Source organism: Magnolia sinica, chromosome 11 (assembly GCF_029962835.1).
Source record: "Magnolia sinica isolate HGM2019 chromosome 11, MsV1, whole genome shotgun sequence".
NCBI lineage: Eukaryota > Viridiplantae > Streptophyta > Magnoliopsida > Magnoliales > Magnoliaceae > Magnolia > Magnolia sinica.
Window position 1 is genome coordinate 40,589,431 of NC_080583.1, and position 72,089 is coordinate 40,661,519.

At 41.2% G+C, this 72,089-nt stretch overlaps 1 protein-coding gene across 1 annotated transcript; it reads right to left on the reverse strand.

Annotated features, from left to right (window-relative positions):
* Nucleotides 1-32,914: 32,914 nt before the first annotated feature.
* Nucleotides 32,915-55,879, reverse strand: LOC131219060 (metal transporter Nramp3.2-like). Its single transcript, XM_058214034.1, has 4 exons — nucleotides 55,047-55,879; nucleotides 54,218-54,354; nucleotides 53,472-54,124; nucleotides 32,915-33,736 (listed from the first exon to the last, which is right to left on the reverse strand). The coding sequence occupies exons 1-4, from the start codon at nucleotides 55,619-55,621 to the stop codon at nucleotides 33,515-33,517; spliced, it is 1,587 nt and encodes a 528-aa protein (XP_058070017.1). The 5' UTR covers nucleotides 55,622-55,879; the 3' UTR covers nucleotides 32,915-33,514.
* Nucleotides 55,880-72,089: the final 16,210 nt, after the last annotated feature.

The window sequence follows — 72,089 nt, forward strand, 5'->3', positions numbered from 1 at the left end:
TCTCTCAAGAGTTTGATATACTAATTGGCTTCTTGTTCAGGAAGGCTGGCATTTATGAACGGATTTCGTGGCTCTTCTTCTGTACCCAAATTTATTTCTCACAAACTATCAATTGTCAGTTGTCCCCCATTTTCCATCTGCTTCGAAGTTGTTTTAGGATGCTTGATTGTTTCAGAATCTGTTCCTTCACTGACTATCAAATTTGCCGCTATCATGTTTACTTGTGCTCTAGAAGTTGCTGCCCCTAATCTAGGAAATTTTTCTCATTTTCCTTCATTCACTCCAATCGGAATCTGAATACCTTTTCCATTGTTCAATCCAATCGGTTCTTCACAATCAAAACCCATGTTCTTTGTAATCTCTCCTGATGGGACTGTATCTTCCTCAAATGTTAATTTTTCACATTTCATTTTATTATTGGCCTTTTCTTCTGCTTTCGCTTCTGATGAAGCATAAAATTCAATAGGCTCGGGATTCTTCAAACTTGGTTTGACATGAAACCTTTTTGGCATGGACGGGAATGGTTTGTTCCATTCAGCATACGACAATGACATTGTACAATTTGTTTACAGAATTTCCAATTGTTCAGGTGCTAACAGAGTTAATAGAGGTTGTCCTAGTTGTCTCAAGTGTTTTGGCACAAAATAAAACTTCTTTTTCATGTTCACTTTCCCAGACAATTCTATTCTTGCGACTTTACTTTCTATCATTTTCGCTCGGCTACTCTTTGCGATCTTATTCTTATCATTTTCCTTTTTATCTTCTACCGCGAATCCATCGTAATAGCTTGCATTAGTGAAGGACTCTGCTTCTGTGTATGGTCTTGCATCGGCCATTACTTTGTAATGAATTCCTTCTTTGTAGTATTTGAAGCATTGGTGTAGGGTCGATGGTATAAGGCCGTACTAATGCATCCACGGCCTACCCAAGAGGAGGTTATATGTTGTTACCGCATTGATAATATGACAAACAACATTTATTATTAACTCTCCTATTTCCAACGTCATTGTGATCTTTCCCAATGCGCATTAACCATCTTAATTAAAGCCCTAACCATCATTCCACTAGGGCGTAAATGGGAGCGACTATCCAAAGTTCATTCAACACTGTCAATGGTAGCAGATTCATCACAGATTCATTGTCCAACATTATCTGTTTGACTTGTTTATCGCGAATATGGCCCACAATCATCAATGGTCTGTTATGCTCTCTATCGCAAGTCAGATCGTCTTCGAAGAAGGAAATGATAGGCATGCGACTGCTCTATGTTTCTTGCTCTGTACTTTACATTTCCACTAGCAGTGCTTTTCTAATATCATTATCGGATAGGTCCTGAATTAGAGTATGTTAAAAGTGTTCTGATAACTGTAGCGCATTATATATATATATAATTAATTGAGCCGGTATACCCTTCAAATGACTCACAACATCATAAGTTACTCCTTCATCCTTATTCTCTTATTCTTTTCTATTATCATTGTGTTTTGATGTCAAATATTACATATTCTCCTCTATTTATATCTTGGTTTTATGAACATGGTAATGCTTAATGGTATATTTTATACATCTTTATGTTGCGAGATGAATCTGAGAGCTTCGATTGAAAAGAATGTTAAAAGCATGAATTTGATGCTCAAGAATCACCAAGGCAATGGATGGATCTTACAAGAACAAGATTGAAGAATTCACATGTCAAAGATCCAAGGAAACCAAGTGAGGAATGAAGAGAGTCGAAGATTTGAAGTGAAAAAAGGAATTTGCATGAACTCGACTAACCTATGCTCTGGCTCGACTAGCCTAAGCTCTGCTTCGACTAGCCTAAGCTCTGGCTCGACTAGCCCAAGCTGTAGCTCGACTAGCCCAAGCTCTGCTTCAACTAGCCCAAGCTCTGGCTCGACTAGCCCTAGCTCTGGCTCGACCAGCACAAGAAACCGGCTCGAACTCCAGCAACTTGATCGTTTAAATTTGCGTGATCTTCGACCAGTCGAAGATAGCCTTCGACTAGTCGAAGGTTACGCAAATTTTGCGCGGACCGCATAAATTTGAGGCGGTTTCCAGACTTTTCCAACTCAATGTGAAAGTTGGAGTTCCCCAACTATAAATAGGAGTTCCTAGGATGCCCCAAAGCATCTTCTAGGGTTTAAGGAGTGGAGCGAAAGGGTGAAGAGCCACCGCCAAGAGTTTTTCCTCTTCTTCCCTAGTTGTTTTTTTGTTTTATTTAAGAGTTCCTAGTTCAATCATGTCTACGATTGGCTAAACCTCTTAGCTAGGGCTAAGAGGTGAAGTTTGTAGTGTGATTGGGATGTTTACTTTGCTTTGATTCATGTTTATGTTAAACTTCATTGATTCTAGTTTGATTTTAAGGAATATTTTCACTTTTTTATGGTTTATTGTGAGTTAAATTACAATAGATCCGCGATAGCTTTAAATATCTTCTTTTCCTTTTTCAGATTATGAGATTGGTAAATCTCGTTATTTTCCATAGTCTCCTGGGCATGGTTGGGTGATGGAATCCCTTCCAATTTCCACAATTATCTTTCATCTCTCCTTCCAATTGGATAAGATAGGACTCTGATTCCAGTTGGATCTCTTGAATCAAGTAAGGTAGCATTCCAATAGCTACAAGTGGATCCTTGGCACCCTAGTTCCCACCTTTAAATTCACAAATTTCAATTACATCCTTCACAATTACTCTTTAAAAATTATTCAGATTTAGTTTTAGATCTTATTTTACTTCTACTTCTAGTTAATTTTAGAATATGTACAAGTTTAGTCCCTATGGATTCGACCTCGATCTTACTGAGTTATTACTACATCACGACCCTACACTTGGGGTTGTGAACATTGTGACGTGTCTCGGACATTTCTCCTTGTGTGATTTCAGACTTTTATTTTTGGAGAGGACTTGTTATTCTTTTACCTGACCTCAGGATAATTACTGTTGCATTTCATGCATTGTCTAGAGATCTGATAATACTTGCATTACAATTTTCTTTCTTCCCGCCTTCTATCTTTTCGTGGGTAGTTTCTTGAGTGGACAATACATTTATCGTTACTTTTCTGTTTCTTTCTTTCTCCTTTCCTATTATGATCTCACCACTGTTTATCATCTTCTATATTGTGTATTTTAGTGTGAAACAATTTTATGTCGGATGCCTTAAGAGACGATGATAATGGCAAAAGTTTCTTTCCTTTGTTTTCCCTGCTTCTTCAGGACATTTGGATGGAGGTAGTTCTATTATATCAGCACTCAATAGTTGATTCATCATTAGGATGACATCTTCCTTTTCAGATGCAAATCCTTCATGGGAATTGAGAGGTCTAAGCCTTTTATCACTGATTATACCTCTGTAGCGACTTGATTCCTCTCTTTTTTCTGTTTTTCTTTTGTCGCGGGGAATATTGTTCTTCTTTTCTCGATTCACAACATTTACCATCAATCTACTGTGTCCTCTTCTACCTTTTTCATAATGAAATGCTGACATTTTCTTGGTCATTAATTCCAATGCATGGGTTTTCCTAGCCAAGTCGAAGAAGGTTCTTATATCGGCAATGGTAAGGCGGAATGGAATTCCCATCTCCATGGAGTTCAAGCACATTTTTACTTATTCATTTTCCTCGGGCAACAGTCTGCATGAAGCTCCCAAAGTTTTCCATTTGTCTATAAATTTCTCCATGGGCTCTCCTTCTCTCTACCGTACCGAAGCTAGTTCCGTAATACTGACATCATGATCTGACGAGAAGAAATTTGACATGAAGGCATCCAGCATTTGTTCCCAAGTTCGTATCAACTCTGGTGCCAGGCTAGAATACCATCTGAATGCTTTCCCTATTAAAGAGGAGCCAAATAGTCGTAAACAATATTGCGAGACAGTAGAGAAGTTACCCATTGTTGTAATGAAATGCATGAGGTGTTCTTCCATTGAACTTCTAAAAGTCTGAATGTTTGAAGTTGGCCAGGAATGGCACATCTTCCACTTCCCTCAGATATGGTGTTCTGTAATGGAATCTCTGAAAATTCTTGCGTTCTTTCTGTCCTGACGACCTCTATAACCAGTTGGCATACTTCTTCTTAAGTTACTGCCCTCACTGCAGGAGTGGATCCATGTGATCCCGCTCTTCATGGCTGCGAGCCTTCGGGCTGTTATTCACGCTCATTCATAGCAACCATCATCGAGGGAGGAGGGCGCTATGATTTGAGCTACGTTATACGCGAGAGTGGCTAAGGCTTCTCAGAGGTTCCTACATTCCTCCATTAGTGTTCTTTGTGCTCAGCTATGCGATCATCAGCGGTCAGCGTCAGATCCTGACTTGTTCCTGCCATACATACAACAGCTTCTCCACTCCCTGACAAAGCAGTTGTTGGAGAGGGATAGGAGTACATCGGCACGATAAGGCTTAATGAGAGAGGAGTCTCATTGGACTCTTCTGTACTTTCACAGAATTCACTTGATTGCGATGTGACTTGAGGAGGTGTCTTTTAAGGAGATGTGAAAACTGGTGGATTTTCTATAGGTGATTTGCTTTTCTCCTTCTTTGTCCATCAGGTATTTGTAGTAAGTAACACCAAGAAGTCCTACGATGTCAGAGAGGAAGGACATTTTCCTAAGTACAGTGCCAAAGGAGCAAGTGCAGGGTTCTTTTAGGTCGCGTTTCTTGTCACCGGTCCTCTGATTTTTGTGGTGGAGTTGTTCTGACAGTCAGGTATTTCGGATTCTCAACCTTTGGCGGGATACGACAATCCATTCATTACTGTTTTCTTGTGCCAATGGCGAAACAATTATGACCCCAGCAGTAACTCAAGACTTATCATTTCCGATCAATATGGGTTGATTCTTACAGCTCGGAGATTGATTACTGGTATATTCCACCACAAATCTAGTCAGCGTAAAGTAAAAGATCATCTTATTTGTAACGGTTGCCATTGATTGTAGTTTAAACGTACGTATCGTATTGTAGTTTTGTCAGATAACACAAGATGATGTCGGTTAATATTTAGATAAAAGGGAGGATGTTCCCACTGAGAGTCACCATTTTGGGGTCTATATGACGTCAAACTATGATATGATTCTCTAAATAGTTTTAAGTTAATATTAAGTAAGATAAACATCCCCAGCAGAGTTGCCATTTTGTTTCGATAAGAAATAACAAGTATTTGATTTGGGGTTATCTTACTAAATAATAGCAAAGAAAGAATGAAGAGAATAATCATCATATGTTATTTATTCTGAATTCATTTACATCCTTTGATTCTAAGACAAAATACTTATAACAAAGAAATACAAGCATTAGATAAGTTCAATGTCAATTTCGGTATCATCTCGGCTTATAATATTCATGTCTTCATAAGAGAAGAGTTATGCGGATCTGCATATCCTCGTATCTTTTATGCACATTCATCCAAATAATGTAAAGAAATGCCTAAATCCCTTAAAAGACTGCAATAATTTTGACAGGAATGCTTGATATTTAAGCTATCCATGCAACTCATCAAAGAGTTGCGCAGATTGAGGAGTTGTATGGACCCGCATAACTCATCCATGTTGCGTAATCTCTTTCCATTCTTCATTCTTCTCTCCAATACTTGTCAAAGGTATCAGAGTCTCTTCTTCTCCAAAAATTTTGATCTTCTAATCCCTTAAATGAAGGGATAAGGGGTATTTATAGGCTCTCACATGTGATCCTCGAATCTCGCGCCACGGAACCCACTTCACAAAATTCTTACTGCGTAGTGCGCAACTCATCCTTCTTATCAAATACATGTTGCGCAGACCCGCACAATTGACATGAGTTATGTGTTCCCGCACAACTCAACCATCCGCACAACTAGTCATATCTTCTCTTCTTCACTTCTTTTAATCTCCCTTCTTCTGATTATTTGATTCTTAGATTTTATTTTTCAACACATAGGTCCGACTGAAGTCAGGTTCGATGCCACCGAATGAGAGTTTGGTGTACCTAAGGGGGAAAAAGAGTTCAAAACTATTTTGAAGAAATTTGGTTACTATTGAGTGTGAAATATTGCATAATTTTCCCCTATTATTCTTTGGTTTTGTGAATATGATGCTTCTTGATTGATCTATTTTCACATGTTTTCTCTTAGAATGTGATTTCAAGAGCTTGAGGTGAAATGGATGATGAAAGCATGGATTTGATGCTCAAGAATTACCAAAGTGAGGATTGGATATTTGGCAGCCAAGATTGAAGAATTCAAGAGTCCAAGATCTAAATAAACCAAATGAAGAAGAAAGAAAATTGAGATTGCAAAGTGCATAAATCACGAACTGCTGAACTTGACAATTCGATGACATTGAATGCATCTTCGATGCCATTAAAGTAAGTGTTCAATGTCATCGAAGGGGCCTTGATCACATTGGAAATTCAAGAAAAATGAAGTTTGGTTGCTGGATAAAAAGATGCAATTCTCGATTCTATCAAAGACCCATTCTATCCCATCGAAGCCAGTTTGATCACATCGAAATTATTGTGAATTTTGGGAGAAACTCGCTGGACTGTTTCGGATGATTCTCGATTCCATCAAATACTTGTTCAATAACATCAAAGCCAGTTCGATGTCATCGAAGGTCAGGCGATTTCATCGAAGGACTGATGCTGGTAGTTACTGTCGATTTCTAAAAGTACGAGCTATAGAAGTCCTAGAGGGGAGGGAGGGGTGAATAGGACTATATAAAATATTTCAATACAATGCAGAATAATAAAATAATTATACTTAATTGCTTAGAGTATCGAATTCTTGATATTCAATAGTTCGTAGGACAACCTTCACCTAAAAGATTTAGGTAAGACAACCTTATTTCACAACGTCTTTGAAATCAAAATATTAAACTTAGCAAGAGCTAATCAATCATAAGAAAAAGCATATAAAGAATTAAAACAATAATCATAATGTACAAAAGAGTTATAGTGGTTCAGTGCTTAAACACACACCTACTCCACTCCCAAAATTACTACCCTCATAAATTTGGCTTTTACTATTTCAACATTTTCACCGAGTCACCTTAACAACCTTATACAGTTCTTGTAATTTTTATGGACTATCACAACAAAACCCACTTTGTGATTTTCACTGGATCACGACAAAACAACACGCTGAGAGTTTCGAGCTATCTCAGAAAAACTCAAAATGTAATGAATGTAAATACAGTACTTATCTGCAAATGGTGAGTCGAAGATGTTACTATATCTTGATTGTAGCGATCTTCTTTCTTGGGATATTGATGAAGCCATGTATAAGTTCAACATAAAAAGAATATAAAGATCTAATGTGTTTTCAATATATATAAGCAAAACCCTAATTGCTACAAATTTTATTCTCTAAATCTCAAGTAGAGTTTAGATAACTCTCTTAAAAATAATTAAAGCTAACTTGAGAAAGAGAATAAAATAAGCTAATAGAATATTAGAATTACCGCACAAATAGTTTAAAGAGGGCCTGACTTTCTCTGTTACTTTTAGGAGGTTTCTCACAGACTTTCGTTATAAAAATGACTGAGAGAAGGCCTCTATTTATAACTAAAGGATTTAAAAATTAAGCTAGCCTAATTGTTGGTTCGGCTAGCCGAATTCCAACGATTGCGTTCCAACGGCACTCGAATTTCGCAAGATAAGATCTTTCAAAAATTTTGCGGGCCCAAGCCACGATTCAGCTGGCCAAACCCTCAGTTCGGCTAGTCGAATACAGGGTTCAGCTGGCCGAATCTCATTGAGAATTGAAATAATTACATGTTGGAAACTTGACCGTACATAGTCGGGCTGGCCGAGCGGACATGTTTAGCACCATCTTAAAAAGGCCCTGTATGGCTTAAAACAAGCTCCAAGAGCATGGTATGAAAAATTAACTAAATTTCTTCTTAGTCAAAACTTTAAAATGGGAAGTGTTGATAAAACCCTATTTATCAAAAGATATAATGAATATATATTGATAGTTCAAATATATGTTGATGATATTATCTATGAATCAACAGATACTAATTTTTCCTCTAAGTTTGCAGATTCTATGAAATCGAAATTTGAGATGAGTATGGTTGGTGAGCTGAACTATTTCCTTAGTCTCCAAGTGAAACAACTTACAGACAGGATATTCATATCTCAAACCAAGTGTGCAATGAATCTCATTAAGAAATTTGGGTTTGAGAATGGTAAAAACTTTTCAACACCTATGACTACAACACTCAAGTTATCTAAAGATGATTCAGGTAAAAGTGTTAACCCGCATCTTTACCATAACATGATTGGTAGTCTATTATATTTAACTGCCAGCAGACCTGATATTTCTTTCAGCGTAGGCGTTTGTGCTAGATATCAATCTAACCCTAAAGAATCTCAACTAGTTGCGGTTAAAAGAATAATCAGATATGTTGCCAGCACTATCAATTTGGGTTTATGGTATTCTCATGATACGTCTTAACAAATTGCTGGATATACTGATGTTGATTAGGCAGGAAATGTGGACGATAGAAAATCCACAAGTGGTGGATGCTTCTACATTGGAAATTATCTTGTCTCCTAAATGAGCAATAAGTAAAACTTAGTGTTATTATCTACTGCAGAAGATGAGTATATTGCGGCAGGAAATGAATGCATGCAATTGATGTGAATGAAACATATGTTAGCAGACTATGGTATTGATCAAGATACCTTGAATTTATACTGTGACAATACCAGTGCCATAAAATCCCATTCAACATTCTCGAACTAAGCACATCAATATTCGATATCATTATATCCAAGAATTAGTTGAAAGCAAGACTATCATGCTTGAATATATTAATACTGAAAAACAGCTTGCAGATATTCTGACAAAACCACTTGATAGTGTTAGATTCCTTAATTTGAAATTTGATATTAGATTATGTTATATTTCTTAATTAATCATTCTTCATTGCAATTTATTTTTATTGTCTTTTATTTTATGTTGCATCAAAAGGATAATATAAAAAGTAATATCATATTACAAAAATTTTGAAATTTTTTCAGCTAGCCCATAGTGGACCGACCAGTTTGGCTAGCTAAGCACCGCACTCGGGCTAGCCGAACTGGGCGCGATTTGGGCAAAAAGGGAAAAAATCTCAAAAACCCTCATTTTCACTTCATCTTCCTTGGCTTGCCGATGCTTCCTTCAGCTAACCCATCATCCTAAACTCCTAGTAAGTGGTTCTTTTGCGATTTTCTTCTAGATTTAAGTTCCTAGTTGTGATTTATTTGAGATTCCATCATTTTTATTTGAATCTAAAGCTTTCTTTTTGGTGGGTTTAGTTCAAATATTTAATCTAGACAAACCCATTTATTTCTTGGTGATTTCTTGATTTCTTCCATGGAACATTGGTATAAACGTATCATTTGATGTCCTTAGTCCAGTTCCTCATCTTTCTCCACTACTCGGGTTGTGCACACCATTCACACACCAGAGGATGACCTAGATAATGTACAGGATTTCCATACTCGGAGTATAATCATTGAGCGCACTGTGAATGTCAATCACATTGCTAGATTTGGTCTTTTTGAAATTCTCTCCAAGGTAGGATGGGAGAAATTTTTTGATTAGGGTGGAACGACTTACCGGTCAATTGCTCAAGTGATGTACGCATCCATTAATGAAGTTTCTTTTGAACCATTAACATTTTCTATTCAATTTTTAAAAGAACTGTCACCATTACACCTTCCATATCGTCTGTTATAGCCATTGATATGGCAGAAGATGGAATTCCTATTCTAACTCTTTTTGAAGACATGTATTCTTCAGAAAGAAATTCCATCACCTGGGTGTTAAGTGGTTTTAACGCTTAATGGCATACCAGTAACTCTCTCCCCACTTATAATCTTCTTCTAAAATATTGTGTTCTTCATCGCATCTGCACTTCTAATGTTTATCCAAGGGCTGGGAATAAGATTGATCTTACTCCTTACACGATGCGCATTATGCACTCCGTTGTAACTGATATTCGTATTTATCTTCTATCGTTGATATCGTACTTGATTATTTAGTATCGTTTCCATCCTCGTCATGGGTCCATTCCATTTACATTCCTTATGACTTTCATTGCTTTGTAGTACAATGTCCAAATTCCCACGATTGAAGCACCGGAGTCCAAGCTTTCATTTGGCAATACAAACTTAAACATGATGAAAATTGAATTGAGACCTGAGCAGCGAGGTGATCAAGAAACAATTTCTAAAGAAGGTGTCAACATGAACGACATCTTTGTTGATTTGGAAGAATCATGAGATACAAATGATTCAGACTTTCAGCCTTTGTAATTTTCTGAAAGGTTGGAGAGCTTAGAGAAGAAGGTGGACGATTTGCATGTTTCACAGGAAGCATTACTTCATAATCAGAAACAACAAATGAAGTACATAAAAAAGTACTTTCATCGTTTTAGTAGGAGTCTGAAGATCAATGATCCTAATATGCCTACACCATCCTCTTCTAGCTCTGATTGATTTTAAAAAAAAATTATGGTTTGTAATAACTTTAATTCTCTCTTTTGGATTATTTGCATTTGCACCAAGATGATAACTCTTTCCTTTCTAACATACATCTGGATTATTTCTAATATGTTATTATCCTTAATTATCTACTTGAATGCTTCATTTATTTTGTTTCTTCCTTTATCAACTTCTGACAAAAAGGGGGAGAAAATATATGGATAATATGTGGATATGATCATGAGCACATCTTTTTCACATTGAATAACATATGAGCACTACACTTGCATAAATTCTATGGAATTATATATATTTTTGTTGCATGTGATATATGTGACTAAGTGCTTAGGGGGAGTTTCGTATGCAGGTTCTAAGGGGGAGTAACAAGTTCCAAGATATCTCCGGTGGTGCACAAATTTTCCTTTGAATGATAAATCATATGTATATGATGTGTTATTGAGATTTTGTAATATGTTGTGATAAGTTGTATGTTTGTATAAGTGAGTTTTGTCACGAAATTGACAAAGTGGGAGATTGTAAGTGCTTATACTAAAGCACAATTTAGTTGTCAAATTTCATAGTTCTGAAAGGATCACAAGCTCTCATGAAGATTCTCTTCGACATCTCATGAAGATATATTATCGACGCGATCAAGTGTCTCAGGGAAGACTCAACATCTCAAGTCATGAAAGTACATGGTTCGAAGATTGGAACACTCCATATGAGTCAACCATCAGGTGGTGTAACACCCTGGACTTTTTAATACCCGAGTATTGAAAGTTCTTGAGTGTTAATATAGAATTTAACCTTTATGTACATGTGTATGATACTAATCTAGCTAATCTAACCTTACATCTATTCCCTAACATAAATCTAACCATTGATTTTGAATTATGATCATTATATACCTAAGTATTCTCGCTTGTCCATCATAACCAACCGTTCAACTAACTAATCCACACATTAGGAGTTGCCTCTGTCCATAGAGTAAGCCAATCGAACCACTTATCCTATGTTCTAAGGGCCCAGATCAACAAATCCATCGTTCATCTAGTTCTAAAAACTCCATCAGACGATGCAACACTTAAACATCATAATTAGACCATCGGATCACTAAATATACCAATGATTTTCGCTTATCCATCATAACCAACCGTTCAACCAACTAATCCACACATTAAGAGTTGCCTCTGTCCATAGAGTAAGCCAATCGAACCACTTATCCTATATTCTAAGGGCCCAGATCAACAAATCCATCATTCATCTAGTTCTCGAAACTCCATCAGACGATGCAACACTTAAACATCACAATTAGACCACTGGATCACTAAATATACCAATGATTTTCACCTAGACTAGGCTAGGGATCCTTAGGAACCTGGAGGGTCAAATCTAAAGATGATCTGACCATTGGACTAATGGGAACCCGCAACTAGAACCCAAATCAAGTTGTGGGGCCCACCTAAGCTTCGGGTCTACCTGATTTTTGTCTAATGTCTTAAGGGGGACTATTCAAATTGAATGGATGGTATGGATTGTACCATGTAACCCCGTGGACCCCACCATCAAACTCCAGGAGTGCATGGTGCATGTGCACCAGCGGTGCACGAGACCAATCCCATCAAATAGTTGTGCTTGTGCACACTTAAAGAAGCCTAGAATCAACTAAATAATGGGGGTGAAACAAAGAATGGCCGTGCAGATACATAAGGGAACAATCCAAAGTAGACATGCATCTAGTTCCAGCCTTAAGGAAAAGAGGCTTACTGCAAGATAAGTCTCGCGTCAAGTGTCAATGGACGTGCAATGCAATGATGAAGTGCACGCAAGTATGAGAGACCAAATGGTCGTGCTGAGTTTGGGGCCATGCAACAATAAAAAAGTGAAAATCGAATAGCACTAGTAGAAGAAAATATGGAATGATTGCAAAGTCCTGATGGCCCTATTTATAATGGGACCATTAGCCACACAACAAGAAGCCAAAGCGACACATTTCACATCGATGCCATGTAGTGGCACCTTCCTCTGGTCTTCATGTTGGCTTAATAGGTTTGCACTTATAGAGAATCTTGCATACCAAGCCTACTTAGGGGAATCTATTAGTGCACTATTTATCGCACACTAAGGAAAGGCGCTTCACTTGGTTAAAGTCCGAAATTTGGCTTTGTATTAGGCCATTACATGACCACCATGGCTGCACCAAGCCCAATTTAGGCCCCATTTAAATTACTAAGGCAAAATCCCACCAACCGTCTGCACGATCTTAAAATCAAATGGCACAAACAATTTTAGCTCAAGAGAAGTCTATGAAATCTGCACTGCCACATCATCAACACGGCCAACCATCGAAATAGTCACATCAGATGACTACATTGTTGATGGTTGCATCGACCAAAGGACACGTGTCCATCATGTAATGGCCGAATTATACATTAGTGGCACCACAAAGTCGTGTCAAGGTGACCTGGAGGACTCTAAACACCCCCACTTTCGCCTTCATTTTAAGAGGGTCCTCTCCATTGTTTCCATGTGGGAAGCTCTATCTCTCTACTCATAGCCTAACGTGACCTATTAGCCATGCATCAGTAAGAGCACTACTCTCCCTTTGTGGGTTTGCACTACACAAAGCTTCCCTCTTGCAATGGATCCACTCATTATCTGAGTTGTCCCCTCAGGACCCAGAGGTGATCCATGGTGGCCATCACTTAGCTTACACACCCTAGGGCTTGGGGCACATCTTCAATGCTCTCAGTGGTCTGCACTCTATGTACAGGCCCTCAGCCCAGACCATACCTTCCTTAGGCAAAATGTGGACCCCTTGAAGGTGCCGCTTATGCGCCTAGTTCTACAAGTCATGCCTTAGGTGGCCCACACATCTCCACACCCAGGCCTTTAGTTCGAGTTATGCTTTAGGCAGTTTCTTAACCCCTTGGAGATGGTGTCGCCATGCACACCCCACATCGATGGCACACCCAATGATTCACAGTGCTCTGCCCTCACAACCACTAGCCTAGTTTTTTCCCTTTTATATGGGTGGCGTGCCCCAATTGTTTGTGCCATGCCTCTCACCTGAGTGATCCTATCAGTTGGGGTTGAGTAGCTAGCTAGCCTAATTATTCCCTTTATGCCAAGTGTGCCACCATGGGACTTGAATCGAACAAGTAGCACTCTGAGGCACATGTGCCTTCCTCTTACAAGTAGGATGCTTGATGATCATCCCTACAAGGATAATCACTAGTCATGCTCCTCCTAAGACCTGGGTCCCACACAGTCAACGAAACTATCCTTCAATATGCACCCCATGAGTGATATGCACATGTGCCATCAGACACTACCATTAACGCTTTTATTCCGACTTGCCAAGGGCTTTTCCCTTCCTAAGGCACTTAAAACATATGAAATAAAACATAAGGTTTCCCATGCGAATCATGGGAATACCTCCATGAAGGATATCTGGCACTACCATCCTCATAAGGACTTGTAGACCTTGTCGCCTTTCATGTCTTTATGTAATATCTCGAAATGAAGGGTATTTTCTCTTAAATGTAATTAAGGGCTTCTGAATGTCACAACCTGTTATGTAATTCAAATTCATATATCAATAAAACTTCTCATTTTACCTATATTCTCTCTTATGAATGATTCTGAAAATGCTATATGAATGTTTTGTATATGCCTTACCTCCAGATAGTCAAAGACATCAACAAATCAACATTTTGCACCAACACCTGGATGATTGACTAGACTCGCACCCATGAGGACCAAGGGTTGGGTGAAGGAGCCTTCCTATGCGGGGACCATCTTGTTGAGATTGAACCCTCACTTGGCAAGTTTACAAGGCATGTTAGATGAAGAGGGTTTTATTCCCTGCAAAAACACCGGTGGATCGTTTTAAGTCTAGCTGGCATTGTAAGTTGACATAGAAGCCCTTCCTTAGAGGACCAATGGTTGGTGGTTCAACAGCTAATTATGAGTAGAGGTAGTGTTGTAGGTGGCTTCGGGGCCCTTCACCTAAAGTATCAATGGTTGGTTCCATGATTGGCGGGAAGTGATATTATAATTGGGTTCACAGGCCTTTCCTAAAGAACCAATGATTTATTCTACGATTGGTTGTGACTAGGAGCTGGAGTTGTCAAAGAACCAAGTTGGATTGAGTTGGTTTCGAGGCTTTCCCCTGAATGACCAACAATGGAGAGGACAATGCCCCTTGCAAGATGTTGGGGATAAAAAATACAAGTCCGCAGACTCGGACTTAATGCCTCGGATCACAAAAGGATGTATCAAGTCCGAGGCATGGTTCGCTAAACCGAGACAAAGGTTGAGTCGGTTCGGACGACTCATCAGCGTCCCGGGCATGCATCGGGCGGACCACCCTGCCAGACCGACCATCGCTAGGACGAGCCTCATCCCGGATATCTTGGGATAAGATCTCCGACCCCGAAGCTCGCGGGATCGGATGAAGGCTCAAGATGGGCGCGATCCTATCCCCGTGATCCCAGGAGAAGATCCCGCGCTCAATATCAGGAAGAGAATCCTCGTGCGACACACGCCCCAGTAGCTATAAAAGAAGGACCCCTGTCACCTTGAGAGGTACGGAAAAAATCCTCTCTAAAAAGCTCCTCAATACTTTTAGACCTAGAATCCAGGCCTGACTTTGGCATCGGAGGGTCCCCTGCTCAAGCCAGGGTCTCCTTTGTCCCTTTTTCTTTTTGTGCAGGTACACGAAGGTCCAAGAGGAGGAATCGGACATTTGCATCAACAGCTTGGCGCCGTCTGTGGGAACCGTACAAAAAGCCATCTCGTATCTCTATACTGATTTCAATGGTGATGACTAGAAGGACGGTCCCAGAAGAAGATTTGAATGAGAATGCGATTACAGGGCCAGCGGGTCCAATCGCGGTTCCCGCAGCCCAGAACCCACCTAACAACCGCCGACGAGGGGCGACCGGAACAAGCAACAATCAGCGGGGTCGCGACGAGGGGCGGTTGGACAAGGAGGTTCAAGAAATCCGCTCTGATATGAATACGATGAAGCAGATGCTGGAACGAATGTATCAGCAGCAAATGCAGCCACTCCCGCATCCTCAAGGGGAGACAGCGCACGTACCGGCGGCGGCGGTTGATCCTCAACCTTCCGCGCCGCAGTCTTTCCGGCCGAGCCAACCCCAAGGCGGATCAGAACCATCTCCAGCGCAGTCAGCCAACGCTTCCCTCCCCCCGACTGATCTTCGGCACGAGATAGAACGAAGAAGGCGCAATCGCCCATCCATGGAAGGCACGGCAGAGAGCAGTGAACCTTGGAAAGCCGATATTCAAAAATTTAAAAGAGAAGTGCGGGAAGAAATGGCGAAAGAGATGGCGGACATAAAGCACGGCCGGAATGTATATCCAACCGGGTCCGAAGCGAAGGCGTCCCCCTTTGTGGACTCGGTACTGAAGGCCCGGTTGCCCGAGAGGTTTCGATTGCCTCAAATCACTCCTTTCACCGGCAAGACCGACCCAACGGAGCACATCGAATGCTTCAGAACCTATATGGAGCTCCACGATGCCTCGGACGCAGTAATGTGTCGGGCCTTTTCTCTTACATTGACCGATGTAGCTCGACTGTGGTTCAAACAGTTGAAACCAAAGTCCGTCAGTTCATTCGCTGAGCTGAGCGACGCCTTCCTCACCAACTCCATCGGCGGAAAGAAGAAATTGAAGCCCCCTGCACATCTGAACAACGTAGTTCAAAAGCAGGGAGAGCTATTGAAAGATTATATCAAGCGTTTTAATTTCGAATCCCTTCAGGTTCGAAAATATTCAGAAGAAACGGCTCTCAATGTGCTCATGCAAGGAGTTAGAGATAAGCCATTCCTGGCCTCTCTGGACAAAACTCCGCCCGACACTCTGGCAGAGTTTATGGCACGGTCGGATAAGTATGCGAATGCCGAGGAAGCGCGAATCCTGCGTGAAACTAAAACTTTGGCAAAAGAGTCGGCCAAAAAGGAAGCCGACTCGGCCGGAGGAAGGAAACGCAAGGATGATCAGGCGCGTGATGAGCGAAGATCAGGCAAGCGGCTGGATCGAAAATTTTCCACATATACTCCCCTAAACAAGACTCGGGAAGAAGTATTGATGGAAATAAAAAACGAAGGCTTTGTTAACTGGCCCAGTAAGCTCAGGAGTAATCCTAATCGGCGGGATAAAGATAAATACTGCCATTATCACCGTGATCACGGACATAACACAAGTGATTGCCGTCACCTAAAAGAAGAGATCGAACGACTCATAAAAGACGGCCGACTCAGAGAACATATGGTTAAAGCTGGGGCAGCTGAGGCTCGCCCGACCGAGAGCCAGCATATGGAAGAAATCCGGACGATTATCGGCGGTCCACAAGGTGGGGGCGACTCAAACAATGCACGAAGGAATCATGCAAGAAAACTTACTCAGCCTCAGTCCGAGCTCATGATCGTAGATCGGCCACCAAAGGAGAAGAAAAGAGAAAGATATCGCATCTCTTTCACGGAGGAAGATGCCCGAGGCATCTATCACCCCCACGATGACGCATTGATTGTCACCCTGGCTATCGCTAACCGAAAGGTGTTTCGGATACTCGTCGATACGGGGTCATCCGCAGACGTGTTATTTACCCAGGCGTTCGACAAAATGGGGATCGAACGGTCCACACTACGCCCAGTTCGGACCCCATTGATCGGTTTTTCCAGAGGACAGGTACTGCCTGAAGGGATTGTCTCGTTGCCGCTCACTGCTGGTAGTGCCCCATGTCAGACGACGATGATGGTTGACTTCTTGGTCGTCGATCAACCCTCAGTATACAACGCAATACTCGGCCGACCCTCATTGAGTCTCCTCCAGGCCGTGGTATCCACATACCATCTTTCAATGAAGTTTCCGACCGAGTCGGGAGTCGGAATTGTCAAAGGAGACCAGCAGGATGCAAGGCGATGTTACATGATAGCCGTAAAAGGAGCCGCCGACAAAAGTCCGACCAACATATTAACGATTGAATCATTGGACCCTCGGGGCGAGAATTATGAACGAGGACAGCCGGTCGAGGATCTTGTCTCGGTCCCCTTGGCCGAGACAGATGGATCCAAGACGGTACGAATTGGCTCGTCTCTGCAGTCCCCTTTGAAAGAAAAGCTGACAGCCCTGCTCCGTAGGTACGCCGACGTCTTTGCCTGGAGTCATGAAGATATGCCCGGGATCGACCCCTCTGTGGTAACTCACCGACTCAACATCGATCCGTCGTATCGACCGATCCAACAGAAGCGGCGACCGCTCGGCCCTGAGCGATACGTTATCATTGAAGAAGAAGTCAACAAACTCCTCCAGGCTAATTTCATAGAAGAAGTGTACTATCCAGAGTGGGTCGCGAATGTCGTGCTCGTAAAGAAATCCAACGGGAAGTGGCGGGTCTGTATTGACTATACTGACTTAAATAAAGCCTGCCCAAAGGATAGCTTTCCACTTCCAAGGATAGACCAACTAGTAGATAGTACCGCCGGACATGAGCTCCTTAGCTTTATGGACGCTTATTCAGGATATAATCAAATTGCAATGCATAAGACAGATAAATCAAAAACTACCTTTGTCACCGACAAAGGCCTTTATTGTTACCGAGTGATGCCATTTGGTCTGAAGAATGCAGCAACCTATCAAAGATTAGTTAATAAAATCTTTGCTCGGCTTATAGGCCGAACCATGGAAGTATATATTGATGACATGCTCGTCAAAAGTATACATGCGGCAGATCATGTGAACGATTTGAAAGAAATGTTTCTCACCCTACGAAAGTTTCGGATGAAGCTGAATCCAAATAAATGCGCTTTTGGGGTGCGCTCTGGAAAGTTCCTCGGTTTCTTGGTTAGTCAGCGAGGAATAGAGGCAAACCCTGAGAAGATAAAGGCTTTGATTGATATGGAATCCCCTAAAACCATAAAGGACATACAAAGGTTGACTGGACGAGTCGCAGCGCTTAATCGGTTCCTGTCCAGAGCCACCGATAAATGTCTCCCTTTCTTCAGACAGTTGAAAGGAAGACAAACAATGGACTGGACGGAAGAATGTGAAGCGGCATTCCAACAGTTAAAATCATGTCTCGGTTCCGCACCTCTCTTATCAAAGCCCGAATCGGGGGAGTCTCTGCTCCTTTACCTAGCGGTGTCCGAGGCAGCGGTTAGCTCGGCCTTGATACGAGAATCCGAAGGAAAGCAACTGCCGGTTTACTACGTCAGCAAAGCATTATTGCCGGCGGAAACAAGATACCCAAGCCTGGAAAAAATGGCCTTGGCTTTAATCATTTCCTCTCGTCGACTCAGGCCGTACTTCCATGCCCATACCATCATCGTAATGACCGATCTTCCGCTTCGCCAGGTATTGCAGAAACCAGAAGCTTCCGGCCGACTCACGAAATGGGCCATCGAATTGAGTGAATTTGACATTCTATATAAACCGAAGGCAGCAATCAAAGGGCAAGCAGTAGCTGATTTCATCGCCGAAGGAACTCCACCATTCGAGCTCCCGGTCAACGATATGCCAAAAGATGTTGCAGTTCCAACAACACCCGCTCCCCCGACCCTCACCTACCCTATTCCCTGGAAACTATTTGTCGACGGTTCTTCCAACTCGAAGGCAAGTGGGGCTGGGGTTGTGCTGGAAACCCCCGATCATACCTATATGCAGTATGCCTTACGACTTGGATTCCAAGCGTCGAACAATACGGCGGAATATGAAGCATTGTTACTCGGCCTCCGTCTCGCCGCTAGCTTGGAGGTCACGCACCTCAGTGTTTTCAGCGACTCTCAGTTGGTTGTTAATCAAGTTACCGGTGTGTACCAGACACGAAAAGACCAGTTAAGGGCGTACATGCAGAAAGCGAAAGAACTTATCAACGGATTTCAACTCTGTCGTGTCACTCGGATCCCTCGTACGGAAAACAGCAAAGCCGATTTGTTAGCAAAGCTCGCCTCAGCCGATGAAGATGAAATACCCAGGTCCGTCCCTGTCGAATACGTCGATAAGCCGAGTATAGATGAACTAATTAGCGAGGCCGTCAATACAATCAACTCGGAACCATCCTGGATCGATCCAATCCGCCAATACCTTGACGAAGGGAAGTTGCCCGAGGATCGCGCCGAGGCTCGACGAATTAAGATCCGAGCCTCCCGTTACACCATACTCAACGGAACCCTCTATAAGAAAGGTTACTACGCCCCGTTGCTGCGGTGCCTCAAACCCAGCGAGGCAGACTATGTATTACGAGAAATCCATGAAGGAATCTGCGGAAACCACTCTGGAGGGCGATCTCTCGCCCATAAGGTCCTACGACAGGGATATTACTGGCCCACTATCCAACACGACGCTCGCCGGCTCGTCCAAAAATGCGACAAATGTCAACGATTCGCAGCGATTCCGAGGCAAGCCCCCGAGGCACTGACGCCGATGACCGGTCCCTGGCCCTTCGCACAATGGGGTGTCGACATCATAGGCCCGCTCCCTATGGGAAAAGGTCAGACCAAGTTTGCCGTGGTAGCAATGGACTATTTCACGAAGTGGGCCGAGGCGGAGCCATTAGCTAAAATAACCGAGCAGAAGATCACCGAGTTTGTGTGGAAAAACATTATCTGTCGATTCGGAGTGCCCCGCACCATTGTCACAGACAATGGAAAGCAATTTGATAATAGGAGCTTGGGCGAGATGTGCGACAACCTCGGAATCAGAAACGTTTATTCCTCACCTCATCACCCTCAAACCAACGGACAGGTTGAGGCGGTTAACAAGATTATCAAGCAACATCTTCGGACCAAGTTTGGCCGGGCCAAAGGAGCATGGGCCGAAGAGCTCCCGAAGATTCTTTGGGCTTACCGAACTACAGCTCGAACAGCCACAGGAGAAACTCCGTTTTCACTAGCTTATGGCTCGGAAGCCGTCACTCCCGTTGAAGTCGGATTACCTTCGGCTCGAATCACCTCATTCAATGCAGAAGAGAATGAAGAACTCCTTGCACTCGGACTCGACCTTTTGGACGAACAAAGGGAAGTGGCGCGGCTGCGCACGGAGGCACGGCAACGACAAGTGGCTCGGTTCTACAATACCCGAGTTAAGGTTAGAAGGTTTCGAATGGGAGATATGGTTCTCCGGAAAGTTTTCTCCAACACCAAGGAATTTGGATCGGGTACGCTGGGACCCAATTGGGAAGGACCCTATATCGTCTCGGGCACCATACGACCAGGAACGTATCGGCTAGAAGACCTAAACGGACAACCATTGCCTCACCCTTGGAACGCTGAACACCTTAAGGTCTACTATCCTTAGCTCGGTACTCAATGTTTAAAGACTCTGAACTAAGAAAGATTAAAGCCAAATCAAATGAATAAAGCTAAGTATTTTTCTTTCATTCATCAAAGCACGTACAAATATAATGTGTGACTACATCAGAGTAAAAAAAAAAAAAAAATCAAAGGGCCCTGGAAACTGTCCTCATGCACCGGCCTCGCCCCCAGCAGCAGTGTCTTCGGCAGCGGCGTCCGGGTTCTCGGGTTCCGAGGCTGCTCCACCCTCGATTTCTGAAAGGTCAAGGTCAGGAAAAGATTCCTTTATATCCTTGACGCATTCCAGATATCCGCTTTGGAACAAGCGGTCCCTCTCGTCCTCGAACTCTACCGACTCAAGGAAAGCTTGGACGGCTTGGTCCCTGGCCTTCTCAGCCTCCCGAGCCTTCTCGTCGGCCTGTCGAATACGCTCCGCCGCCTCAAGCTTAGCCTGAGCTAAGTCATCTGCGCACGAAGCATGAACTGCGAGAATTCGCCGGTTCTCTTCTTCAGCCTCGGAGAGCAGAGCCAGTACCCGAGCGACCTCCGTTCTCGCTTCATCCAAGGCTCTTACGGAGGAAGCCGCCTGCTCCCGCATCTTCGGCAGCCTTCCGGGCAAGAGCCGCCTCGCCTGTCAGGATGCCGACCCGGATTTCGGCCTCCTCGCGTAGCCCTTCAGCCTCTGACAGAAGGGTCTGCAGCCGATGAGTTGAGGATAGCTCCTTGCTGGCCTTAATCAAGCAGGGAGCGAGTTCGAAAAGCATCCTCGCTGCATGGCTGACGGTTTGCGATGACGGGGCGTTATAGAGCCTCACGAACTCTCTTTCGCCACCGTGGGCTAAGGCCCAGGGAACCATCCCCGATACCACTTGCTGCAGGACAGACGGCCCTTCCTGGTTCGTCTCCTCCCCTCTGGAGGATGCGGTCCTCGTCTCACCTTCCCCTCTGGAAGACGCGGCCCTGGTCTCTTCCTCCCGTCTCGGAACGTCCGTTTCAACGTTCGCCGAGTCGGGTGCCGCCTGAGGTTCCGAGGCAGCAACCGCCGTCTCTTCAGCCCTTTCTTCTGGGTCAGGAATTACGACGACGGGAGGGGCAGAAGAACTCGCTGGTTCTTTCTCCTTCCGCATCACCTTTTGCCTCTTAGGCGGCCGAGGCTCCGACAAAAGAACTGACCGCGGAGGAGCCTTCAACTTCGTGACTGCCCTAAGGGGAGGACGAGCTCCAGTCATTTCTGAGGGAGCCGGCTCGTGAATAATCCTGAGATTGGGACGGGCTTCAGGCAGATCTGTAAAAAATTAAAAAAAAAAAAAAACGAAGTAAGTCAGGGGAAATTCGGAAAACTCAGAAGACACATTTTCAATTACCTGTGACTTCCGAGTCTAGACCTGCAAGATGAAGGCGTTCCGGCTATAGAAGCACCTTCCAAGACCTGTCAGCCGGATCCAAAGTCCTCAACTCTTTGATCCGAGCCGAGGCACTAGAGCCGAGCTTCGCCCGCTTCTTCGGGATATCTGCCAGGCACAAGTCCTTCAGACTCAGAATATTACAAAAACTGAAAAAGGACGAGAGAGAGAGAACCCAAGTCACCTGCCCTCTGGAAGGTCCGAGGAACACGAGCCTCGTAAGACCCGGAGTCATCAGTCTCCCACCGACCACATGCCCAAAACCAACGCTCTCTCCAATGTTTGTTGGAAGTGGGAGGGTCAGTTATCAAGGAACCGCCTCCGCCTCGCCAAGCAGCGAAGACATAGAAGCCAGGGTAGTTCGGATTCACCCGCACTTGGTACAGGTGGAGAAATTCGTCGACTGTGAGCGGTGGCTGTTCCATCTCGGCCCACAACACCGCACACCCGAATAAATTCCTCCACCCGTTCCGGACTATCTGCCCCGGGGCAATCTGAATGCGAGACAACACTCCCCGGACGATGGCTTGAAGGGGCAGACGCAAGCCGCATTGCATTGACACTTGGTAAATGGCGACCGCCCCAGCAGGAGGGTGATCCGGCAAATCATTTGGACGGGGGAGATAGGTGACGACCGATTCGGGGATGTGATACCCGATCCGGATTCTGTCTAAGTCCGCCTCAGTTAAAACTGAGGGAACTGGACCGCTCAAATCTTCCCCCGATCCTTCTCCTTCAGACTCGGCATGCGCCGGTTCATCAACTGGAACTGGGTCGGAGGTTCCCTCGGCAATCAACATTTCATCTTCTTCCTCCTCATCTTCCTCCATGCCCCTTGGGAAGTTAGGCCTTCCCGGGCGGGTTAATAAAGACGACCCACCACGAGAAGGAACAACCGAAGCAGGGCGCTCCGCCGGAGCTTCAGTGACTCTCTCAGATAGAAAAGCAGCGTTGGCATCCACTGCTATCTCCGTCAGTAAGGAAGGCGATTCCGCAACATTCCAAAAACATTGCGCTTCGCCTTCGTCTCCCGAAGCTCCCCCCTGGGGACTTCGAGAACCCCTATCCGCCATTATTATCTAATAGAGAGGGAGGAGAAACTCACCGGAGGGAGAAACGAAAACGGAAATGGCGGAAGGAAGCGCTGACGGTTAAGGGAGAGGAAAGGAAGAAGATGAAAGACTGAGAAGGCTCCAAAGGGAATGAAAAGTAGGAATGGCAATAGAAGTTCAAAATGCGGACCCCCACCAATTTATAAGATTGCCATACGGCGGGAGTAATTAATGAGAAAATGATTCGACGCCTGCATCGATTCCCCACTCGACACGTGGTGCTCGTCGACTGACGACAATAATGCCCTTGCTACGTGTCCAGCCCTCATTGGCGGGATGAGCGACTTGACGGCTGACGGCGCATACGATGTCAGGAACCGAACCGCCCCCCGTCAAAGGCGACATGGAACGCATTAAATGACCACCTACTGTCTCGGACTGGGTTATGAACCGACTCAAAACTCGCTACTCCTAAGTGTCATATGAAACACACGGAGTAGGGGGGGTTTACTGTTGGGGATAAAAAATACAAGTCCGCAGACTCGGACTTAATGCCTCGGATCACAAAAGGATGTATCAAGTCCGAGGCATGGTTCGCTAAACCGAGACAAAGGTTGAGTCGGTTCGGACGACTCATCAGCGTCCCGGGCATGCGTCGGGCGGACCACCCTGCCAGACCGACCATCGCTAGGACGAGCCTCATCCCGGATATCTTGGGATAAGATCTCCGACCCCGAAGCTCGCGGGATCGGATGAAGGCTCAAGATGGGCACGATCCTATCCCCGTGATCCCAGGAGAAGATCCCGCGCTCAATATCAGGAAGAGAATCCTCGTGCGACACACGCCCCAGTAGCTATAAAAGAAGGACCCCTGTCACCTTGAGAGGTACGGAAAAAATCCTCTCTAAAAAGCTCCTCAATACTTTTAGACCTAGAATCCAGGCCTGACTTTGGCATCGGAGGGTCCCCTGCTCAAGCCAGGGTCTCCTTTGTCCCTTTTTCTTTTTGTGCAGGTACACGAAGGTCCAAGAGGAGGAATCGGACATTTGCATCAACACAAGACAAGGGGAAGAAACTCTTTATTGTAATTCAAGGCCTGGATTGGCTGGAATACATGGGAGGATTCACCCTGGATAATGTTAACAATGGGGTTTTCCAATGTGTTGGGACCCGCTTAATATTGTGGCAGAGGGTTCTAGAGTATTTGGTTGTTAGCAGCGATCGTGTCAAGGATTGTGATCATGATTTTTTACTTAAATTTTGAACTGCATATTTCAAGGAGAAATAAGGCTCAATTGTGTGACCCCTAAATTGATGGAATACACAATACACATTTTCATTGTAGTTCGACGGTAAAGGTTTTGGCGAGGGCCTAGGCTATAGCAGGGAAAGTGACCTTTAAATCAGCATGGCCAATATGTCATTGTAAGATAAGGCCAAAGGAGTGAACCGCATAGGTTTTTGGGTCACACCCACTTGTCGATTTTGGTTCAAGTATTGAGGCTCCATATGAGTTTCTACTATTGAGCCTATTTATCGTTGTCCCTATTGGGGGTGGATGGTACGCCCTATGCAGAAGCAACTAGGTTGTTGGTTTTTGTTGAGTGAGATGTTGTGGCATTTCCATTTCCTTTCCATATCCTATAGGCTTCCCTTCGAATTTGGTTTTCTACATAGGGGAGGCTTAATGAGGCTAAGGGGAGATTGTCCTTGCTCTGATTCCACCTTCCACTTGTTCCCCTGCATGAATGAGTTGTGTGAAATTGGCATAAGGGTATGAAATTAGATATCCTAATATGCTTGGGTTTGCTAAGTGGACAATCATGGAAACTTACTCTTTGTCGTCAACAAGCATTTTCATTTTAGCGACCATGGCTTACCATTGCCCAACATAGGCCACTAAGGATTCGTCATTTCTTTGCCTGAGAGTAGCAAGATATGATCTTTTAGGTGCTATGTTCAAATTGTATGTTATGTAATCAACAAAAGACTTGGAAAGTTGTTCCCAAGTCTTGATCCGATAGTATTCAAGCGATGTATATCAATCGAACGAGTCACCTTTTAGGGATTTTTGGAATAAATGGATGAACACCCCATCATCTCTTTTTAGAGTGTCAAGTTCACGAAAAATGCTTTCAAGTGAGTGGTGGGGCATCCTGTAATGTTATATCATTTGAATTGGGTACCTCAAAATTTTGAGGTACCTTGATATCTGGGAATGGACAATAGTCCCTAAATGTAGTAGATGGGATATCCACCACAATTGTTTCTAGAGTTTGCTTCTCATGGCCTTGAGTTGTTTCTCAAATTGCTCCTAGAGTCGGTGAATAAGGTTTTTGACTAAAGGAGTAGTGCTCCTTGTGATACTCTATTCTCTTCCTCCTCATAATGGTTGACTTCCTTGACGTTTTTTTAATTATATCCTTGACTAAGGGGGCTTGTTGGACAGGAACTGGGAGAGAGGGTAATTGGAAATAAAAAATAAAAAATTAGTTGACGGGGGGAGGTTGACTATTGAAATGCACATTACTATTAGAGTGCACATGATTGGAAAGTAAATATTATGGTTGACTAGAATGAAAATGCTTAGGTTGACTAGAATGTAAATGCTAAGGTTGACTAGTTTGCTTTAAATTGAAAGAGGCTCCCATTAGGGGATGTGTTGGAATATGGACCTCTAACGCAAGAGGATACTGGAATTGAACTCGGCTTCCGCTAGGGGAGCAACTAGAATTTCATTGACTGTGCAGGATTGGATCTAATAGACTGATGTGAGCGCAATAGATAGTTGTTCTAGTGTGCTCTAAATTGAAGGTGTGGCCCCAACTTGGAGAAAGCAGGCCATGAGATCTTCAAGGCTTTTCAAGTTGACAACCATGCCAACCATGGAAAGAGCTGTGGTGAGTTAAGTCGTCAGGAATTTGGGCGATCCTGAGGGAGATGGACAGTCGGGAAAGTCTCCTTGAATGAACATGGAATCTTGGGCGTGAGTACGAATGATGCTTCAATGGGTGGGTGCAGACTTCAAAAGGCGACGAATCCATAAACAATTTTTAGGCCCAATGGTGACAAAGTGGCCTTTTGCTTTCTATTTGTTGGATCACTTTTGCTTTCTCTTGCGTTCTTTTATATATATCTTTTCCTTTTAGTAATGTAATAAAGAAAAGGAAGATATAAAAGGGAAATTACAAGCGGGAAAGTAAATGCCAGACTAGTGTACACTAGAAGAGAAAGTTAAGTATGAGGATTATAGTATTGGACCAATATGCACTAGAATGGATCGTAAAGGTAGGAGGGTAACTAGTTCCAGTATTCACTGGAATGGCAGTAAGTAAAGGTAAGAGTATTCACTAGAATGAGAGAAAGTAAATGCGTAAAGCAAGTGGGACCAATATTCACTGGAATGATATAAAGTAAATGTAAAAAGTAAATGGGGCCTATATTCAATAGAATCATAGAAAGTAAATGTAAAAAGTAAATGAGACCAGTATTCACTAGAATAACATAAAGTAAATGCAAAAAGTAAATAGGACCAATATTCACTTGATGACAAAAAGTAAAGGAGGGGTCAGTATTACACTAGAAAGAAAAATAAGTCGAAATTATGGCATCCCAAAAAACTCATAAAATCTCATGTTTCAAGTGGGGCCTTGGCTAGTGGTTAGCAATCACCATTGGAGTTATGAACACGTCCATGAAGCGCAAACCTAGTTCTTTTGTTTTTTTCCTTCCATTAGTGTAGCTAGGGTATTGACTTGGATATGTTATGTTCAACTGGAATTGCCACTAGCTGAATAGAGCTCTGAATTTATAGTCAATTAAATACCACATAATCCCTCTCAGAGTTGGGGAATTGCGAAAAATCCCCAACTTGAGTGAATCTTGTGATTAGTCCACAACTATGGATTTTGAGCAAAGGGTCCTTGGTAACAAAAAAAGGAAGGGATTAGCCACCCTTTTCTACTTGCATGAAATATTCTCTACTTTATGGGATTTTAGAATTTTTGTAGATTCGATAGAATTTTGGTGTTATTACATTTGATCATACTTTGTGAACCTATAAAGATCAGGGCAAGCAAATGAAAGGAAAGGAACTTAGCTTTACTTCGCAAAGCAATGGCCTAAGGTAGGCAAATAAAATAAAAAGCATCTAGCCTTTCTCCATAGAGTCAAGGACTCAAGGTAGACAAATAAAATAAAAAGGGTACACCGAACCTTACTTCAGTAAGCTAAGTACTCTAAGAAGCCAGTAAATTAGAAAAGAAATAGACAAAAGAGAATATTGTAAAATAAAAATAAAAAGGGATGAGTGAGTGTTACAAATGTGCTTCAAATGTGTGGAGTGAAATGTAATTTGAACAAAGATATGAGTGAAATTGCGGTAGAACCGCTATTGTAAAAGTATGGAATTAGTTCAGGTGTCCTAGAGGGGGTGAATAGGACTTTTCAAAAATTATTTTCATATAACAACAAACAATGCCTAACTTTAATCAAGATGAGTAAGGCAAAGTAACTCTATGGCTTCCAAGCTAATAAAGGGTCCAAACACATAGGCTTACACAGGATTTACATGTAAAGCAACTAGCTTATGAAGATAGTGTATGTGATAATGTGTGTGATGTGATTCCTATCAATACTTAGACATTTACTCAATCATGCATAACAATAATCATTTGATAGACATAAGCATAATTAGATCAATGCACAAAGAGTGATCCCAAACACAATCATATATAGTGGTTCGGCTACTTACCTACTCCACTCCCGACTGACGCACTCTCCTAGAGTGTACTGGATTTCACTATCTAATGGTTTTAAATCAGGTTAACCATGAACATACACAACCTACACAAGATTAACTAAGGAGTTTACACAAGGCAACCTTAGATTCCTACACAAGGTGACAAGTCTTACGCAAGGACACAACTAGGAGCCTACACAAGGCAACACGTCCTTTACAAGGAAAATACGTCCTACACAAGGACAACACGTCCTATACAATAACAACGTGTTCTCCCGTCGGAGGCCTACGGAAGGTCTTGGAGAGTTTGTTAACTCAACTTTGAATCCCAATCCTACACAAGGAAAGGGCTTTAGACTCAATGAACTCTATATACTTACAAGTGAGTGAGTCCCTTTCTCACACAATTTGAGGATGATCTTCTTCTTGATGAAGAATCTTCAGATCCCTTGAACCGCAATCGCTTCTAATGCTTCAAGGTTGTAAGGTTTAAGGTTTGGAACTATCTTCTCTACTAAATGATATGAGTTAAATACCTAGAAAAGATTCCCATGAGCAAGCATTCAAGAATTCCAACACAATGATTTTCCTATAAAAAGTGCTAATGGAAACTCAATAAATGTCAGAGTTCATAATTTAATCCAAGTAAAGAAGATGACAATAAATGCACGTGTTATGTATTAAATAATGAACTCTTATGGGAAAAGAAGGCTTGAGGATGAGAGTATGATCTATTATAATAACTCTCTCAAAATTCCTTCAATTTTTGCTCTATTTGCTAAGAAGCAACCTACCGGTATATATAAAGAAGAATCCTAACGGTAAGAAAATGGGTAGAAATCTGTCATTGTCGATGCTATCGAGTGGTCTTCGATTCCATCGAAATTTGAACTTCGATGTTCTCAAGCCTTCATCGATTGCATCGACTTCCTACACTCATATATTCATTTTTGTGTCAAACAGATTTTGCTCGATCTTATCAAGGACCCTTTGATTCTATCGACGTGCACTTTAATGTAATCGAGAGGATGCTCAATCCCATCGAATTCTCTTTAGTAAAATTACATTTGGTTGCTAGAAGATTTTGTCCCATTTTTCGATACAATCAATCATCCTTTGATGCTATTAAATTTTGAAGTTCGATGACATCGAAGGGTCTTCGCTGTAATCGAAAAAGTTGGATATACTTGGATAGCTTGCTGAACGAAATGTTCCTAATTTTTTATGTAATCAAACAGTCTTCAATTTTATTGATAACTTACTCTTGATATGATCGAAGGTGACTTGATTATATCGATGAACACTTAGAGAGTATTTTTTTATGTAGACGAAGTGCCCTTAGTCGATTCAATCGAAACGAGTTCGATGCTATCAAAATTTGAATTTCGATGTCATCAAACTCTATTCGATATAATCGATAATTCTTAGTAGATGATTATTTTTTTGCTGGACAAAATGGGCCTATTATTCAATGCAATCGAACCATGTTCAATAAAATCGAAAATGTCTTCGATTGCAAATCGATATAATCAAATGTGACTCGATTACATCGATGAACACTTAGAGAGTATTTTTTGTGTAGAGAGAGTGCCCTTAGTCGATTCAATCGAAGCGGGTTCGATGCTATCGAAATTTGAATTTCGATGTCATTGAACTCTATTCAATATAATCAACAATTCTCAGTAGATGATCATTTTGTTGTTGGACAGAATGGGCGTATTTTTCGATGCAATTGAACCATGTTCGATAAAATCAAAAATGTCTTCGATTGTAATTGATGCAATCAATTCTAAGTGTTCAAAACTTACGCTTATCAAAGATGATTTAAGAATGTTGAGGGTAAGTCTAAGTTAAATGGGGTCATATACTTCAAGGGTTTGGTTAGGAAGTGAGGCTTTGTTTACTTGTGTGGAGTGCTCGAACTTCTTCTTGGTTGAATTCTTTAATCTTGTAATCTTCAGCTTGGGGCTCACTTGTAAGACTGACTCAACACTCATGTAATTTGACAAACCAAGTCATTTTCAATGGGAAGAAAAATGAGAAATTAAACATCCTTTTTTCTACAAAAAATAAAAATAAAAATTGTTGATCAGATACCCTAGATTCCAACCCTACTCTTAGTTTTAATGGCCTTTTTCGTTGGTTTTCTTCTCTCCTTATTTTATCTCGTAGGTTAAGCACTGTGTCGGCGTGGTAAGGAATATTTTAACTTCTTGGAACCTTGGATTGAACTCTAAGCACCTCACTCTCTCCCTTTGGACCTCTGTCTCCTCTTGTCTACTAAGCCCCTTTTATAAACCACAAGACCAGCCATTACATGGCCTATGATCAAGTTTCCAAATTACATTGTGTTTTTTCTGCTCATAAGAGTTGAAACTTGAAAAAAACTTTTGGGAACACTAGCCATGAAATGGCTAGTGACCCATATTGCCCTTTTTTGCATATCATTGGCTAGTTACAGAGAGTATTTGTGTTTTTGGAGAGTCTAGATGAGTGGTTGAGATCCGATTTGCTGGGTTTGTATCCCGTTGATTGGGTTCGTTGGCCATTTTCGGAAGGCTTTGATGATCCTTTCCATTTGACCCGTTTGGATTTTCAACACCATCCACATAGAGACGTTTTCATCGATATAAGACACAATTAGGGTTTTCGGAGAGCCTGGAAAATTGTATAATATCTTGAAATTGCATAGAATAGTCTACCATGGCACACGGAAGCTTGGCAAAGCTAAGGAATGAATGGTTATGTCCTAGATGGGGTGATTATGACCAACAAAAATTTTATCAATTAAAACTCAAATGTTTACTTAAACTAATATGCCAATTAAACTAAGCAAGTCAATTTAACACTAAAGCTTCCAAGCCAATAATGGATCTAATCACATATACTACTAAAGATATGTCAATTATGCAACTAGTATATAATTGATAATAAGCTTGTGTGTACATTACAAGTACCTAGCATATAATTCAATTCAATTATTTATATAATTTACCTATTCAAACACATATGCATCAATAAAATTGTACATAATTTATAATCGCAGGCACAAGCATATATAATGGTTCAGTTTTCTTACTTCACTTCTAGCAGACACACTCTTCTTGAGTGTACCGGTATTCACTATTAAAAGTTTTAAATCAAGTTCACCTCTAACCTTTACAATCATACACTCCTGCCGAAGGCCTATAAAAGGAGTTACTCACATACTCACATGTGTTGAAGGCCTACGCAAGGACTTACCACGTATATACCCGTGTCGGTGGCCTACACAAATACTTACACACATACTCACACATGTTAGTGGCGATATAGTCCTACACAAGAATGTACGCAAGTTTATGTTATAAACTTTACACTCAATTATATACATGGAAGGAGTGTGTAGACTCTTATAATTAATAACTTGTCAGATTAAGCCCGTTTTATAGTGCCTTTTTGGGTTGCTTGATTGTTATTCTCCCATGCTTTAATTAACTCTCCTTGTACTCATTTGATCATTGATGCCGATGCTTGCCAATGCTCTAGGTCCAAGATCTAACACCTCGCATGCAATACTCCATTGAGGTGACCAAGGTGATGAGAGAATGGTGAAATCTCCTACAACTAATGGAATGTTTTAATCCTAGGGGATTCACCTAGATAGGTCTTCTAAAGAATTTAGATCCTCTAGATGAAGAATATACCAATAAGGTTGGATCTAATCTCTAGAAAATGGTAGAGTTCAAACTCGTCTTTAAGGTAGAGGTTGGAATCCTCATTATAGTGTTATCAATGAAGATGAATTGAAATTCATTGGTTTAGTGGCTTAAGATGATGGATATGAACATGGAATCACCTAAGCTTTTATTGCACCAACAACCCATCATTTTGCTCAAGAACTGAATGTCGTTTGATAAGAAATTGATTTACAACAACTATAAAACAGCTAGTTAACAACTCTATCAATCCGATTGAAATACTCTTCAATGAGATCAAAGGTCATTGGATAGGATTAAATGGTGGGTCAATTAATCGAGAAAATCTAAGAACTAATCTATTGAATTGCTGAACTGATTCTTTGATCGGATCAAGTGGTCATTCAATTCCATCAAGTCTCATTGATAGCATGTTGATGAGATCGAGGACCACTCAAAAACTGTTATTTTGAGCATATGATTTCACAGCAACTTTACGCCTCTTCTATCATTACTTATCATGCTCCAATTAAGTTTCTAAGGCTAATGGATGTACAATAAGGTTTACCTATTAAGGTTAGGATCATCTAGAGGTTCAAGGTTTGTTTTGAGTTAAAGATGGAGTCACTGAGGCACCTCATATACACGTTCTTTGCTCTGTGAGTCTTCGGTCTTTAGCTTCCATAGGCTCAACCAGCTACATGACACACGAACTCATGTGATTGACAAATAAAGTGTACAAACGCATTTGATTAGTCGGGATCTGGATTTGCAATCTGCTTCGTTAGTTATTCCCAGGATGTGCTAAAGATCCTTCCCATAAGACCCGTTTAGATTTTATTTTTATTTTTATGTTTTTTGGGCTGACCAAAGACGATTTTACCTAAGTCTAGTTGAAGTTTGATTAGTTCATTCTCATTCTATGTAACTATGGTGCCAGGAGTTTGAATAGTTCATTCTCATTTCTAGGTAACTACGGTGTAGGGTTGAATTTGAGAGGACTCAAACGCAGACCATTCAGAAAATGGGGCTAAATTTTGGACCCATACTCATTAATTGTTGGGTTAGGTCCGATGACCCACCAGGTCGACCGACAAATCTGCGCCCCCTCTGGGTTTCCAGGAGGCAGACAAGCAAAACACATGTTCCTCATTTTTACTTATCATCTTAAGTAAGATCAAACAAGACGTAGGGATGGAAAATGGGACAGCTATCACAATATATAAACTTGTAAAGGCCCAAGGCCCCAGGCCCCAGGCCAAACCTTTCCGCTGCATTTGACAAAGCATCCGCAGACTAATCAAATTCCATATCTACTCTCTGGAAACATTCAAACTCAAAACCTAAAACATGGTGTAATTCTCAGCTTAAAACAACAAACCAAATGCGTGCCTGGTAACATCTAACATGCTTATGGTGCTCGCCCATAAATAAATAAATAAATAAAAAGAAGAAATGCTCTCTCTATAAGCTCAATCCAGCTAGTTCGACTTTACATGCAAATGGGTCACCAAAAAAAAAAAAAAAGAATCTGCTGCATGGGGTCGTTTACATGGGTGCCTGGATAGACATCTCCCAGTAGCCCTGATAGAAAGCATCTGTAACCCTCCACAAGGAGCAAAGAATACCCATTTCTGACTATACAGCAATGGCACCCTCCTTTGTATGGCACAATATGACAAGTTGATCATTTATATTTTGCGATAATAGGTGGAGGGGGAAGCTCCAAGTAAGCACATGGGTTTTGAAAAGGATCAGCATTAAGTTAGAAATATTGGGCTGGAATTGTAATCACCGGGCCACTCGCGATTTTGCTCTTTCTTCTTTTTTTGTTGTATATTCAGGAGATGTTGATTTTTGGGTAACAATTAGACATTCAGTTGCCCGTGTTGGTGAACCTCTTCAAGAATGCTCGGCCAAGCCATGCAGAAAGATCACCATCTCGAAAAACAAGATAAACAATAAATGCAACATATGCTGCTGTGGCGACACATATAACAGAACCAAACCACGGCCCACTTATTTCGGAAGAGATGAAATCCGTCAAAAGATACCCGTTGATCACTATCACAAGCGCAGCTATGACCCATGCCACCGTCTGCACCATATAATGTTGAAAAATGCGTGAGAAAAGCTAAATCCCAAAACATCACAAGAACTGGTGCAACAACAGTGCAACGTAGTGTCTGCAAGGTAGAAAGAGCAGTTCCATTTCTATGCAAAAAAAGAGGCCAGAGGTAGCATTTCTAAGGAGGGTGAAAAGAATGAAAAGTGTCTAGGATTCTATTCAAACAAATTCGCACAAATAAACGCAAAAATAGACATATCATCCTTTTGATAGATTTTGAACTAGAGAAACTAGAAAACATTGAGAAACTTGTGGAGAAGAATCTTCAATTAGCATTAACAGCACATCATCTAATTGACAACTAAATCCCCATGCCGGCTGTTGAAGGCCAATGGCAACATGTGATTACTGATTACAGCATCGATCTGGTTTTGCATGTAATGAACTCTTTCAGGCAGCATTTGGATAAACATGCAAATTGCACTGCAAACACTCAGTTTGAAAGGTAGATAATGAACAACTGTCACAATGGGGAAGTAGCCCTTGAATTCCAGTTGCATTTTTTTTTTCTTTTTGAAGTCAACTGAAAGTAACCAAATAACTAGTTGGAGCCCAGACCCTCAATATAAATGCTAAACGAAACTACAATTTTGTAATGTCCAGTTTACTAGACTAGCAATCACAATTCAAAGTTAAAATGCATCCTAGCAGACTCTTATCTAACCTTTAAAAAATGTTGGCAGTTCAGATTGCAATACAACATTGTAAAAGTCTACTTGTCAAATTCTTAAGACTCACAACACATTGTTGATTTGGGTCAAAGTGCTCTAATCTCCATGAAACAGTTGGAACACATAAGAACCTGATATAGCAATAAATCCTCAACCTATGGTGCCTGAAACTTTCAAGTCCTGGGCATGTACCAATTTTCTTTCAATTGACTCGAAAATAGATTAAACTGGAACTAGACCAGTATAGACTCGAATATCAAGAAATTTTTATTGAAAGTCGGCCAAATATATTACCAGGAAATGTGAGGACCAGAAACAGAAAAGGTTCCCATGAGGTGCAGGAAAAAGTGTCCAAGCATAAACTCGCACAAATCTGAAATTTAGGGAACACACTGATTCTGACTCCAACAGAGTTTGGTCAATGCTCTATGGATCATTACGGCATAATGATGAAACTTCAATCCTAGTTGAGTGTCAGCACTCAGGTCCCTTCCCAAAAGAAGCAAGACATCTTTCAACTTGCCACTGCAACTCTTTTACATTGTAAACAATCACTGATGAGCTTTAATGAGTACAAACACGTAATCATGTTTTCTAGAATATTACATTGCTATCCGAGTTAGGCCATTCAAAGGTGACATCTCAATAAAATCACTAGGCTTCTAAATAGATATAGGGGGCTTCCATCCCCTTGATACAACTGAAAAAGTGACAGTTTAAAAAAAAAAAACTAAGTGAAGGAGTGCACTTAACATGGGAGAATCTCTTGCTTTTCTGCAACCCACAATAAGCATTTGAGTGCCTCTTGCAAGACCATAAATTATTGTCAAATCTGGCAGAAAAAAAAACTCCTACACCCATTTTCCAAATTAACCATTAACAATCCCTCCACCCTAAATGGTCTGCTGTCTAGAGCCGTCAATGGGTACCCAGAACCATGTTGGAATGGATCTGGATCTATTTTTAAACCCACCTCAGAAATCGGGCCAGATCGGGTGCAGGACATCAGACCCGTTTAAAAATCGGGTCGGGTATCAGACACCCATTGGGTACCCAGCGAACTGTATGCACATGATAGGATGATGGTCATGTACCTAGCTCCATCTATAAGATAATGGTTATGTATGTGTATTGCTTATTGCTTATTTTTCTATCACCTCTCCTCAGCTTCCTCACAACTTGTATTTCCTATTTTCTTGAATTCCTATTCCTATTTTCTCTCTCATTTAATAACTAACAGAGTAACAGTCTTAAAAATGTGTATTTCTTATTTTCTCAGTTTCCTCACCTATTTTCTCTCACATTTAATAACTAACCGGCAACAATACATGTCTTTTTGGCTTCCTCTTTCCATTGATGCTCAACCCATACCAGAGTTTCAAAGGCCCGATGGGTACCCAAAACACAGCCATTTCCACTTTCAGAATCATAAATAGAGTACGCAGACCCGTTGGGACCAGACCTGATGAATGAAGTGGACGCCTGGACGTGACCTGAAACCGTCCTGTTGATAGCCCTACTGTTGTCAGATACTTACTCCTAATCCTAACTAGATCATCCAGCCCCTCAGAAAAAAGGGGGAACCCCCAAAGGGCCTAATCCAGAAACCATCCAGGTTCTGGAAAGAGGGAAATAAATAAATAAATAAATAAAAATTGCTTCAGTACCACCTCCTTGATTACCTTGTGGCTAAAATTACAGAAAAATCTGCCAACCCAAACAGGGAGGGTAGACAATTTTGCATAAATCTTTCATCTTCATTATCACAATAAGTGCAAAAACTTCATGTTCATCACCATCCTGGTACTGGGGATTCATCCACATAATGACACCACACAAAAAGTACATGGTTGCCAAAGTATTCTACTATTTGACACGAAGGAACTTGTTCTAATCCTCTATCTTGAAGGGGGAAAAAAAGATTTTTTATTATCTTCTTCAAACAAATCCATTTGCCTCTATGAATTGCCAAAACACTGGAGAAATTTGTGCTGGCGTATCTACCCATGAAGCCACTCAATTTTGAACTTTGCCCAACACTCGTCCTTTCAATTCCAAATTCCTCCATTCCAGGAGATTTGCTGATTCCAAATTACCAAAGCTACAACGAGTGGTTGTCAAGGAAGCCCGACGCTCATCTAATTTGAAATCCAAGCACAGAACTGAATATCTATCTAATGCCCTAGTAGGGCAGTTTCAGACTGTAACAATTCTTTTTTGTTTCTTGAAGGGCTAGTTTGGTTGTTGGGGAACCCTGGTTTTTATAGTTCCCAGGGAATGTTAGGGTTGGCCTAGTATTCCCTGAGGAATGATTTTTAAAAAAATAAAATTGGTTGATACACAAGGTATCCTAGGCAACTAGAGAGAAGTCTAAATTTCTGTTTAAATTCTAGGCTTTCCAATCCCCATCTAAGGCTAGGGCACATTTTTATTTTATTTTATTTTTTATTTTTTGTTGAAAAGCTAGGGAATGGAATTCTTGGGGAATGTAAAAACAAATGAAAAAATATGAACCAAGTGTCTTTTGAAGAAACTGGGCAGTTACTAAGCCAATAAGTATAAAAACCAACAACCAAACACCCCCAATGGGATTGGGCTATCCAAGCATCGTATATTAGCAAAAGTGCTCCTATGAATTAATGAATCTTCAATTTTATAAAATTCCCCAGCAATGAAAGGTTGTAAAAATTATCTAACCAGTGAGTTGATTTAGCATAGCTGGCTTGATGGGGAGGATCCACCCAAGCGTAGGCACCTCCAAGCTAAACACAAGAATCACATAAAGTAAAAAATAAATAATTTAGAATTTTTTTATTCAATTCAAAGCTAACTTCATAGTACTCATCCCTAGCTCTCATATAAGCTTTTGAAATATACATATAAGGAAAATACATAATGTCATTGACAACAAATAACTTATTACCATGGTGTAATGTAACGTCCTTTACGGGGTCATAAAGGCCATTACATAAAGGTAATTGTGGCAACCGTTACATGTTATATGGTTCTAAAGTTCGTAGTAGCCGTTACAGAAAAAATAACATGTAAAGGTCTTAACGGTCGTTATAGCCCCTGTAATGGCCCGCAACGCTCATAATGTCCCCATAACAGTCTGTTATGGGGTCAATATAGGTTTCTCGAGTTTATCCATAAAAATAAAAGAGACTATAATGGCCTTTACAGCCTGTATCGTAAAGGTGACAGTGATAGAAAAGAGATAAAAGAGATAAGAATACATTAAAAATGTTAACTAATGGATTATTCATAGTTATCTAATTGATTTTGGTAGATAATTACCTAAATAAGCTAGTTACTTAAATAGGAGGTTTGGGCCTCCTTACTGATGGGCCGGTTGTTGTGCTTGGGCTTAATAGGATTGGGCCTAGCCCATGGATCGTGGGCCCAAATCAGCCTGCATCAGTCCTCCCCCGCTTGAAAAAACTCGACTCTGGCGAGTTAATAGCCTGATATTGCTCATAAAGGTCGGGATTCAGACGCTAGAAGTATGTGGTTGTGATCCATGTAACATTGGAGAGGTTGTCCTTGCCAATGAACAAGAAACTTCCGATAACCACCTTGGCGTGTGAAAATGATTTGGTCATTGAAAGCATCAACGATCATGTTTGTAAGTGGCAAAACGGTCGAAAATGTGATGGCTTGTTCTTCGATACCATCGTTAGTATGGTGTCCATAATAGATTGAAAGATCTTCCACATTGAAAGTAGGACTGGTAGGTAAATCTGGTGGGAGATTTAAAACATATGGGCTATAACTATGTCACCTTTTGCAAATTCAACAAAGTACATCTTGTATTTGCATGCTACTTATAACTACTTGTGGCAATATTGCATCAAACTTCATCATACACTTATTGCATATGACGGATGAAGTCATTAGCTTCTATGCTTGGTCTTGACTCTACAAATAGAGGAACCAAATCGATTGGAAGACGCAATCGTATACCAATTACTACTTCAAAAGGTGCATCCCTATGGACCTGTTTACTAAGTTATCATCAGCAAATTCATCCATGGGTATTACTGGGTCCCATGTAGCAATATGATCGTGGACAAGGCACCGTAGTAAGTTGCCCAAGCTATAGTTGACCACTTTCGTTTGATCATCGGTTTGAGGGCAGTAGGCACTTAAGAACTGAAGATAGGTTTTCGTTGCTACCCAAAGAGTTTTCCAGAAATAACTCGTGAACTTGATATCACAATCAGACACATTATCTTGGGAAGCCCATGAAGACGAACAATATCTCAAAAGAATAATTGAGCAATCTTGAAAGTATTTGTTGTATTCGAGAATGGTATGAAATGAGTCATCTTTGAAAATCGATCAACCACCACAAATATTGAATCAACTTTCCAAGCAGTCTTTGTCAAACCCAAGACGAAGTCCATGCTAAGATCTTCCCACGAAGCATGTGGGATCAGCAGTGGTTATGAATCCACTATTTTTCTTTTTGCCCTTAACAAGTTGGCAAACCTTGCATAACATGCAATCTTTGCGACCTCTGATTTTAAACAAGACCAGAAGTATCTATCTCCAACAAGGGCTAAGGTGGCATCGCAACTCAAGTGGACACTACACCCATTGGCTTATAACTCCCTCACAACATACTTGCGGATGGATGTATTAAGTAGACAAAGTTCCTCAAAACAAGTAGTCATCATGAATGCTGAAATGTGAGTGTCTCGCAAGCTCTCCACTAAGAACACATGTATAAATACGTCTGAAATCATTGTCATCAACATCAAAGTGTTCCGTATCCGTTACGATACGCCCATAAAGGCTGATACGTATAGGTAACGGCCATAACCATTACGCGATACGGGGGTGAAACGGGACAATTGGTTTTTTTAAAACATATCAGTCGTTACAATGGTCGTAAAGGCCGTTACGGGGCATAACAACCGTTACTCCCATAAAGGTCGAAAAATGACCACTCTTTTTCTTTTTCTTTTTCTATTTAAATAAAGATTTCTCATTTTTTTCACTTTTCTCATTCCAAAACTCTCCCAAGTCATTTTACAACTGATTTTGACCACTCTTGCTATAGTTTTTAATATTAAACCGTAGATTGAAGTGATTTGAGCGAATAGAACCTCCAAGGGCCTTTTTTTAAAAAATTGAAGAAGTAGTATTTATGCATTTTTCTGATTTCTAGTTCTAGTGCTTAATTGTGATGTTTAAACATTAGAAACTTATAATCATGTTCACAAATTCACTAGACAGACTGATACAACACTCTCACCAATGAGTGGATCGTTACACTACCATAAACATGTTCAAAACAAAAAATGAATACGTATTTGGAATATTTACATTATTTTGGATTTTCTAGTTACTTTTTCAGAATTTTTCAAATAAATCTAAATTTTCAACCGTTACGGGATTGTAACGGCCATTATGCCTCCGTATCGGCCGATACAAGTATCAGTAATGGTGGTGACCGTTACAGCCACCGTTACCAATACGGAATACCTTGATCAGCATACACCATATCCCTTCGAACTCAAAACAATGACCACTATCAATGACAATAGATGAGCGTGACGGCTTAGCGTATCAACAACCTAATTGTCCTTACCAGCCTTGTGAGGAATGATTAAAGAAAACTCCTGAAGGTAAGCACTCAATTTGACACGATAAGCATTCATCTTCTGCTGAGAGTTTAGGTACTTGAGTGCTACATGATCAAAATATAGGACAAGCTCTTTGCCAACCAAATAGTAACGCCAATGTCATTAAGTCTGAACAACGGCATAAAACTTCAAGTCGTAAGTGGAGTATCACTACTTCGCATCAACGAGCTTTTCGCTGAAATTCCACACAAAACTTCTGTAAATTGTGGCAAGGCCATGGAAACTACAAACTCCAAAGATAGTGGCAGGTGTCAGCCAATCAACAATGACTTTCACCTTTGCGGGGTACCTCTACACCTTGTGACAAGATAATGTACCCTAAGGGCCTGTTTGGATTCTCGTATAAGGGTGTCTTGTATTGTATCCGGCTACTGTTCATGTATATGTTCGATCAATTTTAGAATACATTCAAATCAACATGCCATGAATCGATGTTTGGATAGGAGGTATTGTTCGGGCAGGTATACAAATTCTTCCTCAGATCAATGTTTGGATACAACGTATTAGGGCTACATATTGTATATATGTATAATATTGATAACACTTGTAGTAGAGCACAATGAAGAGATGGCTACGATGTTATCAGCCGCCAGGCCGTATTTCCTCATCTTGGTCCTGATCCCGCCACCGCTGATGCGGCTGCCGACACCGACAGTGGGGCAACCCCAGCCGGGAAGCCATGAGAGCCGCTCTTTTGCGCAATCGTGTAGTAGAGTTCGCCGAGTGTTGCTCCAGATTGGACCCATGCCGTGCTTCCTACAAGATCGATGGTAATCGAGTGGTGATTGACAAGATCGAGGATGATGAACGGTTGATTGGGGAGAGAGAGGTTGGATAGCCCTTCATAGTCATGGCCCCCATTTCTAATTTTGATGTTCAAGTCATGGGTTTTGGAGCAGATGATGGATGCTTGGATGTGGGATGCATTTGTGGGTGTGATGATGAAGAGAGGTTTTGGGGTTGTGGGGCCCAAGAATATGAGGTTTTGGATGGAAGATTGGAGGGTTGAGATGTAGGAAGAGGTGTTTAGAGTGTAGATGAGTTGGGAAGTTGTGGAGGGAGTTGGAAAATGAGAGGAAAGGCATTGAAGGAAGTTGTTTTGGATTGGAATTGAAACAATGGAGGACACTGAGAGAAAGAGGAGAGAGATCAGAGCAAGATATGATGAAGAGGTTGATAGGCCCATTTGAGATGGTTTGATTTTGATCGTTGATTGCTCAAGCAGTTACATATATGGCCGGAACAGCATGTCTGATTCCAGCTGCCAATTGTATCTTCAAAGAGATAGCTATGATGTCGCCTGAGAATACAGCACAATGAAGAGACTGCACTGCATGATGCAGTGCCGTCTGAAAACACATTACCGCCATTTGAAAATTTTGATTTGTTGATGTATTCGCACGCATGGTAACCCACGGACGCGAGCTCCAATTCACATTGTATAATGGAAAAATCCATCTTTAATAGAATACTATACGATCCGTACCGTCAATCCAAACAGGCCCTAAGAAAACCACTAATGTACTCATAAAGGTACACTTTTTAAAGTTGATGTAAAAGCGCTTGTGACAAAGGACTTTGAAGATAAGACTTAGGTGATTAAGGTACTCCTTTCATGACTTACTGTAGATAAGAATGTCGTCAAAATTGATAACAACAAACTTACCAATAAAATAGTGCAGCAACTGGGTCATGACGCGCATGAAAGTGCTAGGCATGTTTGTGAGACTGAATGGAATAACTAGCCACCTCACCTTAAATGTCGTCTTTCATTCATCAGTAGGTCGAATGTGAATCTAGTGGTATCCACTACAAAGATCAATCTTAGAGAATATGATAACACCTGGCAAAGTCCAACATATCATCAAGCTGAGGAATGGGGAAACGGTACTTCATTGTGATTTTATTAATAGCTCGACTGTCTACACATGCGCCAACTTCCATCCTTCTTGGCGTAAGGAGAGCTGGCACCACACATGGGTTATGCTCTCTAAGATGTAGCCCTTTCTAAGCAACTCGTCAACCTGATGCTTCAACTCGGCGTGCTTGGCGGGACTCATTTGATATGCTGGTAAGTTGAGTAAGGATGCTTCGAGAACCAAATCTCGTGTGCCGAATATCCCGCAACAGAGGCAACTCCTCGAGCAAATCATTGGGGATCAAATCTTGCAAGTCATACAACATAGATTTGGCTTCATCAGGAATAGGCCCATCCTGGTCAATAACAGACTCTTACACCTGTTTTGTGGCTGAAGTGAACATTATGCATTTCTCCTTGCTATCTTCTTCAAACTTCCGCATGTCACATGGTGAGAACACGAGAATTTGAAAGAGCAATCGAGGTCAATGATGAAGGCATAGATGAAGGAGGTGACATAGGTTGCAACAGGCAAAGAAGAATACAATGACCTTGCCATACGAAAGTATAAGTGTTAGCTTCACCGTCGCTTTGTGTCTTTCAGTTAAAGAGCCAAGGTCGACCGAAAAGGATGTGGGTGTCGTTCATCAAAATTAAGTCATACCAAATATCATCCTCGTATATGCTTGTTTTAAATGATACCAAAAACCTTCGAGTCATAGCGATGGCAATGTCGTCAACCCACGCAACCTTATATGGTTTTATATGTGCCTTTTAGTTGGCAACTTAAGCTTATCAATCACCTCTTAGGATACGATGTTCGTTACACTACCGCCATCAATGATCATGTTACATAACTACCCTGACATTTTACCCGCATATGGAAAATAGTGGTTCATCACCAATCATCCTCTTCCTCCTTGATGGTGGTAAGGAGGTGGTGTATGATAATAAGGCCTTCATCCTCAGCTTCAACCACAGTTTCAGCAGTAGGGTCCTCTGGCTATAATGCAGGTTCTATATAGGGTTATTCAGTCTCGATGTGCTCATCGTAATACTCAAGTCCGTCCAAGCAGTAGGGGTCCTCATTACCACAATAATGGATGTTCCTGACTTGCAAACACTCATTAGAAAAGTGTCCTATCTATCCACAATGGTAACAGTTAACATCTCGTTGTTCTCTTTTAAGGGATTGATTAAGATTAAGACCTCGACCCCCTGTGTCATGTCCCTACACCGCTGGTTGCTTTTGGTATGAATTATGTGGTGAAGGCCATTGCAAAGGTTGAGGTTACCTTATAAGAGGAGTCTGCATCTGTAGGGGTGGCTGAAAAGGGTGGGGAGGTGGTCAGTAGCCTTGTGGTAGAGTCCGATTGAGATGCGGATCCGAACCCTTTCTCACAAAAGGTTTCCCAACTGCAGAACCAAAGCATCGAAGAGTATGTGGTTGTAATTGTTGTTCAACTCGCTGAGCCTTTTGATGAACATCATCAACTGACTCGAAATCATACATGATTATCTCGCGTTGGATCTCTAGGCGTAACCTCGCTTAATAGCGGTTAGTTGTTACGCAGTCTGTCTTTGCAAGCTTACAATGGACAAAAAGCTCATTGAACTTTTCAATATAGCTGTTCACCAATAAAGTTCCATGTTTGAATGCAAGGAGTTCCTAGAGAAGAGTATCCATGTAATCTGAAGGAAAATACTTACTTTCTAATTTCTCCCTCATGTCGGCCCACCTGGTGATAGCAGGACGACATGATGATATTGTTGTCGTTAATGCTTCATTACCATAGTCTTATTGGGCCCATCAACTTGACCTTGACAAAAGGCCACTTGTTGGACATCATCCATGTCATACCATGCAAAATAATCTTCCAGCGTTGTTATCTAATCAACAAAAGCCTTTGCATCAAGACTACTTGTGAAGTCTGAAACTTAACCCGTATTGATAATATCATCTTTCTTAGGCGTCTCTATCACAATGTCATGGGCTCTCTACAAAGAGTCATTACATGAAGTCGAAAACACTCCCGAGAACCCATACCATTTTGATTCACTGAAGGTTCTGGTTGGTACCCTTGTTATGGCTTTGGATCACCATCAGGATCTATGATAGGATCAGGTTGCTCACCATGTTGTTCTCTATGTAGTTGGTCAACAAGGGTTTCCAAACTAGCTACCCTTGCGAATAACTCGATGATGTAATTGTCTCATTGTTGATGGGCCAGTTGTTAGGCTTGGGCTTAATGGGTTTGGGCCTAGCTCATGGATCGTGGGCCCAAATCAACTTGCAATTCCAGTATAGAATTTCATTACTCCCGTATTGATCCAAAAATAGCTTATTTTCTACATTTTGTTCCTGCTCCCGCTTCCAACTACTAGTATCTAGGATCTAACATATGTTTCAACAATGTAGGAGAAACAAAAATCAAAATTTTGTTTTATTTTGGGTGTTCATATATATATATATATATATATATATATATAGAGAGAGAGAGAGAGAGAGAGAGAGAGAGAGAGAGAGAGAGGCATGCTCACCTAAGCACCTGCGCACGTGCGCACCTTTGCACACGTGTCATGGTCATCTAATCCGAACGGTCCATGTGATGCGGCATCCCATGAAACCCCAAAGGACCAATTTTCACTATGATCTAAAACTCTAGTAGGCCATAGCAAAGAGAGATGCAAATCATGGGAGGAAACCATTTTCTTTTTCCTAGCCCACCAAGTTTTGGATCAAAGTATAAGTTACGCCCTAGGGGTTTCATGGGGTGCTGCATCACATGGACCGTTCAGATTTGGGGCTCACATCACATATGATGAATTCTCAAAAAGTTCACACAAGTTCCGTATGAACTGGTGCGTAGCTGAGCATTTGGCTATATATATATATATGAGAGAGAGAGAGAGAGGAATGCTCATCTGCAAACCAATTCTCGTGAGAACTCATTTCTGGTGATATGAACCCAAAATCTGAACCATCCGCCTGATGTAGCACCTTATGAAACCCTCAGGGGCCAACTTTTACCCTAATCCAAAACTCTAGTGGGCCATGGCAAAACGAAATAGTTTCCTCCCTTGATTTGCCTCTCTTTCATCATGGCCCACCAGAGTTTAAGATCAGGGTAAAAGTTGGGCCCTAGAGGTTTCATTGGGTGCTGCATTAGATGGACAATTCAAATTTTGGGCTCATATCACCATAAATGAGTTCTCAAAAAGTTCGCACGAGAACTTCTGAGAATTGGTGCACAGATGAGCATTCCTCTCTCTCTCTCTCTCTCTCTCTCTCTCTCTATATATATATATATATATATGTGTGTGTGTGTGTGTGTGTGTGTGTGTGTGTGTGCGCGCGCGCGCTTGCGTGTGTGTGTGAATGGTCACCTACTCACTAGTTCTCATGAGAACTTTTTCAGAACTCATCACATGTGATGTGGGCCCAAAATATGAACCGTCCATGTGATGCAGCACCCCATGAAACCCCCGGGGGCCAACTTTCACTCTGATCCGAAACTTTCATGGGCCATGGAAAAAGTAAACAATTTCCTCCCTTGATTTCTCTCTTTTGCCATGGCCCACCAAAGTTTTGGATAACGGTAAAAGTCAGGCTTCAGGGGTTTCATGGGGTGATGCGTCACATGGACGGTTTAGAGTTTGGGCCCACATCACGTGTGATGAGTTTTGAAAAAGTTCTCACGAGTTCTCGTGAGAACTGGTGCGCAGGTGAGCATTCCTCTCTCTCTCTCTCTCTCTCTCTCTCTCTCTCTCTCTTTATATATATATATATATATACACACACACACACACACACACACACACACACACACGCTTCAAATGCTTTCACATCCTTATGCTTGACTCAGAAAATTGAAAGAAAGTTGAACTTGAGGAATTAAGATGTATGCATACCACCTCCACCATCATCATCACCAATTAATTGGATTCAGCCACATGAATCCAATTCTGCCATTCCATCCTATCGAGGACCGTATCCTCAGTTAAAACTATAGTTACATGAAGCATGAAGCAAAATATCAACAAATTCGGGTGCGGGAGCTTGGAATCGTCTCTTTCAAAATGTAAACAAATAGGTAGGAAGCAGTAGCGGAAGAAAGATTCCCAAGCAAGGATTCGAAGTGGGAGTGGCAACTAGTGAGAAGGATCCTGCAATTGAGGTTAAAATATAGGTCATCAAGTCTTTGTTTTTTTACTAGCTCCTCCCTTCACCTTTTAGGGCCTTCAACTTGAACTAACTCGCTCTAAACTGGCATAGTTATTGATCTTCATTGCATGTGACCAAATCGTATAAGTTTACTTTCCCTCATCTTATTACCTATCGGTGTTACTCCCCCAAGCTCCCTTGAATGATTCATTTCTAATTCTATCCTTCCTCATCTTTCCACTCATCCATCTCAATATCCTCATTTCAATATGCTCATCCTATGAACATGTTGTTCCCTAATCGCCCAACATTTTGTCCCTTAAAGCATGGCTAGTCTTGTAGCTATCCTACTAAATTTCCCCTTCAGTCTGATTTATACATAACTCAAGAGGCACATCTCCACTTCTTCGACCCATCTTGAATTCTATGAGCAAAATCTTTCTCAATCCCTCTACTCTCATGAATTATCGTCCAGGATATCAAAAATGGTCATTGTGTGGTACTTCTTGGGCAGCAATCATAACCAAGGTATTCAAAATCAGTTACGTTTCGGCCACAACGGCCGATGCGTAATGGTAACGGTATCAACTGTTACGCGACACGGCCCCAAAACGGGGCACCTCTGTTTTTTGGGTTCGTAATGGCCGTTACAATACCGTAACAAATGTTACGGGCCATAACCCTAAAGAAAAATGAAAAAAATGAAAAAAACCACTTACCTTTTTTTTTTTTCCTTTTCTTCTTCTTCTTCTTCTTCTTCTTCTTCTTATTATTATTATTGGGTTGCGGGACTGCTGCTGCCCTTCTCTCTCTCTCTCTCTCTCTCTCTCTCTCTCTCTCTCGTTTCGGTCCCCTCTCTCTCTTTTCTTTTCATTTCCCTCCCTCTTCTTTTCTTTTTCCAGAAAAAATGAATGGACTGGCATGGCTGTTTCACAACCATGCAGTTTTCTTTTCTCTTTTTTATACTTTGCAATGTACGTTGCATAGTGCACACGCACTATTTTATTATGTGGGGTGGGGCCCACCTTGATTTATGTATAGTAAATCCATGCTATCTATAATTTTTCAGGTTCATTTTAAGGCATGAACCTTGAAATGAAGGGATCAAAATCTCAATTGGATCATGCAATTGGGATTGAATGCCCAACGTTAAAATCTTCTTAGGGCCCATTTTAACATTTATTTTCCATCCAACCTTTCACTTTGGTGAAGGGAGAACACAAATAACAGCTTGATCCCAAAATAAAATGTGTTAAGAAATTTTTAATGGTGGGAATTAAATTCTTATTTTGTGATTCACCTAAGATTTGGATTAGCCTCATTTTTTGGTCCATGCCCTGAAATAAGTAGGCAAAAAGGATGGAACATATAGATATACAACAAATGCATTGAGGTGGGCCCCACTTTTAAAGGCATGCTCACTAGTGGTCCACCGAAGATGTAGATCTACCTGAATTTTTGGACCATACCTTAAAATGAGTTGGCAAAACGGATTGACAGCATGGATATACAAATACATCGAGGTGGCCCGCCTGGCCCACTAGTGGTCCACCTGAGATCTGGATTTACCTCATTTTTTTCCAATACCCTTAAATGAGTTGACAAAACGGATGGATGACATGTATATATGACACATAATCGAGTGAACCCCACATACATGGCCCTAAAAATTTATACACGAGGTATATATCAACTTAAAATTAACCAATTAAATTTTGGGACCATTGTTGCTAAGTCACAATCCCAAAATTAAATTGTTTGAAAAAATTTCACTATTAGTTTGGAGACACTTATTTTTTGAAATAGGACCATTTGATATTTTTCATTTTTCACTGTCTAATAAATGTCCACCAATCCATTAGTGGGATAAGTGCCAATAGATTACATTAATTTGAGGCTAGTTTAGGGCATCAAACGGTCCCCTAATTAGCCCCAAATTGACAACACTATTTACCCCAATTTAATTTAATTTTTTTTTTTAAAAGATCTATTGAGGAAAATGATATCAAATTGTTAGGTATATGAATTACATAATAGGATACAAAAGTCTCTAAACTCTATATATTGAAATGAAATGTATGTGAGTCATGAAGTATGCAATGCACTAGCACTATAAATAAAAGGAAAACTTGAAAATATTAGATGTTTTGGTATTTCATTCATTATAGTAAATTTATATAGATATTATATAGTTAGAAAACTAAAAATAAAAGGTTTGCAGTTAATTCCAGGTTGTTAGGTTCATAAATCCATCAGATAACCCGATATAGCATCCTTATCAAAGAGTGGACCGTTACACCACCATAAACATGTTCCAAATTATAAATGAATGCATATTTAGAATATTTAGAATATTCCGAAATTAATGGATATTTTTTTATAATTTTTTGACCTTTTTTTTTTTTTTTGCACGGTTACACCCCGTATCGGCCGTTACGGCCCCGTATCCATATTGGTAACGGTGGGCACCGTTACGCCCACCGATACCGCAACGGAACACCTTGATCATAACAACTTCCTTGTTTTCACTCCTATCATTACTAAAATTGCATCCCATGTACTTTTTTGTTTGACTAATTTAAAAACCTTTAGATTCTAAAGCATCCCTCCATAGTTCTAGATTTGTGTTTCCCCCCTCACTCGTCTTGTCAATCGAAACTATGGGATCTACACACAACATACGCCTCTTGTAAATGCCTCGTTTACTCGTCCATAACCAACACAAAAAGATATGGGTTCACTACCAACCAATAGTGAAAGCTTACAGTAATTGGAAACTCACCTACCTCTACACTAGCATTTGTTACTGCTCCCTCATACATATCCTTAAATCAATATATCCTCTCGAGACTCCTTCCTTTTCCAATGCCCACCAAAGTATGTAAGAAATTGGCAGCTAATAAAACCTAGTTTAGCTATCCATTTACATCATACAATGTGGCCCACCCGATGAATTAAAATGCCTAGAAAATGAGTTGACCGGCTTGATATGGACAACAATAAAAGACAAATCCAGAACCTTGATCATTTAAAGAATCAGGGTTTTAGTGTCCCTAATAGGTACATGATGTGCAAAGAGGGTGACAACTCCATGCATCTTGTTTTGGCGTTGTATGGTGGCTAGCTCGATATGGCCCACTTTCTTTCATCTTTTCAGAAGCACATGGCCCATGAGAGAAGCCTCAGTTATCTCCTATGTAGTTGAATGGAATGTTCCATCCTTGAAAAGAGGAAAGGTGCTTTGGAGGATACTTCTCTTAAGTGCTATTATGTTAAGCATACATAGATTGTCAAATTCCGTAAGACAAAAGCGCCTCAAGATCATTTCACAAGTATGGATTCACAACAATTCTACATGCCTGAAGATCGGCAACTCAAGATCGGCTTAAGATCAAGTTAAGATAACACAACTTCTCAAAGAAATCGTCGCCCGTATTCTAGTCAAAGTTCAAGACTAAATTCAAGACAAAGTGACTCAGATATTTACTATAACACAGGCGGTAAAATCCCAAAAAGACCTTAGGAATAGGTGCTCTCAAAAATTCTATATTTTGAGTTTTTATAAGTGTTTTTGCTTTGGAATTCGGCCAAGCTAACTTTTGGTTCGGCCAGCCTAGCTTCCTCGGCTAGCCCAACTTCAAGCTCAAGCTAAATAACAACTTCTGTTGAAAATTCGGTTAGCCTAGGTTATTGTTCGGCTAGCCTAAGCTTGAAATTCGGCCAGCCTAAGAAAGTTCGGATGAAATTTCAGCAATTCAATCTTTTAGATTTCGCGAAAATTCGGCTAGCTGAATCTTGGATAATTCTTATCCCGTGCAATCCGAAATCCGTTGAACAAAATCCAATGAACTCAGGCTAGTCGAAGCCTATCTTAGGCTAGCTGAAGTTCTAACTTCTTTGCCTAAAATTGAGTCTCTCTCATTCCAAAGAACAATGAAATTTTACTTTAATCCTTCTGCAAGAAAGAGAGTGATGCAAGACACATGATTTAATGCTAGCATGCAACACGGAGACTATGAAAGAGTCCATAAAGGAATTCAATTAACAAAAATGCTAACCTACCAATTAATTAAGAGTAAATAATAGGAGAAATAAAATCTGATTTAACCTAAATCACATGCCCGCATGCTAAGCAATCACATAAATCAATTAAAACTAGGACCGATTGAAAGATAGAACTTCCAATTTAGCATATGCATGTTCCACACTCAATGGACATATTTGTAGGCTTTATGATAAGGGTTAGGAAAGGAGAAAATCTGAAATTAGGAAAATTAGGGTTCATGGGAATTAGAAATTTTGGAATTAGGGTTTTTAAGAAATAAGAGAAAATAGGAAATTGAAAATCTAGGGTTTAGAAGGTTGTAATGGGAAGGAAATGAAGAAGACGAGAAGAAAAAGAATAATACCTTTCGGAAAAGAGAGAGGAATGATGTAAGAAGAAGAATACCTTTCGAAGATGAGGAAGACGAAGGATGTACCTTGGGGAATCCACCACCAAACAAGTTTGTCCGTATCGACCCGTTATGAAAAAAAGGTACCATATCAGCCATGGTGTGTCGTAAAGGTTGTTACAGGGCCGTAAAGGCGGTTACGTAAAGGTATGACAACCATTACACGTTACGGGGTTGTAATGGCCGTAACAACCGTTATGGAAAAAAAATGACCCGTAATTTCCATTAATGGCACGTTACATCCCCTATAAAGGCCATAATAGCCCCTTAATGGTCTATTACAGGACATATATAGGTTTTTCATACTTTTTAATCAACATTACGGGGTAGATACAGGTTTTTCGGGAGTTTTTTCAATAAATAAAAAATAAAAAAGAGAGACTGTAACAGCCGTTACGACCGTTATGCCCTGTATCGTAAAGGTAACAGTGGTGGCCGTTACAGCCACCGTTACCGTTATGGAACACCTTGATATCAGCCCATATCGGCCATATCGGCACTGATATTTTATAATCGTATCGTTTCAACCGATACGCCTAAAAAAAGACTTTTTTTTTCTCTTCTCCTTTAATTTCTTTACAGAGAGGGATTGTTTTAAATGCATTTTTGACCAGATCTAGGTCAGATTTGAAGATTGAAATTTTTTTTTTTGGCATCAAATCAAAGAATCGAAGCTCCCTAGTCCAGTTTTACAATAATTGAAAAAAACAAAGGTTAAAAAAATATATATTTATTTTTTATTGTTTCGATCTACAACCTCATGGAAACAACAATATAAATTAATTCGATCAGATCTTTAGTTGATTTGATCTAGATTTGGCAAGTTTTCTTTTTAAAAAAATAAATAAATAAATAAAATTATTTACGTAGGTATTTTCTAAAATATTTAGAAACAGTTGTTAATTTATTTATTTTTTACTGATTTTTGTTATAATGCTTGAGTATTAAAAGACTAAGGATCTATTGATTTGTTGAAGATTTGGGGATTTTTCTTTTTTTATTTTTTGATTTACATACGTATTTTCTAAAAATTTCAGAAAAAAATATTTTTAATTAGCTTTTTTCCTAATTCTTGTTAGGATGCTTGAGGAGTATTAGAGAACTACGGATCTACTAATTTATTGAAGATTTAGGGCAATTTCTTCTTCTTCTTTTTTACTTTTTTATATACATAGGAATTTTTTGAAAATTTTAGAAAAAATAAATAAATTAGTTTTTTCTTATTGTTGTTATGATTCTCGAATATTAGAATATGAATATACTAATTTGTTGAAGATTTCGGTTTTTAATTTCTTTTTTATTTACGCGTGTATTTTCTAAAATTTTTGTAAAACATTTTAAATTGTTTTTAATTTTAATTCTTGTTATGATACTTGAGGAGTATTAGAAGACTATGGATCTAATGATTTCATAGATGCATTGATTAAAAAAATATATTTTCTATATTTTTTATTTTTGAGTTATTTTTTGGACATTTTTTATTTTTTAAAATAATTTTAGAAAAGTTATATTAGTTGATAGATAAATCATATTAACAATATATGATATCAATTTCTGACATATATTAACAATTTATACAAAATAAAAAATAAAAAGTCAATACCATAGCTTACAATAGGTCAACCCGTTAAGACAACATTATTACCAAAGAATAGTCTGATACACCATTGAATACATGATGAAAATAATATATATATATATATATATAAACAGAGAGAGATAGAGAGAGAGAGAGAGAGAGAGAGAGAGAGAGAGAGAGAGAGATTCTTGAATATCTCATTTTTCATATTTTTGTAATATATTTTCTCATTTTTTTGCTTTAAAAAAATTCTGATCGATACAAGCCAATATGGCCCGATATGGCCCAAATACCGATACGTGACGCCATGTCTCATGATTTTTCATCGGGCCGATGCGGTGACCGATACCTTCATTCAAAACCATGATCTTTTCTGCTTTTATTAATGTTAAGGTCACCTGTCAAAAGAATGGTAGATTTCAAATGGCCAAGAGATCCATGATGCCATCGGGGAAGTTATGGTTAGCCAATTTTAAGATAACTAATACAACACCCTACTTCCTTACAACTAATATTTAAACGTCTCAGTCTAGGTTCTTGCGATAATGAGAAATGAACCAAATTTATCCACATGGACAGTTCTAACCTTGCTCAATTTTCTCCCAAATAATTTACATAACCCAGCTTCTTCTTTTTTGTAAGTTTAGTTGGAAATTTGGAATAATTATGTAATTGCTCTTTGGCTTTTGAAGTTCATGTAAATTGTTGACAGAATTTGCCAAGAAGAATTTTCTTTTGTCATGCATGCTGCACACTAAGGCTGTTCACTGCAGTTTATAAAGGATATGGTCCATGATAGCATGAAATGGATGAACAAGATTTGTGTAGCTGACCCCAATTAGTTGGGATAAGGCTTTAGACCATGATGATGATGACAAATCTGATCCAATATTATTATCTATTTCGCTCATTGATTCTTGAAAACAATTCACACATTTTTTTTTGAAATATCAACAAGTTAGCTTTCCAACGAACTAAAATTCATCCAAATCCAACCTTGGATGATTTCTTTTCTAACCATCCAATAAATGCCCAGAAATCTAAAATTTCAGCAACCAAATAAGATTAGTTTTTGGCTAATAATATGTCCAAGCCGATGCACATAATTTGGATGGTTTATTTTGCATAATTTGTATGCCATGTAAGCAATTTCTGAGTAATTTCTAACCACCTGCGTATATCTATCACACTCTGCAGAGAATCAAAGTTTCTCTCAAAAAAGAAGAAGAAGAAGTATAGATAGTCATGGATTATGGTGCTAGATATGTCATAGTAGTAACGAAAATGATAATAACTTGGGTCGGAAAAAGTGGAAGTTGCTACTTACTTTGAGTATCGAGCCGATTTTAAAGGAACCCATGACTTGCTCCTTGGACACCAAAAAAAGAAGCGGAATAAGCGCAAATGGTATCTGAACCGACTGAAGCACATTAAGCCATTCATTCAAGACATCCAACATAGCCTCGGAGGTGTCGAAGACAAGAGCGACAATTATAGTTGGCACAATCGCAAAACTTCGCGTGATTAATGCCCTCAGCCATTTCTTTAACCTGAGGTTGAGAAAACCTCCCATGATGAACTGCCCTGCATATGTCCCAGTAATGGTACTACTCTGCCCGGCTGCTAATAACCCAACTCCCCAAATATAAAGGATTGGAAATATCCCACCCCCGTACTTCTGTTGAAGATACTGCCCAGCATTTGCAAGGCCTATACAATCAGCCTTCTTCGTTCCGTAAAATCCTTTTGCGAAAACCGTTGTCACAAACAAATTGATCATGAAGGAGATGAGGAGGGCGACTGTCGACTCAATAGAATAGTAATTGAGGGCCTCTTGAATCCTACCTTTCTTGTTGGTGTCAATCTTTCTCGACTGCACCAGAGCAGAATGCAAGAACACATTGTGTGGCATAATGACACAACCCACAACACCCACAGCCTGACGTATAGTTCTCGAGCTAAGTTTTGGAACCAAAACACCTGATAAAAGGAGAACCCAACTCAGCTGCAATTGTATAAGATTTGAAAATCAAAGAAAAAGGGGATTCCTTGAACTGAAAGGCATCTACTTACCTATTAGAAGCTCCTTGCCACTGGGTTTGGTTTCACCAAACATCCATGCAAAAGAAAGCGCCATTGTTGCAATGAGAACCACAAAAACGGCTTCCAATTTCCTCACCCCATAGTTCTCAAGAAATAGAAAGATGAAACTGTTCACAAGAGATCGAACCCAATTCAGACTTAGTATGGACCTAGTAGTCCATGGCACTGCCCCAAACCATAGTCCTCACCCACCCTTGGCAATTTGAACTGTTCATCCAATGGCCCACAGTACAAAAATCACACTGATTGGACAATTTTAACCATCCAATTTATCAAATTTTATTTTGCAGGATCAGAATTCAAAACCTGTATGTTATTGTGATGCCTAGCTGATCTTCTAACCACACCAATTACCTATGGTTTCATCACTTTAGTGGGATCCACTGAACGAAGGGCTCCAATTACAAGGATGGAGCAATACGTGGACTACAAACGATAAGCCAAATGAAAGACCCTAGGTAATCCAAACCGTTAATCCAGCAGGCCACACTATATATGGTCCTTGAAAAAAAAAAAAAAACTCACTGGACAATCCTAACCATCCAATGAACTGAATTTCATAGGATATTTTCACAGATTTAGCTCCATAGCAAGAGTGGGCCCACAGACACTGTGAATTACTTAGTTTTCAAAATCCAAACCCTAAGTTTCGGCCAAAACAAACAATTCCAATTCTATACGGAACTTCAAAATTATGAATAGTCAATGCAGGAACAGAATCAAGGAGAGAGAGAGAGAGAGAGAGAGAGAGAGAGAGAGAGAGAGAGAGGGAGGGAGGGAGGGAGGGAGAGAGAGTCACCAATCCAACGCAGTAATTACGACGCCGGCCCAAAGCGGCAGCACCCCATGGCTCAGAATCTGGATAGCGATTGCACTCCCGATCACCTCCTGGATGTCGGCCCCGATCAGGGCCACCTCAGCCATTACCCAGAGCGTGTAGCTGGCCCATGGCGGGTATTCCTCTCGGCAGAGCTCGGCAAGGTGCCGGCCCGTGGCAACACCGAGCCGGGCGGACAGCAGCTGGATCAGGAGACCCATGATGGTGGCCCACATGAGGAGCCAGAGGAGCGAGTACCCGGCGATGGCCCCCGACTGGAGATCGCCCTCGAGGTTGCCAGGATCGAGGAAGGCGATGCTCATGAGGAAGCCAGGGCCGGTGAAGAGCCAGAGCTTCTTCCATGAGAAGGGTGGGATCGAGGACGAATCCGAGCCGTCGCACGAATCGTCTGTCCAGATCGAGACCAGAATCTGCTCGTGGGAGTCGTAGGCTTTCTCTGCGTCGTCGGATTCGAATCCTTTTCCTTCTGCTGGGATTAGAGGAGAAGGAGTTGCGAGTAAGCTGTCTTCTTCTGCTTCTTGGTCATTGGTAGCCATGAATTTTTATGGAAGGGGGTTTTCCGCAAAAATAAAAATAAAAATGAGAAGACCTTTCTGAGGCGGAGAAGTCTTCTTTCTGAGGTTGTTTCTTTCTCTCTGTTAGATCATGCGGTTGGACTGCGCTTTATCAATCGGAATTTTTACGGTTAGCCGTCTTTCTTATAGTTTTCAGGGAAGATGTTCAAAAGGTGCGTCGCTTCGCACGTGATAAATTGGCACCCGTGTGATGGATCCGTGTCCACGATCAACATGATTAGTAATGGTTCACTCTGCAGTTGGGGCTTATGCGTATTTTCAATTTAGGCGTTCGCCGGTTTTCTTTTCGACAGATGGATTTTCCTAAATGTGATGGAGCTTGTGGAGCGAGCGGGCCATGGACACAAGCGGCTGTGTATAGCTCGCTCACCTCCACGTCAACACGTAAGTCATCAGGGCACACGTGCGTGTGATGTCTGAGCTTTCAAGGACGCGGTCCACACGGTCTGGATCATCTGGGAAAGAATCAGGGCCGATCACTCTGAAGATGGCCCACGATGCACAAGAAAAATTAACCACTGGATTATTTTATTCACGCCGTCAAATTGTTTTGTACACTATTGCTTGACTGAGGAGTGAACTGCCCTAATTTTTCGGTCAGTTTATCTATCAATGTGGCCCACCTCATGAAAAGCTAAGATCCTGGTCACATTAGCCACATTTTTAAGGGTGCTAGCATGTAGATGAGCACACGCGTTTGTGCATGACAACCTTCGGCGCCGTAATCCCGGCAGATTACAAGGAAGGTTTGCCACTGCATGCCGGGTTTATCAGGTTCAGATATGCATGGGCCTTTTAGGGTATGCGTACAGTTTCCATTGATCCACACCGTTTATATTATGGGCCTCACCTTGGATAGAGGAGAGCAGAAACATAAAATCTCCTCGGATAGGAGTATTATAACGATTTAATTAGGAGGTATTTCCTTTTAATGCCATGGTCTCCGTGAACTTTGAATTATCAAAGGTTTAGATCATTTAATCTGAGAATTCTTTTGTTTATCTCCCTTCTTCGATGAGGATCATCTTATAAACAGTTTTGATGGTTGGATAGGACCCAATCCAACGGCTAGGATGCAATACTTCCGGTTGTATTAGTGCTAAGAAAGTGGCCATTTGCGACTGTTGCCACTGGAGTATCACTCACCCACGTGTGACAGTGTGAGGTGTGTCATTTGGTATGAATGTATGAGTTCCATTAGAGTTGTCCTGAAAACCAATGTGAACCGTGATTTACTGGATTTACTGGCCATGCCATGTGAAGGTGAGAAGGGTTTATATATATATATATATATATATATATATATATGAGCAGAGTCCATCGGAGAATATATATAATATGCCTTCGATAGTGTCGATGCATAAATTTGGTTATATCCCTCTTGACCTGCTTACCAGCAGAAGGAATGGACAAGGAAGACCTTGGCTACATTAGGGGACCCTTTTATATCTAAGTCATGAGAGAGATCTAGATCTTAGTCAAGTACTGAGGGTTTATAGCTAAAGATTGTGCGTCCCTTTCACCGTTAGAAGTACCCATATTTGTAGTTCAGGAGAGGTAGTGATATAGAGGAGATCTTTCTATTTAGTAGTGTATATTGTAGAGGGATTTGGGTTCAAATGCATAGTGGATATTAAAATGAAGAATTAACGATGTCCTAGAGGAGAGTGAATAGGACAATGCCAAATAATCGAAATAAATGTGGAATATATAAATATTACAAAAATCTCAATCGCTTGAGTATTAAAGCTTTGATTCAAAGAATTCGTAGGACAACCTTCACCTAAAATATTAAGCAAGACAACCTTATTTCACGAATGTCTTTAAAATCAATTTTTCAAATTAACAAAAGAATATAAAAAGATTACAACATTAATCACAAGAATGAAATAATAAATTACATCCAATTACCAAAAAATAAACAAATCATTCACCGCATGACACAATGAGTTATATTGGTTCGGTGCTTAAAACAACCACACCTACTCCACTCCCAAAAGTATTATCCTTGTAATTTTAGCTTTCACTATAAAAAGGTTATCATAGGGTCACCTTAACAACCTGATACAATTTTTTGTAATTTTCATAGGCTATCATAATAAAAAAAAAAACCCTACTAAGCTTTTCTCAAGCTATATCAGACAAAACCTTACTGAAATTTTCATAGACTATCTCAGAAAAACCTAAAAAGAATTTCAGAAAGTATACTTATCTTCAAATGTAGAAGACGTAACAGAAGAACTTCTTTCTTGAATGTAGATGATACAGTGTTCAATCAAATAGAAAGAGTCTAGGGTTTTATAGATTTTAGAAATGTAAACCCAGATGCTACTTAATTCAATTTTCTTATATCTCAAAGAAGAGTATATATTACTCTCTCAGAATACAACTTAAATGATCTTGAGAAAAATGAGAATTGAATAAACTATAAAACAAAATGTATAAATATCAATAGATAGCTTGCCGAGGATTTGAGCTTCTCTCTCTCTTGCAGAAGGATTACAATAATTTTTCATGATTCTTTACAATGAGAGAAAGACTTAGTTTATAGGCAAGGAGGTTGAATCTTTGGCTAGCCTAAGACTAGATTCGGATAGCTAGAGTTCACTGGATTTAGTTCAACGGCTCTTGGATTGCGTGGGATAAGATTTATCCAAAATTTGGTTGGCACGAGGACAAATTCAGCTAGCCGAATTTGCCACTCAGCTGACCAAATTCTCGCGAATTCCAAAAGATTGCATTGCTAGAATTTCACCCGAACTTTCTTGGGCTAGCCGAATTTCAAGTTTAAGCTAACCGAATTTTCAACAGAAGTTGTTATTTTTCTCAGGCTTAAAGTTGGGTTGGCCAAGGAAGTTAGGCTGGCTGAACCAGAAGTTAGGCTGGCCGAATGTCATACCAAAAATACTTATAAAAATCGAAGATAAATAATTTTTAAAAGCACCTATTCCTAAGGTCTTTATAGGGTTATACCACCTAAGATATAGCAAATATCTGAGTCACCTTGTCTTGAACTTTGTCTTGAACTACGGGCGACGATTTCTTTGAGAAGATGTGCTGATCTTAACTTGACCATAAGCCGATCTTGAGTTGATTTTCAGGCATGTAGAGAGTTGTGATTCCATACTTGTGATTTGACCTTGAAGCACTTTTGTCTTAAGAAATTTGACAATCTAATCATGCTAAACATAAAAGTACTTACAATCTCTCCATTTGTCAATTTCGTGACAAAATACATAACATTACATAATACTAAAAAGGTCCAGCTAAACATCATGTGGGGGGAGGGGGGAATAGGACTATACCAAATTTAAAAATAAATACGGAATACAAAGATAGATAACACAAACAAATAATAAAATAACACAAGTAAATAGCAACCTTAAATGTACTATTCTTGAGAGGTTGATACAAACTTAGTTCTAAAGACAACCTAACACTAAAAACCAAATGCCTATGGCAAGACAACCTTACTAGAACGTTTGTAAGTATCAAAAACTCAAACTAATAAAGAGGCAAATGAAATAAACTAAGGTATTACAACATTTACCACAAGTGCATAAAGTAAATTACACCATTCACCACAAGTGCATATGTAAATTACAACATTCACACACATAAGCAAATTCAATCATCCACCACAACTCCAGGAATTATAGTGGTTCGTTTGTGTGTACACCAACTGTTTGAAAAATAGCCACACAACTACTCCACTCCCAATATCCACACCCACGAGATATTGGCTTTCATTATGAAAAAGGTTTTCCAAGGTTCACCTTAAAACCTTCACAATTGTGTCTTTAGATGGGCTTACATAATTATAAAAACCCCACACTCTAAGATTTTCTAAATTACTTCAGACAAAACCAAAAATGAGATTTTCTGGCATAATCTCATAAACCACAAAAGATATACAAAGATTAAATGGTACTTATTTGAAAAATTCTCCTTCTGAAGAAGCCCGGTAGAAGTAATCCGATGTAGACGAAGATGTTCAATGTCCAGTCTCACAAATGAAAGATTCTAGATCTAAATGATTTTTAGATTAATTCAGCCCGGGCTAGCTTGATTTGATTTTGATCTCAAAGAGGGTAAAAATTGAAATTCCCTTCTTTAATGAAATTGAGTTGAATGGAGATCACAAAATCAAATGCAAAAAGCTATTTTAGAGAATTTTAAATGAATACAATATCGCTTAAGAAATGCAGGAACTTATCTCTTAGAATGATGGTTTGATGTCGCTTGGAATGAATGAAAAACTCTGAGATTCGTCCTCTATTTATAGGCGAAAATACTGTTCTCTCGACTAGTCTAAGGGTCGGTTCGACTGGCCAAAGGACTAACTAAATTTCAAAAATTCTGGCGTAATAAGATAAGGTCATTACTTGACTAGTCGAGTAGCCTACTTGACTGGTCGAGCAATGCACTCGACTGGTCGAGTGGGACCAAAAACCTTGCTGGACTTTGAGTCGAGCCTGCACGACTGGTCGAGCATTGTTCACTCAACCGGTCAAGCAGTCTCCACGACTGGTCGAGGGTCTAATAGAAAATTTCAAAAATTCACAATAGATCTTGGACTAGTCGAGAAACTCTTGGACTGGTCGAGCCCGAGCTTGGACTAGTCGAATAAAGACTAGGATTAATCGAGAAAATGAACTATAAACTTAAGAAATGACCCAAATAAAATATGCAATGAATATGACCTAACCTATGGTCAATCTAGGGTCATCCATACCTTGTTTGTAAGTTTGAACAATTGAAACATCGTTCGCTCTGCTAATTCATACACTTGAAATACCTGAAGCTTGCCTTCAAATCTTGAACTTGAGCTTAAGTAAAGACTTGAGTTCTTGAGTCTTTAAAGTACTGAACTTGAAGATTAAACTTGAACTTGAGCCTTGAACTTGTACTTAAGCTTGAAATCTTGAACTTCGACAACGCTTCTTCGACTTGAATACATAGAGAAGTTCGACAAAGACTTGGATAACTTTAAAATGCATGAAGTTGATTTATACATCTCATCAATACATGATACATATTCTAAATGATTTAGCACAACAAAATTTGACAAAACTAGTGTTAGATTTACAATATAGAATTTACAATCTCCCCCTTTATCAAATTTGTGACAAAACCAAATAAAGAATCATGCATCAGATATCAAATACAGAATCATGCGCAATAAAGAATCATGCACCAAATGTGCAACAATTACTCTGCCCCTTAATCCATTACTCCCCCTTAATCCAGGTGAGATGATATGTAAAACTTGTATAAATCAAATACATGTCCAATCCAAAAAAAAATATACACCATATCTACAATCACACATCCATCATCATAAAGCATTAAAATCATGCCACAATTTCTCCCCCTTTTTGTCACAATATGACAAAGGAAAAAACATACAAACTGATGATATAGCAAAGAGATATGAAAAGTATAAGAAATAAGAGAGTAAATAATAGAAATATGCTCAGCAAAATATATTCAGAAAACATAAAGTCATATTCACATGTCCAAATACTATCCAAGTTCAAATAAAGATAATAGTTAATACATGCCCAAAATAAAAAGAGTCTAATTAGAACCAGAAAAAGGAGCAGGGATAAAAGGATCAATTTGATGTAATCCCTTGTTAATGCGCCTAAGGTATTTGTGCATATATTTGAATTGAGTATCCTAGGATACATGCAAACCTTCCACCTTTTCCTCTAGGGTTCTCAACCGCTCATCAAAATCAGAAGGTTGAAAGTCAGGATCAGCCTCAGAATTAGATTCTAATTCATTAAATATATCATCCATGTTCACATCATCAGGAGGTAAAGCATCTTCCTCTCTAGCTTCTTTAGCACCTCCTACATCATCCCTATTAACTTGGCGGGGTACCAACCTCAAATTCATCTTGTTAATGTTGGAATTGTTGAAGGGTAGATGGGAAATAGGAGCTTCTCCAACAAGCATAACCACAAGACTATGAATAGCTAGTGTGGTCATCAGATATGCAAAGGGAATATCACTAAATATCACTATGGCCAGGATGGAGACAAAACTGAATAATGATACAACGAATAAGAGACGGAAGACATATTTGAACACCAGAAACAACTGAGTGAAGTATGCGAGCCATGAAAGAAGTTAACTTAATTTTGTTACCAGATCGAGGATACACATTAGAAATGAAAATACGATGAATCCTGTATCTAGGTAACATATTTTTGGAATTGAGCACAATACTAGAGTTCCATTCTGCATTCATGTAGCATAACACTCTAGTTAGTATACGTTTTTCAGATTCAGATGGTCTCGCAACTAACATAGAGATATGTATTCCTTCATCATTCATAGGAATATCCATCAAACCAGATATTAAATGACAGTCTACATCAACTGGACCTTCTCTAGTTGTCACAGTAAAAGTTAAATTTTCAATACAGAAGTCACTTATACAAGTAAACATGGCATGTGCAATGGACCGGTATGCAGGATCGCCCTAATTCAATATGTTAGCCCATCCTACAGCTTCAAGGAGGGGAACGATATTGAAGGGACTCAAATGATTGAAGTTAATTGTCCGCTCAACAATTACATTGCCGAGACGAATATCCCGCACATATTCGGGATCCTCTTCGGGTGGTCGAAGAGTACGCATCGTAATCGGTGTGGAACGAGAAGAAGAGGGACCACGAGAGGATCTCTTCTTGTATTTACTCTCCATTACACAATGCACAAAAGGAATACAAGAAAGGAATGAAGGGTTTCTCCCAAATTAGACTTTAAGCTAAAGAACCAAAGAAATCACAAGAAAACTTGAAATAAACTTCAAAATCAAGGAAATTGAAGTGCAATAATCCTAAATCTAAAAGGAAAATGAAAAAAATGCACTAACCAAGTAGCAATCGAATGGGCTGGCCAAGCTGACCAGGGACATGCATACTTAGGATATGCCGACTTGAGTCCTCATGGCCTAGGTTATACCATCTAGGATCATGCTGACATGGCTAATGCCGGCTTGGGTAATGCCGACATGTCTCCTTACTCGAGCAAAAGAACAAAGCACTCCTTACGAACTCTAGAGATCTCGGAATTGTTGGAGGTAGTGTTCTTGTGGGCATGTTCTTCGGCCATGGACTCTAAGTAGGAAGTGGATTCGCATGGTGCCTGTGCCTCTTCTTCGTCTCCTTCCTTCTCTATCTCTTTGTCGTCGAGAGAGGAGAACAAAAGAGCTTATTATTCACTTGATTGAGAGTATAAGACATTTTCCCCATAACAGTAAGCCCCCTACTTCCAAGTCTACGAAGTGGGCTTGAGAAGTTGGTCGGACCCTGGTAAGGTCAGATTGTTGTTACCAAAGGTGTTGAGTCGGTTCCTCATTAATGTTGACTTTAGGTAGAGTGCACAAGATTCAGAGAGTATTTACAATCATGACACATGGTGCTCGAGATGGTATGCTCATGGCTCGAGCTCACATGAGCTGTCAGAGAGCCTTTTTAGCGTCCGACTAGCAGGGCGCCGACGCGTGGCCCACTGTTTGGTCGTGCAGTCGTGCGGTGAATGACGAAGCTCCACATGGCCGGGCACGGGTGTCAAGGAGCCATTCTGACAGCCATAATGCATGCAGCATTCAATGATGTACAATCATCCTCTCTATAAAAGGGGGGAATCCCTAATCGAGTAGTGTTGATTTTGTGTTGTCACTCTGCTCGTTCGCTTGTCTCTCTACACTTGGACGATTCTTGGCGTGAACTCAGGAAATCTCCTGAAAGCCTTCTTCCCCGGTGAGCTACATTCCCTCACTCTTGCCCTTCTCTCATTTTTTCTTCTTTTCTTTCGGATCTTCCAGCATTATTTGGCCCCACAGCCATGTCAGAAACCTCAAATCTGTGAGAGGGGACCCCCGGTCGTGATGGTGAGGCGGACAACCTTCGCCCCATGTCAAACCCACCATCACTGTTAATGATGATGAGTCACAGGGACTTTCTCATGTCCCATGCATCGCGGGTGATAGAACGGTCCCCAGCAAAGTGGCCGGAGGAGGCGGAGGAGGGGCTCAATGGATCCTCGTCGGAGGTAGAAGAAAAAAGGCTAGTCAAATCCATGCTAACGGGGCAGACTTGGTGTAGATAAGGTTGGGGTATCACATTCTATACTCTATAGTACTTTGAGCTCCCTCACCAGGTGAGCTTCCTAACGTGCCCCTTGAGGGCGAGGTGGCTATCTTCCAGGTCACCCTCTAGTGTGGCCTTAGGCTTCCCCTTCAACGGATAGTGAGGCGAGTGCTTGCGCACTTGGGATTAGCTCCTGGGCAACTGATCCCAAACACTTGGAGGGCATTGGTGGGGTCATTCGTCCTCTGGTCTGAGCTTGACCAGCCCGAGCTGACCGTGGATGAGTGTCTCCACCTATACCAGGTGAAATATAAGCCTCTTTATGAGGGTTGGTATTATTTCTACTCTCGGCGAGGGTTCGACAAGGCCATAATTACAGACGTCCCAACCTTGAGTAAGAACTAGAAGAATAAGTGGTTCTGGGCATCAGGGGAGTGGGAGATTCCAGGGATAGTCAGGCTACATTCATGGGTCTCGACCTCCTTCACTGTACTAAGTCAGTACATCAGGGCTTAAATCTTCCCTTCCCTTTTTCTTTTGTTTCACTTGGTCTTTATTTCCACTCTGACTTGTGTGTTTCTCTGGTAGTTCTCCCCAAGTATCCCACTGTGTTGGGTCCAGAAGCTCTTGCTCAGATTGCCGGAGCGAGGTCGGTGGATGCCGAGTTCAGTTCTTGGAGGGAGCTCCTCACACCCGAGCTTCGGTTCAAATTAGGTCTTGATTTAGTATTAACAAGTATAGTTTTTTCTTGCTTGGGATTTGACGTACTTAGTGGATTTACTGTTAACCCTTTTAGTTGTGCAGACATGCCAGAGGAGAGGCCTTCAAAGCGCAAGGCACCACCCCCTGCCTAGATTGCCCAAAAGAAGAAGAAACAGACCTCCAAAAGTAAGGGGAAGGTCGGACCTTCATCCTCTATGGCCTGAGAGGTCATGGAAGACTTGCCAACCTCGGTTCTTACTGCCACTATTCTCAAGGTGGCCGAGGAGGTCGATGGGTTGGCTTCGCTCTCTCGAAGTGAGTCCTGCTGGGGCCTAGGAGGTTACGGAGGCGTCTGCCAAGCTTCCCATGCCCCACGCTGGGGGCCCGTCCGATAGTAAAGGCGGAGAGGGTCAGAAGCCTCCCCAAGTTGTCTCGGGCTAACTAGAGAGCCTCCTGCACTGGGCGGATCAACATGTCCCTGATGCCGAGTTCACCCGCATGATGGATATGTCGCCGGATGGAGTTATTGGCCAGCTGGCAAAGCTCTTCTTCAAGGTGGGTTTACCTTTTTTGAGATGGCTTGTTACTTTCTTTCTGCCTTAGTCTAACATTACTATTTTTTGTAGCATGCCCCTTCCTTACTTAACATGCATCGTGAGTTATTGTGCCTCCAGATGGAAGTCAAAGAAGCGGAGGCGGCATTGTTGCGGAAGGGGGTCAAGGCCAAGCAACTTCACACCGAGGCTGGATAGTCTAGCACTGAAGCTGGGCAGCTTCATGAGGAGGCCAAGCATCTTCATTTTTCCTTGAAAGCTCAGGCGGAGGGTTCACCGGACGAACTAGAGGCATCAATGAAGCTGCTTACTGAAGCATTGGAGAGAGGGGCTTGGTGGAATTTAGACCTGGTTGGGCTGAAGCGCTCCTCTGATATGAAGATTAAGGAGGCCTAGGCAGTTGCTGTCACACCCCAAACTCGAAAACCGGGCTCACCGAATTACCAATCGCCGAATCTAGTGCCGACAGCCTCTGTAGTACCCCATTCTCGACTCCCAACGCCCATATGCTAGATTCCGATCCTCTGATCCTACAAGGAGGATTTTCAACATGAATTTTTTTTAAAGATTAGCATAACTACAAGTATACCCAAATCACAAAGACAACATCATCATCACATATCCACTAATATAACATTTGAGTATAATGCTGAAAGGGAAATACATGCATATAATAAAATCTCCACAAGGCTCGGCCTCCACTCTCCTGCTCCTGTTCAACTATGACTGCGTCCAGGCGTCACCTGCACTCATCTATCGTGCATAATCTTATAGAAAGCTTAGAGGGTGGTGAAAGTGTGTGCACAAGATAAGTGCCAAGTATTCAATATAATGCCATAATTATACAATTTCAAAAATTTTGTCAAGATCATGAATCATACGATATCAGAGTAAGCGGAAACATACTGGTAAGTCCACGAGTCATACAATATCAGAGTATGCAATGAAGATCATAATGAGCCAAATATCATATACTGAGGATGCAATGTAATATGTAAATCCTGCTAAGTCTGTCTAGGCCATATAAGTGCAGAAACGTAGCAACCTAAAATGACATATGCCGTGGATATAATGCAATATGCGATGTGAATAAAATGACCAAGTTGGAGTGTGAGGTTGGGATGATAGTACATAGTATTGCAGACTATGGGGTCTATCACAAGGGACTTCTATCCAAACCAATCCCATACCTAAATTTGGATAGCTAGACTCAATGTGGTAGACTCCTGATCTAAGGTTAGTTATGCACCTAACTGAAATTCTGGCCATTGCGAAGGTACACATATCAAATTAGTTACGCATCACCAGCCCGAGTGGATAGTGAATGAATGAATGAATGAGTAAGATGCTGAGTATACAACTCCTGCTCAATAAGTCCACATATCATCACCGTACACCTCTAGGATCATCACCGGGGTCTAGTACACTCTAAACCAGGTTGCCGCCCCATCGCACACAACAAGGTGAGTGGAAGAGACCTCACTATCCGCCTACCAATATCGGGCCCGACTCGTCGATATCAGACCCATTCCTCAACAGTTGGTCAAACTCAGCTTAGCTTTGCCCTCTCCTCTCGGGCAGGTAAGGCCGTACCCCCTTCCAACCGACCTCGACACAGTGGGAAACGCGGCCTAATGGTATATGACACTCATGCGCTCATACATCCACTCAGTCTAGACGTTGGAGCAACCTCTGAAACTAAGAGGGTTTAGGAACTTTCACCCAAGGATATCTATAACACCCCATATGGAAAAGATTTCTTGTGTCTCATCTGGCCACAACGACATGCCTGTGAGGCTACGGGGCCCTGATGTTGCTAGGGCATATGGTGGTCATGTCACATAAATGAGAGATACATGAGTCACACAGTCCAATCATGCATCAATCCTGCGCATACCGTGCGCTCATGTGGGGCAAATCAGCCTATCAGGGGGCCCCATGAACAACCTACCCTATGGCGTATGCAATGGCCAATCACATCTTATAACAAACATGCAGATGATGTGTATGGGCATGTATCATGATGCTATGCTGTCAAATACTCATAATTGGTATCGATAACCAATATCGGTAATCGACATCAATAATCGGCCTTGATGAGAATGGGCCTAACAAGACCTAAGGGAAGGTCACAATGTGGATATTCAACCATCATTGCTCATCAATGTGGACATTTAACCAACATTGCTCCTAAGGAGTGGTCCATATAGAGCCAAACATATAGTGGGCCCATGGCCTCACACAAGGGCCTCATACACAACATAATAGGCCACATACTTGGGCCTAATACACATCACAATGGGCCACATGATATGGGCCTAATACACATTACGATAGGCCTCACTCACGGGCCACATATGCATCACATTGGGCCTCACTCATGGGCCATATATACATCACATTGGCCCTTAGTCATGGGCCTCAAATACATCATATCGGGCCTCATCATATGGGTTGCACCAATGGGCCTCATATACATCAAGTGAGCCGCATCAATGGGCTGCACCAACGGGCCTCATATACATCAAGTGGGCCGCATCAATTTGTCGCACCAATGGGCCTCATATACATCAAGTGGGCCACATCAACGGGTCACACCAATGGGCCTCATATACATCAAGTGGGCCGCATCAATGGGTCGCACCAATGGGCCTCATATACATCAAGTTGGCCGCATCAATGGGTCACACCAATGGGCCTCATATACATCAAGTGGGCCACATCAATGGGTTACACCAATGGGCCTCATATACATCAAGTTGGCCACGTCAATGGGCCGCACTAATGGGAATCATATACATCAAGTGAGCCTCACATATACATAGTGGGCCTCTTACCTGGGCCTCATAACATCAAGTGGGCCACATCAATGGGTCGCACCAATGGGTCTCATATAAATCAAGTTGGCCACGTCAAAGGGCCGCACTAATGGGAATCATATACATCAAGTGAGCCTCACATATACATAGTGGGCCTCTTACCTGGGCCTCAAATACATCTCAATGGGTTAGGCCCTGCTCATTCCAAATGGGCCCCTCAATGGACAACTTGGATAAAACATGTACATCACGTGGGGGCCACGTGAATGGACGGTGTGAATACAAAATACATACATCTAGGTGGGCCCCCACCTGTCCAAAAATCAGATGGACTGCGTGGTTAAAAACACATACATCATGTGGTGGGAGTCCCATGTCCAGCTGAAATCAACAGACTGGATATACATCACATACATAAGGTGGGCTCCACTGTCTAAAGTGCGGGATGGTGTGGATCAGACCCATACATCAAAGTCAATGCACACAACATCATCCAGATCTGGACTGTGTGGATACAAAAGACATATATCAAGGTAAAGCCCACAGAACTTGTTGTCGCTGATACAACAGTTAGACGGCTGTGTGGGACTTGCTGTCTAGATGGACGGCAGAGATGATAAGCATACATTAAAGGTGGGTCCACGCATGTGGCCCACTAGTCTAGGAGAATGGATGGACAGCTTGGATATTTACATACATCATGTTGGGTTTCACAAGCACTGTCCGGAGGGACAATGCATATGAAAATACATCAACGTGGGTCCCACATGGGGCCCACCACATATATACACTATATATATACATACATACATCAACGTGGGTCCCACTGGGACCCACCACGTATATAATACATATACATATATATATATATTATATTATTATAATAATAATTTATTTACTTTCTTTTTTTTTGAAAGAGGTCTACCATCCAGCAGATGACACTGGACGGACGGTGCGCATTGGAACACATCCATCCCAGAGGGTCCCCCGTCAAGGGGTCTGGACGGTGTGGGTTTACACGTACATCGTGGTGGGCCACAGATGGCCCTGATGAAACATATACATCATGTTGGTGGACCCACCTAACTTGCTGACATCTTACATAACAACAGCTAGATGTTGCTCGTCAGATGGGTGGTGCAGATAAAACACTTACATTAGGGTGGTTTCCACCTGAGATTTCAATCTACTTCATTGGATGGACAGTGTGGATACACACGTCCATTAGGTGGGTTCACGTCCGATGTACGGACGACATGGATACACAAATAAATCATGGTGGGCCATAAAATATGGAAGAGAGAGATAGAGAGAACGTGAGATGGGGAGCGGATATGTGAGGGGCCTCACCACTATGTGCTCCTCTTAATCACAACACAGACAACAAAATGGGTCCCATCACAAATGGGCCTTACATCAAAATCTAGATCTAAGGCTATGAACACCCACCTTTGATCTCCTCTTCCTTTTTCCACCAACGCGTTCTAGAGCTCCAAGGGATGCGATTCAACTGTCAAGATGATCTTTGGAGGGTGGGATTAGGTGGTAGGAAGGTGGGCCACCATGGAATGCTTGGACGTTGGGTTGCTTAGGAGAATGAGAGAGAGATGAGAGAGAGAGAGAGGTTGTAAGAGAGAGAGATGGGTGTACTTGATAGGTAAGGGTTGTAAGCGAGAGTTAACTTTGGGGATGGTGTTATACTTGACATTTAATGTATGATGTGTACTTGATTGATGGAATATATTCACTTGGGATTGCAACGCGTGGTGTTTTCCTAGAACTGAACACGGACCCACTGTGAGACACGATGTCAGAACCGTGGCGACGGCGCAGTTGCAAGGGTACAAGTATTGGGTCGAGCCGACTCTAAATATGGGATACGACTCAAGGTCACGCGCAACTGCTATCTACGCATCGTGGGTCGCCAGAATTCGACCGGGACGACCGCGGAAGCCTACGAAATGGTATGGGCTAGGATACGAGTCTCATAGTCACCGTAGAGGATTTCAAGTCTTCTAAGGAGTTTACGGAGGATAAAGACTCCCAATATGGCATCGGGAACGAGAGGTGGCTTGAGGATATAAAAGGGGCGCATCCCAAGCTTGACTTCTCGACTTTTGAGGAGGCCATCTCTGATTCTAAGGTGCCCCAAGAGGACTTACCCTTCAAGTAGCCTCCGGCGACACTGTGATTTCTTCCTTTCCTCTTCTCATTGTAATTTTTGACTTTTTTGTAATGTACTCTTCCTATTTATTTCAGTGAAGAAGATACTTTTAGTCCATTTCTTTGATCATTTCGAGTAGATTGGCAGATTTCACGATGGGTATGCCGGCATTTTCTGCTAAGGTTAAACCCTTAGTCACTTTCTCCCTATGAATCTATGATTCTCGGTAAAGCACTTTCATAGGTCGGATACTTTTGTATTTTCAGAGTATTATTTTTACCGTAAATTATGCAGCCTGAGTAGTGGCGATAGTTCATGACCCGACATCTTCTTAAAGGGTCGGCCCATTAGTAAGGTTGTTCTTCCTTTATATTGTGGGAAGCCCTTAGTGTATTTTTAGTAGATGAATCATTTGTAGACATGGAAGTTGAAAGCAAACTTGTCCCGACCCTGGGATTTTTATTATGATAGTTCCAACGTTGAAGACTATAAACAACAAAAAGGTAGATTTTAGGCTCAAGCCAGGTCAGCCCTTATGCGTAGTAGATTTTGAGATGCTCGACATTCCACAGATGTGGTAAGAGTCGTCTTCCAAGTCTTCAAGTCAATACGATCCTAGTCGGCTTGTGCATGTCACGACCTAGGGTCCTTCCCAGTTCAGTCTTAAGGTTCCTGAGCCGAGTTCCTTAGTGTTCTAGAAGGTTCTGCGAAGGACTAGGTCTCTAGGTCAAAACCTTCTTGTCTTCACCCTAGAATTGTAGAAGCAGGTGACCTGCTGTTGCTGGGCTCGTTCCCATCTTTCTTCGATAAGGTCGAGATCCAGCACCATTTGTTCGGCATTCCGCCATTCTTTGTAGGAGCGGGTCCGAGAAGTCTGTAGCCTGATCTTGACTGGGATAATGGCCTATACTTCGAAGGCCAGGAAGAAAGGGATTTCTCTTGTGGCCGTTCGGGCAGTAGTTCGGTACACCCAAAGGACATTGGTAAGTTCTTTTGCCCAGGATCCTTTAGCCTTCTTGAGCTTTGTTTGAAGGCGGTTCTTGATGATCTTATTGACTGCTTTAACCTGTCTGTTGGCTTGCGGTGTCAGGGTGATGAGTAGACATTTTGGATCCCGAGATTATTACACATACCTCGGAATTGCTTATTGTCGAACTGTTTCCTATTATTCGAAATGATTGTGTGGGGGATTCTATACCGGCATATGATATTTTTTCAGACGAAGTCCATAATTTTCTACTCGGTGATCTTAGCTAGAGGCTCGGGCTCGACCCATTTAGTGAAATACTTGACTGCAATGACCACGAATTTAGTATAACTTTTGCCAGTTGGTAAGGGGCCAATAATGTCAATTCCCCATTGGGCGAACTACTATGGTCTGGTCATAAGAGTTAGTTACCTAAGAGTACCCTTGTCGGATGACTTTGTGAGAAAGGGCTCAGCTGCCAGAGTGGTTGCCGTAAATGCCTTCATGGATTTCTTTTATAACATAGTCTGCTTCATCGGACCGAAGTCATCTAAGATACGGGAGTGAGAATACTTTTTTTGTATAGAGTGTCTCCGATCATGGTATAGCGGGCCACTCTTGCTCAAAGCCTGCACTTGTGGATGACTTTCAGGCAACTTTCCCTCCTTAAGGTAGTTGATTATCGGATCCATCTAGGTTGGCTCTGAATTTTTCGGGAGAACCATACTTGGGTCGGGTTCGCCGATGCTCGGCTTAGTTAAAAACTCGATCGGGATCGGTTTTGGGATATCATCTTCTACTGCCGAGGCTAGCTTTGCCAACATGTCTGCTTTAGGGTTTTTCGCCCTAGGGATCAGGTTAATGTTACACCTTGGGAATTTTTTGATCCGCTCTTGGGCTCTCTGCCGATAGGCTTTCATTTGTTCTTTTTTAACTTGGTATTCACTAGCTATTTGGTTGACGATGAGCTATGAGTCGCTACGAATTTCCAAATGTTGGGCTCCCATGGTTGTTACCAGTCTGAGCCCGGCCAACAACGCTTCATATTTTGCTACATTGTTTAATGCTTGAAATGCAAATCTTAAGGCATATTATGTGTATGTCTGATTAGGAGC

What these genes read in the sequence shown, in the direction of transcription:
- LOC131219060 (XM_058214034.1), bottom strand. Translation starts at nt 55,621, where the DNA reads ATGGCTACCAATGACCAAGAAGCAGAAGAAGACAGCTTACTCGCAACT. An exon ending in TGGCAAGGAGCTTCTAATAG is followed by an intron (nt 54,125 to 54,217) that starts GTAAGTAGATGC and finishes TCCTTTTATCAG; the next exon opens with GTGTTTTGGTTCCAAAACTT. An exon ending in AAATCGGCTCGATACTCAAA is followed by an intron (nt 33,737 to 53,471) that starts GTAAGTAGCAAC and finishes TATATGGTGCAG; the next exon opens with ACGGTGGCATGGGTCATAGC.